This window comes from Sinohyriopsis cumingii, unplaced genomic scaffold, assembly GCF_028554795.1.
Source record: "Sinohyriopsis cumingii isolate HCF-2022 unplaced genomic scaffold, ASM2855479v2 utg001527l, whole genome shotgun sequence".
NCBI lineage: Eukaryota > Metazoa > Mollusca > Bivalvia > Unionida > Unionidae > Sinohyriopsis > Sinohyriopsis cumingii.
Window position 1 is genome coordinate 3,122,991 of NW_028316012.1, and position 72,089 is coordinate 3,195,079.

Consider the following 72,089-nt stretch of genomic DNA (forward strand, 5'->3'; position numbering starts at 1 on the left):
GTCAACATTTCATATTCTTCTAAGCAATCAGTGATTCCTACAAACGGTTTATTTGTATATCAGTGACGGGTAGTAGGAAACAAACCCATGGCTTCTGAGTTGTATTTCAATCTTTTTTGGAAATCATTAATCAGGGTGGTAGTTGATTTTAGGGAGTAATCAATTTTGATTCATGATCACATAAGTGTGACGTTTGTGTCACTAAATGATGAGTGATCCTTTGAAAGCGGGAATAATGTAATAAATTTGGAGTATGAGCATTTATTCGTCTTCGTTTTAAGAATTTCTTAGAATTGTGTCATTAGATGTTTGATTGTGGGAAGTAGGTCATGGGGTAATAGGCATCGGACTGACAAAAATAGCTAGTTACTAAGGGCTAACTCAACTGAGCAAAGTGTAAGTGCGTCTCATAAACCCATGGTTTCCATTTTGGTGAATTCAGGTTAGAGCAGCATGAGCAATCATGTCAGTTAATATTTCCTATTAAAATCTAGTTGTGTGAATTGATTGTGTGACTCCAGGTTCAGTATTTATGATTAGAGACTGGTAAAAAATAATTATAAAATTAAAAAACCGAGAAGGGACTGTTTCATCGTCTGCAGGCGCCATTTATTGTTCCTACGGTGGTAAACATTGTGCAGAGATAAATTAGGCTTCAAATCATGATTCTAATGTCTAAGGTGACGTAAAAGAACTTCCCTGTATTATGTGGTTGAGTTGTATGGTCTCACGGTGTAAAATGCTGGCGTAGCGTTACGGAAAGTTAATGAAGAGAATCAATAACTAATGCGTTTGACAGACAGTTTGGAAGTTGTGAGATTTGTAGTCCTCTAACAATTATACCTAAATTGTTTATATATTGGACATGTTGAACTTAACATTGTACAACAGTAGTTGTATATAATTATTTGGAATCGAGGGGAAACGTATGATTCCTAGCGGGATTCGCACGAGGGTTTGAAATCACTAGATCAATAAATCCCTTTGGTTGTTACAATATATATATATATATATATATATATATATATATATATATATATATATATATATATATATATATATATATATATATATATGTGTGTGTGTGTGTGTGTGTGTGTGTGTGTACATATATTATCATCAACTTCCTCTAATGAACTGAATTTACTCAGCATTTTGTCAAAGAGAAAATGTAACCCATCACAACATTATTGCATTTGGATTACATCCCATGAAAATGCTGAATTTTATCAAAGATACTTCATTGGGTGTTTGAACAGTGAACTTTATTTAATTAAACTTAGCTGTAAAATGGCAAGATGCTATATAATCAAGAAGAGAATTTGGAGTCCACATCATTTCGGTTTTTGGTTTTCTTTAAATTACCAATTATGAAAAATATCTGATTTAGAATCTGTTTTAATCTGACAAATGTTGGTGCTGTAAACATAATAGGTCATGGTTCCGGTATTAGAAATGATTCTATATGAGAAACAATTTGAGCAATTTATGATTACTCTGAATATCGACTTTGATCTGTGTCTGTGTGTGCTAAATTCCAGTAGGATGTTATCATTGCGGTGGATATTGAAAGCTCTCTGTGTCTGTGTTTATGAGTGAGTGTGCGTGTGACTAATGCCGTAGCATTATATAGATACTGTATTGGAACCCTTGTATGCGTGTGACATATTCATATAGAATTATATGATTTCTGTGGATAGTGTTTCCAACTATGTGTGGGTATGACAAATTCCAGCATCATGTTTTGATTACTGTCGATAATGTGTTGGCAACTTATCTGTCTCTGACAAATTCAGAAGGTTTTTTCTCTAGCACGATCACACCTACTATAAGGGCATCCTTGAATTTCTTTGGTAGGTTAATACACAAATTATGTTTTACAAATTAATTACGATAAAACTTGTTCAATGCAAGTGCATTTATATGTTATGACATCTCAGTTAATACATGGTATCTGACCATTATATAAATGTGATACTATAACACAAAATCAGAAAAAAATATATTACCCATATTTTCTTACACACATACCGAATATGTTGATTAGGCGTTTTGATACAGATGTTAAATCGGTATTGAAGTATGGCACAGCCATATTCTAAATACTTCTAAATATTTTAGACGCATTGAATCGAATGTTTTTTAATCCATATAATATATATATATATATATATATATATATATATATATATATATATATATATATATATATATATATATATATATATATACCGTTTGCATTAAATATAACATGGCATTTAAGGTGTCGGTATAAAGCAATACTATTGCTATATCAAACTATGATCAACCCATGGCTTATAATATTCATATATACACATTCTGCGTTAAGTCGTTTCTAGATCAATGATGAATTTATACTCACTAATCATGTATGACGTATGAAAAAAAAATGCTAAGTGTATTAGTAATCCCCGTCTTCTAAATGAATTTAACATGGTAGACAATTTCATCGCAATCCTTTCTATGTTTCGTCCCCACTCCTATCATGCATAAGGGACAACATATGCATAAATCTGGCGTGAGAGAGAAGAAGAATTTGAGATGGGTGAAAGTCTTGAAACTGAACTTACACCAAGTAACCTACAAGAATATGGTTTTGTCGTAACAGTATGTGCACACTTTCCTGTGTTTTAGAAACTAACGATGTGTTTGCTGTTCTCTACTTTCTACATTAAAACCATCATTAATGTTTAAGTCGTAAGTCTGTCTTATAGTGATTTAATCAATGTGAATAATAATAAAAACTCACAAACGATATTCCGTAATGTATTTACTGCTTTATTCTTGCTGATGTATTTGTTTCTTAAGCCTATTATATGTTCCAAAATTAGGTTATTAGTAACTAAATTTGAAAATATCAAAAGTCAACCTCTCTCTCTCTCTCTCTCTCTTAGGACCACGAAAGCAAATCCATACAGCTTTTAACACCGTTTTAGTTTAATCGGCAGAAATCAATAGCTATATCAAAGTTGTTTTAGAACTATGTACTGCAGTCAAATTAAACTCTGTCTTGCATTTATAGGAATCGCATACGTGTTAGGGTGTAGTTATATTTATGTATTACTAGTTTGAGGGGACTGTGGTGTGTCTGGAGTCAACTTCCATGCTGATTGTAATTTCTTTCGCATACCACATGTAATATCTGAGGTTCTGTATGTATCGGTATAAGAACATGTGTGCGTGTTTCTGATTTCGTGGCTATAGTTATTGAACATCGTTCCAGCGTTGGCTCGTTTATGATGCACAAAGGACGGCTTCAGTTTCAAGGACATTTCTCTCGTTCAGCATCAGATTAATAGTGGCAATAAATTCCTCGTCAGGAATTTTTATCCGATAACGCTACTGTAAGTTTGTATCCGCTTCGTGTCGACTATAAATTTCTTTATAAAGCCAATTGCATTCACTTTGAATCGCCTCCTGATGTATCTCCATTTTTGGGGTCACCATCTGACACTGCCTCCGTGCCGTTTCTAGATATTCTATTCGTTCTAGTATTGCTTTTTCACGTTGTCTGCCTTTAGGTGCGAGTCTTTTCATGTATTTTATCTTTGTTTCCATTGCATCTATCCTCTTTATTAAGATTGCAATGTCATCGCTTTGAAGATATTTGCTTGGTTCTGTTGCATTTGGGCTGATAAAATAGCAATAAATAACAAAACAATGTATTAGCGTAATTTCCGACATATCCATGAAAGTCCTTGAATACACTGTGACAGAATTTGCGATTGTTGTTATAAAAGGAGGTACACAAAGCTACCGGGTCTTCTCATGATATGATTTTTATCTTCATCAAACATAACGTGTGAGGCCACACCATATCCACCTCAAATAATGCCAGGTGGAAATCTTATGACACTAACATTTCGATAGTCTTGAAGAAAAAATTTGTCGAACATAGTTCTTGCAAAATGAAATAATAATAATAATAATAATAATAATAATGAGAACTTTGTATAGAGCCTAATCTTTAGAAGCCCTAAGCGCTTTAAAACATTAGACAACACCTATAAGATCAAAAACAAACATATAATAATATTATTACAATAACATTCACCATGAAATTAGACAAACATTAAAAAGTTTATTTAAAAAAAATGTGCTAAGAATTTTTCAGGTAGGAAACATTATTAGGTCTTTAAGTTTATTCTTGCAGTCGAAATAAGTGAGGCTTGAGAGCCCTCTTGAAAAAGATCACTGTGTCTTTGTGTCATAGTTCAGTAGGCAATTCATTCCACGTTGATGGGCTCTGGTATGCAAAAGTACTCTGTCCATATGACTTTGTTTTCATAGTGGGAATAATGAGTATACGATTGTCAGAAGATGAGCGTAAGTATCTTGCTGGTGTGTACACATGGGTTAGATCGGATAGGGAGATTGGACCTGAGTCCGACAGTGAGACGTAGCACAGAGAACACATTCTGTGTTTGATTCTGGATCGAATAGATAGCCAGTGTATGGTGCAAAGCAGCGGGGAGGTGTGCTCTGATAGTGGTACTCTAAGTATGACCCAAGCAGCTGTGTTTGAACTTTATGAAGTTTTTGGTGTAGATATTGAGATGAATCCTACAGAATTGAGTTACAATAGTCCAGTCTTGAAAATACAAATGAATACACAAATGTTTTAGTGGCATCATCTGAACGATATTTGCCAATTGATCTGATGCGTCTCAGCTCAAGATATGCAGCCTTGCATATGTTTATGACATGTTGGTGCAATGTGAGAGTACTGTCCAGAGTAACACCTAGATATCGTACTGACTGTGTGAATTTAATGTTTGCATTGTTGATACTTATTGTATGAGGTAAAGGATGTGAATGAGAAAATATTTGTGTTGTGATCAGAATGGCCTCAGTTTTATCATCATTCATCTGCAGCTTGTTACATGTCATCCATGATTTCACATCAGATATGGGCCTCTCTTCACCTTGGATGGTAGCATCAACTTCAGTTGGGCAGCTAGATTTTGTATATTTGGGTGTCATAAGCGTACAATTGGTGAGACACTGGATGATGATCTATGCCACTTTAGAGCGACTGAGTGTACAGAATGAAGAGAACAGGTCCAAAAACAGACACCTGTCTAACACCACAACATATATCAAGTGGGCTGGAGTGTATTCCATTTGCAGATACAATTCGTGTCCTGTTGACCAAGTAGGACTTGAACCACAGTAAGGCTGTATCATGAATGCCAAATACATACTGGAGACGGTGAAGTAATATATCAAAATATATTATAAAAAATGCTGCAGACAAATCAAGAAGGATGCGAACTGTAATCTTTCCGCTGTCCAACACAGAGAGAATGTCCTTAACTATTTTTAGCAGAGTAGTTTCAGTACTGTGGCAAGGAGGATATGCAGATTGTACATTGATAAAAAGACTGTTTGAATTTAGATGAGATACAAGCTGGGATAGAACAACTTTTTCTAAGATATTTTATATGAATTGGAGATTAGAATCTGGGCGGTAGTTCTTTAAATTGTTATGGTCTAGTGTTGGTTATTTCAGCAGAGGCTTTACAATGGCAGTTGTGAAAAATGATGGGAATTCCCCGGATGAGATAGAGGTATTAATAGCATCATTTAGTGAAAGCAATACTGGATCTAAGCCCTCAAGCAGCAGTGATGTTGGAATTGGATCAGGTTCACATGACTTTAATGCACTCTTCATCAGGATTGTACGTTCGAAATACATACAGACAGGTTCAAATTTTGCTAATGCTTGCCGCTCAAATTCTGTATCCCAACTGTATGGTGACGAGGAGTCAATTGAAATTGTTGGTGTCAAGCTTATCTCTAATGGTTTGTACTTTGTCACGGAAGAAATTTGCAAACATGTCAGGAAGGTCGACAGGAGAGAAGGTAGTAGGAAGTGGTGTAGATTTGTTCCTTGAAATTAGCTTGTTAGTAATCTTCAAGAGCTCTTTACAGCTGGAACATTCTATGATCTTAGTAGTATTGTGGGCTGATTTCGATATATATATAGATATACAATGTTATCATTGTTTCCGTGAACAAGGCATGTACTGGCTCGACAATGAAAATGCAGAACACGATGGGTTTTGCACAAGTTATTAGACTCTAATGTATAAGGTGTATTTTAGTGTGCTGTTATTTTCTTCATCGGAAAATGATAGATCTAATGGGCGAAAGTTTTGACCGGGACACACTGCAGCGTTACAATTGGACTACTCATGCACAAAGCTAAGATATTTGTTATGCTCAGACACAACTCAAAATTTGTATTTACCCGTTGAAGAGGAAAATATGTTATACAATGTTTAATTAAAGATAAACGTGTTTGAAAACATTACGAACCTAATAAACAGTTACTCCTGGCCACATGTTTGGATAGGTATCTTTAAACTAAAACAGTTACCATTAGAATTTCTACCGAAAAAAGGTATGTGAAGGTTAATGTGTTTGTGTGTGTGCTTCTGAAATAGAACTGATATTACGAATGACACTGAAAGAGATAGAAAGAGCAAGAAAGAATATTTTGTTCCTATTTTTAAAAATGTCACGACACTTACGTTCCTTTGTTTATGCTCCATAACAAGTTTCATAAATACGTATATCCCACTTAGAGAATTAAACCAGTATGAAAATACACATTGTTTTTGATAACTAGGTAAAATAACACAAGCGTGAACTGACGACATGCCGAATAAGAGTTCTCACAAACTATTGCATCCCAACATTAGGTGAAGTTATTCTGCAGTAAGACTACATAACTTCCATCAGTCACAATTTGTACCATTGTTCGTTTATTAGTTTTATTTCTTGCAAAGAGTATATTAATTGTTACTCTACTGAGGAACTGGATAAAGGAATGCACTCTAGTCTGGAGATGAATGTTTTGAGAGACAGAAAGAGATAAAATGTTGAAGAACAGAAAAGCAGTGTACCATTTATTGGTTCTCTTAGTTTTTGCGATCCTATAAGAATATGAGAACGTTGGCATGAGTTTACCTGGATTTTATGAATTCAACAAAACATTATATGTAGAAATAGAAATGTTCACGGGCAATTGTTTTCATTCGTCAATTTCAGGAAAAACAATAGTGTTATAGTTTTTATCGTTTGACTCCAGTAGCATATACTTTATTCATACTTCCTATTTTAAGATATGGCATGTTTTTGAAGCACACTCCTTCAGTAAAATGGGTCTTTTTCTATCGGCATTCTAAACTAGACCATCCAATGATACAGCTTTTTTGAACGCACGTTTTGCCATTAGAACGAGTGTGTAGCATGGAACTCGTCGTGCAGTGCAGAATAAGAGATTGTATAGCCATTTGAATAAGGTGCATGCATGTTTGTTTATGTCTTACATTTCGGAAAACCGTAGATCTAATGTTAGAACATGTTCGATGCATATTGCAGTGACAACATAGGACAAAGCATGTACTAGATCTACAATGAGAGGATGGAAAAAACAAATAAACAAACAATACTTATATATGCGAATTGAAGAAAAACTTGTTATATAGTTGTTGAGGTTGGTAACGTTTTTTATTCAAGTTAGAAGTGTTTGACAAAAAACAACATAGATACAGTTCCTTTGACTAAAGACCGCGTTTTTGGAGGAGTGTTATATAAAAATGGAAACAGATACCATTAGGATTTCAAAGAAAAAATTTCATAAGAAACTGTGTCGGGGGTGTTAAACAGAAAACTAACATCACAACGGAGAGAGAGAAAGAAAAAGTGCATATGCCTAATTTTTCTTACATATTACGACATTTAAGTGTTTTATGCATATTTTCCGTACAAAATGTCAATAACACACACCTCGAACAAAGACAATCACATTAATAAGAAACATGCACTTGATTTCGCTAAAATAATACAAGACGAATTAGAATACATAGTTTGCTACAATCCTTCTATCAAGAACGTAGATGTGAAGTTTTCACAAATATTGCATCCGAACATTTCGTGATCTATTCTGCAATAAGACTGACACTTTCCATTGGTCACTTGTTCGATTATTCGTCTGTTAATCTACGTTTCGTAAAGCTTCCAGTGGATAGGCGCACACAAAATTATCTCTCTCTTTCTCTCTCCCAATCAATCTGTAAATTATGAATTATTCGTTGTATTTAGAAAAAGTGGAGCATAGTTCATAATTACAATGGACTTCCAGACTTACCGGATGCCATTCAGCGGATGTTTCCTATGGCGAGAGCGTGATTTAAATGTTGACCAGCATAAATAAAAATATAAAAATAAAACATAGCAGCTTTCTTAAGTTTCTGCAGTGCACGTTTACACAGGTGCACTCGTAATATCAAATCTCCATTTCGCACAAACACACAGTCAGTTTCTTATATAATGATTTCGATGGAAATCCAAATAGTACATGTTCCCGTTTAAAGATACATCTCCAAAAATATGGTCAGAAATGGCACGTTTGTTTTTTGTTATTTCTTTCAAACACTTGCATGGCTCTCTCTCTCTCCCTCTCTCTCTCTCTCTCTCTCTCTCTCTCTCTCTCTCTCTCTATATATATATATATATATATATATATATATATATATATACATATATACATATGGTAAATATTCAATAATACAAACATTTGCACATCATGCTCTTCAGCTTATTATCGGACATAAATGTCTGCATAAATCGCAGCTTTAAATTCGATACTCTTTAATGTACAAAGATTGGGTCGTCCATTTATTTAAAAGACACTCACAAGTCTGAAGGTTTAAGTCAGGCACTTGTGGTATGAGATTCTCAGCATGTGCCAGTTATAATGCGTGCTTACATCTCATCTATCACCTGATTAAATAATTTAATTCAGGGTAACCCAAAACAAATGCTACGATCAAGCGTATTGAAAACCACCTCGTAAAAGATCTGAACAAAACCTTAATAAGTGTTATGAATCAATGTGTTATTTACTTAGTTATAATGGTCATGCTAACAAGAGATGTATATACATAAAATAAAGAAGATGCCAATTAATTAAGAAGTCGTCTGCCTTAACAATTTAATTGTAAACAGTGTCAATGTACGATGATCACTAAGTTTCCTATCGTTGTAAATGTCTAGATCTGTCAGTGGCATCACGTCATGTTTGATAAAACTGACCATCCTATCACAAGAAGTACCAGACGATGAAATTATTGATTATATTTGGCAACGTCATCACATCCGTTATAAATCATATTGTTGTAAATTTCTAGGGGCGTCAGTGGTTTCACGTCATGTTTGATAAAACTGACCATCCTATTACGAAAAGTACCAGACGATGGAATTATAGACTACATATGGCAATGTCATCAGATCCACTGTAAGTCTGTTTTGACACGACCATCAATGTGTCGACACTTGTGCTAATTTATTGTTTCCTCATTTCTTGTTATGTAATCAGTCTGAATGCTGCGGTTCTCAGCAAAGACTTACAAAGGGATGAAATTACCACTTTAATGAAGAGGATAGATGCTATGGAAACAAAAATAAAAGATATGGAAAGACTCGCAACTGAAGCCGGGCGACGTGAGTGTCAGTGTGAAATGCTAACCAATAAAATAATGACACGTCAAGAGGCGATGCAAAGTGAAATTAATCGGCTACATCAAGAAATACAACATCACCAAGAAGAGACTAGAAAGTTTGTGGTAGCGTTATCGCAAGCATCCAGGGATAACAATAATGACATAGTTGGTCCTCACCTAGAAAATGATGTCACTACTAAAATGACGCTGAACGGGATACGTGTCCGTGACATAAAAAGGAAATATCAACAGTCATCTGTGCGTCATAGACGAGCCAACGGTGGTAAGAATACCCATAGATATAGCTATGGAAACACAGAAAGTCTCACATGTACATAGACACACATGTACAGACAGACAAACATGTATATAAAGACAAATATGTACATATAAACACACATATACATACCTTTGGGCAATTCATGTAACATCGTTATAAAAGTTTTTTCACTGAATTGCTATTATAACGTATGCGAGCTAACGCCGTCTACGTATTTCTTTATTCAATGTTTAATAACTAAATCTTAATAACAATAGGTATTGATTCGCATAGCTATGTGATAAGGCGAGTTCTTCGATTACGCATTATTTCCCTTAAATGTGCTTATTCAGGTTATATAAGAAATATGCAATAATTAAGTACTAATATAGTGGTTCATATGCTTAGATGGGACGATTGAGAACCCCAGATAAGACTTTTTCTATCAAATATTAGATACATAAGTGCAATTTAAGCTTTCTCACCTTCCTGACTACATACATGGCGTATGAGCAAACAAGTCGCAAGTCGTAAGCAGAGATAAAGCATAAAATGGACACAGCATACAAATGGTATAAAAAGAAGAGACACCTTATAATATTTGGTTTACAGCGAGCTTGTAAATGTGGCTACAACGCAGATAGACAACAGTTGAGGATAAATATAACTACGGAACATGAAGTACTATAATATCAGACAAAATGTCGCTGCTCTAAAATATCAAATATAATTTTATACCTATAGGAATGTGAAATACATTTATTCTTCATTCTTCCTAACTTAACGATAATAACTGTTATTTCATGTTTGTTTGTGGTTTTATGTACGTTTTACGAGGTGTCCTCAATATAGTCCTTTGTGGACGTAATCTTTACCAGTTTTTAGAATAACCTGAAAAAAAAGATTCCTTGAATATCAACTTATGCACAATATTCTTATAGTTCTATGGAAAATGAATTTAGAGCAAAGGTTAAAACAAATATTATAAGCTTTTTCAGTCAGTTTTATCATAAGTTGTCTATTCAAGAAACCAATCAACTAACAAACTTACCTTCCAGGTAATAATCGGATCAGTAAAGAAAAGGCACTTACAAAGGTTTTTTCATAGTACCCCTTTCATATCTTCAGAATGTCAAAATTATCATCCGTTAAATGATTAGCTGAAATTTGTTATGTATATATATATATATATATATATATATATATATATATATATATATAGATAGATAGATAGATAGATAGATAGATAGATAGATAGATAGATACATAGATAGATGGATAGATAGATAGATATAGATAGATATAGATAGGTAGATAGATAGATATGGTTCCTTATAGAATCATACAATTGTCTGTATCGCAATGGAAAATAACAAATTATTCAAAACTGCAGTATAAAGTAGTGAAATGACAAAATAACTCATTCCGACACCTCGAGTAGTGCGGGTTTGCTTTACATAACGACCAAAAGCAAAAGTGTATTAATATCCCCATTCATATATATATATATATATATATATATATATATATATATATATATATATGGCATCAGTTCTCGCAAAACGCCAACCAAATCATTTTCCAGAAATGAAATTGTAATTTTTTTCATTGAAGGCCAAAGAGATCTTTGAAATGTTGAACGTGCATTTTATTCGCTTCCTATAGAAATAAAACCTTGGGTCTCAACGAAAGCACTTTAAAGTATGGCTCCAAATATTTTTTTTCTTTTTGCAAGAATAAGTATTAGTTGCTGACCTTGACCTATTACGAATATTTAATTATCTTTGTAGGTAATATAAATCATTAGAAAATGACGATATGTAGGTTCAGTATTTCCCTACAAAATGGCATCAAACCAACAGTTGTACCAATGTTGATATATTGCATTGGCCAAACATAGCTCCTGTGGTACGTGTCATTAAATGATGAATATTATGAACTTACAACGTTTGTTGTTTGTTTGCCTGTTGTTTTGTTGTTTTGTTTGTTTTTTTTTTCGTTTTCTTCCGTCACTCATCTGTAACTCTCGATTTTTATGATATATATATTGTGTTATCTATACAAGACATAACGAACATATTTTTGGATTTTATTGTTTGTTTGTTTTTTTTTTTCAAAAATGGAATATATATCTTTATCCCTTAATAGTTTTTTTCTGCTGTGTCCTTTCTGATATTTCTTACCAATACATATTTTCCTTTCAGTGCAAGTCGCATTTTCTGTGTATCTTACTCATCGAGAGTACAATCTTGGAATCAATCAGGTGATAAAATATGATTCAGTATTGATCAACGAAGGGGATTTTTACAATCCACACACCGGTATATTCACATGTCCCGAAGATGGTCTGTATCTATTTTCCTTCTTTACTGCTGCAGTCGATAACCATAAGAACTGGGTAAGACTGGTGGTAGATGATGTCAACCTCAGCGGCGCAGCATGTGAAGGCATTCGAGCTGGCCACGATGACCAAGGCGGTAACCTTGCGATTTTACGTTTGAGAACTGGACAGTCTGTGTGGACGTCTGTAGTACATGCTGGTGACGCTGAGCTGGACTCCGATTCTAATCATCATCATGTTACTTTCTCTGGTGTCCGATTAGGTGATTAGTGACATATGTCGAAGCTGCTTATTTCGAAGAATTCAAATACAGAGCTCTCTTTGGAATAATGAGTACCAATTTTGATCAGTCTTTTCCAAAAGAAGTAATTTTTTCATAACATTGTAAGATACATTATTTATATCATGTCATGTATATGCTTATTTATTGTACCGTCTTAAGCAAGGATTATTACACAGATTTTGCAAGGCGGCATCGGAGACAAGTTAACTTCAAGATTACTCTGGAGGGTGAAGTTGTATCTAGCTAAGAGCTAGTGCCTTCAGAAATAAATCTTATTCAATCTCATTAAATGTCTGGTAGATTCAATACCTCCTGCTCTGATGTCTTCGTAAAACGCTGAATGTGTAAATAATTGTATTGAACTGTAAAGCGAGCACTAGTTGGGATCTACATACAGATTAAGCATGTGTTTCATCAGATAACGTATAGTTTTGTGTGCATTAATGATCACCTTTCCTCTTAACTTAATCAGTACACATGGATGTGCTGGCAGGATATATTTGTAGAGATCTTGGAAAAGAAAACAAAATGTCCAAGGACGTAAATGGATCTCTAACATACATTTATTTATTTATGTTTCTTTGTTCTTGTTTTTATTTTCGGTGTAGTTGTTTTTATCTGGAGGTAGGGTTGGGAGTTGTTCTGTTTTGTTTTGTTTTAAACTTATAGCACATTGTGGCAAATACGTCTTGATTTGATAGGCAAAACTATTAGTCACAAAATAGTATGAAAGTTCATTCATGCAGAGAAAACTAATTTAATATTCCTGTCATAAAATCCGAATAAGCTTCATTAGAGAAAATACATCTTCGATCAAATTGGAAATAAAAAGTAAACACAATATTCTTTAATTCAGATTAATTACCTTTGCGGTCACCTAGGGTAGCCAATGACTTCTGATCATCTTGACGGCAATGTGAAACATGCTATTTCGCAGATAATACTCGCACGTGCATTAGCATGGCCATGCCCCTCTTATCTTCAGACGTGACATAAAAAGATTGCATTTGTTGGCGCTGGAGTTTTGATCCTAGGGGATCTCTTCCCAAAGTAGCATGCTTTTGTACAGTTACCACTTGTTCATTTTGTTAGTCCCAGCGACGGACCTTACATCTCTTTAATTTGTCGTACCATTTTAGCAGAAAAAAATGAACTTATAATACTGAACTTTCTTAACATGATCAAAGATAGCGAAGCATGTACAAACAAGTGCAATCATTGTCACTGTATCCATTAATGACGAGATTTAGATAATCCCATGGAAGATCATGGGCTATGTAATTTGTTCATCTGATAAACAAAGAGGAGAGACTCATTTATAGCCTGCTTCTATTATTCTTCCTTAGATTTCATATGATAATGTTTTCTTAACAACTGACGCAGAATCAAAAGTATTAGCTTTTACTTTTGGGGGATATATTTATTAAAGTTATTATTCAGTTGAATTGAAACAGCTCAATAATATTATCGGATTAAAACATATATAAGCAACAGAGATTAAGAGAGGAAAACAAGGAATATGAATTAATTACATTCGCCTGAAACGATTGTATTTTATTACCACATTTACTCTCACTTACAGGTCTTGTTAACAATTTATATGATATAAATGAAATGAGCCCATTTCCCTAATTTTATCGAACAAACATAATATCAGATATCGTTTTCATATGCATTTGTTCTTCTGTACATTGTGTATATTCCATCTGCCGCCATGCAAATGAATGCCTGCCATGACTGATTAACCATAGAATCAAAGATGTTCACTATCGTGCCCAAAAGGATAGGTATCTTCTTAAACATAACACTTTGAGCAGAATATACAACTTTGAGTTACAAGTCAATATATGTGTTAAGTAATCATTAACATTAAGATAATATTCCTTATGGTGCAATTTTGAGACTCACATCACAACCAAATATCCCAATATATATACTCGAAAGGAATCGATATATCATTGTCACTTCCGTTGGTAGACTGTTTATATCACGTGAACAAAATGTTAAAGTTAAGTGCTAAATGGGCTTAGTACGAGGTCCTTTTTACGTATACTGCGTATGTCTTTCGATTGACAATTTGGTAAAGAGATCACACATGTTGTTATTATGACGTCTGTGAAAATGTACACTCTTTCACTTTATGTCACGCTGAAGAACTCTAGTTATCTTCGCTTATCTTTGTTTTGCTGACCTCCCTACCAAGAAGGACTGTCAAAACATTGAACTGAACAAAAGAGGAATCTCCGACTACTCATAAAGTGATACATGTTTACTTTTAGACTTATTTATCCTTATTTGTTTGGGTTTAAAGGCAAACTCCAGCCCTATTGTAACTTTTAATAAAGTCATTTTTGCCTTAAGTATTGTAGAAATTAAATACATCGTAAATGTACATTCCTTTGTAAGGCGTACTAAAATCTAACACTGACTATTCATAAGAACTCATCAATGCATTTTTCACATGTAATTAAAAGCAATCAGTAAGGAGATATTTCTCTTTTATTGAGTACCAACCTTCACACGCTACCACCTAAACTAGTTGTTCCATTTACACATTGCTTATTAACGTATCGTGTTCAATAAAATTTGAATACGTCTGTAAAAATAATGAAATAATGTCAGTTAGAAAGGTACCGTTGTACACATATGTCAAAACGTACTTGAAAGAGCTTTAACTTTCGACGTTTATAATACAGGTGAGTAGTAAAATGTCATAAAGCCTTCTTAAAGTATCACTAATGACGTTACATAGAAAACAAATAAATATAAATAGCATATGAAATAAAACGAAAGTACAAACATATTAGTTGATATGCTTGTAAGTTTCTGGCCATTCTGAAACCCGTATATTTCATGGAAAAGCTTTGATGTAAGTGTGAAGCTTAATATCATACCTACTATGTAAAGATACACTAAAGCATCACTTAAGAGATTCAAAACTGGACCATTTATGACGTTAACGACCATATATCCCATTAGCAAATAAGTATTCTTTGTGATTGAAAGTAAGATAATTATATATATATATATATATATATATATATATATATATATATATATATATATATATATCTTTTGATGTGTTTAGAAAAAAATATTTTCCATCTTTACGACAAAAACGTTATACGGTTGATATTTTTGACTAATTCAGAAATGTCTGAATTCCAAAAACTGTACTAACATTACCATGCACAAGTGTGAACTATATCCAGATCATTATGCTCATGACAGTTCATTAAAGTTATCTTGACTATAATTAGATTTATTAAATGACTGAACAAATATAAGAGGATAAATTAGCATGATACTGAAAATAAATTATAAATATAATCTAGGGTATTATATCAGTGGAGTAAATTTTTAAAATTGCAAAGTATTACATGAAATAAATATATTCACAAACATACTGAAAATGTAGTATTAAGAATATAAATATTGAATTTCTTTTTCTGTATTCGACCACAAGAAAATGGCAATGAAGACATGTGTCAACAAGCTTAGATATGTTCCAATTCCATTAACACGTTTCCAATTTTATATTCCTTGTATGGTATTTTATATACAGTTATGACCTTTCAAATGTAACTTAGGAGTCGACTACACGTCATAGTCATGAAGGTTTCAGTTCCTAATATGCTTCCATGCCATGGTTAAAGGTAGTGATATTATGTACTTTAACACTAATAAAATTGGTATGTATACCCATATGTCCGATGTATGCCCCTCATACCCCTATGAGATGGCAAACACTCAACATATCAAAGGATCAAAAACTTGTTAACAAAATGGGACGATGATCATATAGCATGTGGTATTTCAGAATAAGATGTATAAATGCTAACATATCCACACGAATATTTTACTGATTATCCACTCATACTGGCAAATACGAATGAACTAAACCCACAGATCGGAAATCAATCAGATACAAATATGCATCCCCCGGCCAGAACGAAACCCCCCGAGCCCCTAAAACGTTACGAAAACCGTGATGTTTCTTTAATCAAGTCAAACCCTGTTCTGATTCTTTTAAAATAAATGTAACCGGATAATGTCTGGCTGCATGAGTAATCTTCCCAAACGTTTACCTAAAACTAATGGGAATGAATTACTTTATATGAAACACTTCAGTCATTGGAAGTTCATCGTCTAAATAGTGTGTGTAATCTTGACGTACTTTCAACTCCTCTCGTGCAATGCACATAATTTCAAACTGTGCAAAATTAGCATAAACCTTATGTTTAAAATCTAAGTAAAATAGATATACGCAATACATGTTATAGTGGAGTAACGTTTATTAGTGATTTATTCGAAATGTACGAGATGTTCGTTTTCGTTTTCTATTTTTTTTTATTATTTTTTTTTTGTCATTGATAAATGCCTCGTCAAAGATCTCAAAATATTTGGTCAAATTTCATCTTTGTCTTGCATGAAATCTAGCGCAATTTTTCGGTGACGTTTGCGTACCAGAAGAAGGGGATATAGAAAATGTAAATCGAATATAAATATACCAACAGTTACATACACATATACAAGCACAAATACACACACACACACACACACACACACATATATATATATATATATATATATATATATATATATATATATATATATATATATGCTCATTCTGTTCTCCGTTACCAGGGCATAACGCCTGGTGAAGCAGTAGAGCTGGTAGCCCTCGTTCAAATGGACTGGACCGTGGCGCATTGTTAAGAAAGTAACAGATATTACACACCTGATCACAAGGACAAATCATAAGGCAACTCACATTGTTTACATCAATTAACTAAAACTACGTTTAGTGCGACCTGAGAGTTAAGATGAACACACCGGTAGTCAGGAAGAGTCATAGGATGGCAGCGATGAAACCGAGAAGGAAGAAGAAATGGCGCAATATCCTATTACAGCTCAAATGACCAAGTGCACTAAGGTCTTGTGTTATCCCGGTGGAAACAAAATATTCAAACCTCAAGTCCGTCGAGTAAACAGGAATGGTCCTGTGCTACATTTGTTTGTCTTGTTAGAGACCAATATTTTTAGAAGTCTTTCTTGCAGCGTATTCCGAAGGTTTTTGTGAGAGTGTTTGGCCCTGGATAGCCGGTCGTAACAGTTTCATGTTGGATTCAGCTTAGATAATTTTTCTTCATTGTCGACATTTCACGTACTTCTAAGCAATCAGTGATTCCTAGAAAAGCTATATTTGTATGTCAGTGACGGGTAGTAGGAAACAAACCCATTGATTCTGAGTTCTATCTCGATCGTGTTTGGAAATCCTTAATTGGGGTGGTAGTTGATTTTAGGGGAGCAATCAATTTTGATTCATGACCACATAAGTGTGACGTTTGGGTCAATTGAGGATAAGTGATCCTTTGACAGCAGGAATAATGTAATAAATTTGGAGTATGCGCATTTGTTCGTCTTCGTTTTAAGAATTTCTTAGAATTTTGTCATTAGTTGTTTGATTATGGGAAGTCGGTCATGGGGAAATAGTCCTCAGACTGGAATAATTAGCCAATTACTAGGGGTAAACGTACCTGAGCAAAGTGTAAGTGCGTTTCCATGATCCTATGGTTTCCTTTTTGGTGAATTCAGGTTAGAGCAGCATGAGTAATCCTGTCACTCAGTAGTTCCCATTAAAATCTAGTTGTGTGAATTGATCGTGTGACTCCAGGTTCAGTATTTATGATTGGAGACTGGTAAATAAATTATAAAATTGAATAACCGAGAAGGGACTGTTTCATCGTCCGCATTAGCCGTTTATTGTTCCTTCGGTAAAAGAATTTCCCTGTATTATGTGGTTGAGTTGTATGGTCTCACCGCGTAAAATGCTGGCGTAACGTTACGGAAAGTTAATGAAGAGAAACCATGAACTAATGCGGTTGTCATACAGTTTGGAAGTTGTGAGATTTGTGGTCTTGTATTAATTACAGCAACATTGTTTATATATTGGACACGTTGAACTTAACATTGTACAACAGTAGTTGTATATAAGTCTGTGGAATCGACGTGAAACGTATGACTTCTAGCGGGATTCGCGCCAGGGTTTGAAATCACTAGACAAGAAACTCCTTTGTTTGTTACAGTATGTGTATATATATATATATATATATATATATATATATATATATATATATATATATATATATATATATATATATATATATATATTAGCATCAACGTTCTCTATGAAATGATTTTACTCATCATGTTGTCAAAGAAAAAATGCAACCCATCACAACATTATTGCATTTGGATTCCACCCCATGAATATGCTGAATTTTATCAAAGATTCTTTATTAGCTGTTTGAGCAGCGAACATTATTTAATCAAACTTAGCTGTAAAATGGCAAGATGATCTAAAATCAAGAAGATAATATGGAGTCCACATCATTTCGGTTTTTGGGTTTCTTTAAATTACCAAATATGAAAAACAAAATGCTATATCTGATTTAGAATCTGTTTTGATCTGACAACTGTTGGTGCTGTAAACAGAAAAGGTTATGGTTCCGGTATTGGAAATGTATCTGTGTGACAAATTCTTTGAGCAATTTATGATTACTCTGAATATTGACTTCGAGCTATGTCACTATGTGTGTGTGTCAAATTCCAGTAGGTTGTTATCATTGCTTTATATATCGTATTGAAATCTCTCTGTGTCTGTGTTTCTGTGTGTGTGCGTGTGATAAAGTCCGTAGCATGTTATATATACTGTATTGGAACCAGAGTCTGCATGGGACATATTCCTACATAATGATATGATTACTCTGGATATTGTTTCCAACTATGTCTGGGTGTGACAAATTCCAGCATCATGTTGTGATTACTGTCGATAATGTGCTGGCAACTTATCTGTCTCTGACAAATTCAAAAGGCTTTTTCTCCAGCATGGTTACACCTACTATAGGGGCATCTTTGTTTTCGTTGGTAAGTTAATATACAAATTTTGTTTTACAAATTAATTACATTAAAATCCGTTCACTGCAAGTGTATTTATATCTTATGTCATATGCGTTGATATACTGTATCTGACCATTATATGAACATGCTATTATAACACAAAATCAAACACTGTATATTATGCCTATTGTATTACACACACCGACTATTATATGTTGATTGGGCGTTTGATACAGATGTTAAATCGGTATTGCCGTATGGCACAGCCAGATTCGAAATACTTCTATGTCACCCTTGACGTCCGAACTTAAATATTTGTAGACACAGTGAATCGAATGTTTATTAATCCATAAAATACATATACCATATCCATTAAATATGACATGACATTTAAGGTGTCGATATAAAGCAATACTATTGGTATATCAAACTGTGATCAACCCATGGTTTATAATATTCATATATACACGTTCTGCGTTCTGTCGTATCTAGGCTTATAGATCAATAATGAATTTCCACTCATTAACCATGTGTGACGTATGAAAATAATGCTAAATGTATTAATAATCCCCGTCTTTTACACGAATTTAACATGGTACACAATTTCATCGCAATCCTTGCTGTGTTTCGTCCTCTCCCCTCTCATGCATAAGGGACAAAATACGAAGAAATCTGAAGTGAGAGAGAAAAAGAATTTGGGATGGGTGAAAACCTTGAAACTAAACTTACACCAAGTAACCTACACTAATATGGTTCGTTGTAACGATATCTGCACACTTTCCCTGGGATTTATCTATAGTGTTTATATAATCAATAACCTGTGAATACTATACAGTAAATTTGATTGTTACGCGGAACACATACTTTAATGTATTTTATGCTTTGTTGTTGTTGCTGCTTCTTAAACCTATAATAATGTTTATTATTAATTGAATACGAAAATGCCCAAAGGCCGCATCCAATCTCTCTCTCTCTCTCTCTCTCTCTCTCTCTCTCTCTCTCTCTGGACCATAGTAGCAAGATACGGGCGACAATCCATGAAAAGACGAGGGTATAGTATTTTCGATTGTGCCATATGACGATATCTCTGATCTCTGGACTTAAGAATAATGGAAGCAGTTAAGTCAAACCGACCCTAGGCAAAAGGAGAGAGAGCGAGAGAGAGAGAGAGAGAATAATATGATACATGGTAACGCAACGCAGATTAATGACTTAGATCAACTGTATAAACATAAAATTATTTTAATTATCTCTTCTTGGTTCTTCACTTCGCTAAGTTTCTATTCCACACTAATCTCCATGCGCCGGTACCACAATGGCTGAGCCTTCACTGTGTTTAAGAAACTAACGATGTGTTTGTTGTTCTCTATTTTCTTCATTAAAACCATCATTAATGTTTAAATTGTAAGTGTGTCTTATAGTGATTTAATCAATGTGAATAATAATAGAAACAGAAAAAGACATACCGTAATATTCTTGCTGCTGTTGTATTTGTTTCTTAAGCCTATTAAATGTTCTAAAAATAGGTTATTAGTAACTAAATTTGAAAATGTCAAAAGTCCTCTCTCTCTCTCTCTCTCTCTCTCTCTTAAGACCACCAAAGCATGATACGGGCGAACATCCATGACAATATGAGCGTAGCTGGTTTTCGCTTAGATTTTTGCTAGTATCCGACGACTATGTCTCTAGACCTATGAATGATGCTAAAAGTTAAGTCAAAGCGTCTAAAGGGAAAGAGAGAGAGAGATAATTTTATGGTCGGTAGTAACGTTTAATAAAGCAGAATAAGAATGGCTTAGATTATATGTACATATATTAAACATACCTTTTGTTGGTTCGTCATTTTGCTTAGTTTCTACGCCGCACTTATTTCGTGGTATATCATTGATACAGCGCACATAAAATACATATTACATATATATATATATATATATATATATATATATATATATATATATATATATATATATACTGTTATGTACATTTAATTGGCGTTGTTTGTTAGTTACTTTTTAAGTTATTTTTCATTGTATGCTATTGATACTGTAATATTGTATGTTGGACGTGATCAAAAAACAAAAGCATCTTTCACCTGACCTGAATTATTGATTTAGGTTTTGTAATATAAATGTTAATCTCAATCTGAGTCATTGGAAATTCACATGAATTGCACAGTCAAATTGGTGTTTACTACACATTTTATATTTATAATTATAACTAATATTTTAGTTGGTAACAATTATAAATCTTCCAGAAGATTGTTGTATTCTTTTTAAAGAAAATGCTAATTGTGACCTGTGGTCATGTTGATGACTATTTACGTTTGATACTGGAACTATTATTTATTCATGATTTAAGTTCTTAGATGTATCGCGTGTGTTATAGTTGTATCCAGAAATTCATTTTGGCTGCAATTTAGCAAATTAAATTATTGTATTCAAGTGTTTTTTTTTTCCTGTGGCAATACATATTGATTATAAATAACACGTTCTTGGAAATAAAGACTTAAAGTTATTGTGAAATATCAAATAATGACTTAATCCTTGGATTGTATTATTTTAATCCAACAAAAGGCTGTTGGCACGCCAGTATTATGCGGGCCACTACAGGCACATCAACACCTTCAGCGTTGGATTTAATTTGGATTTCTACCAACGTTTCAGAACTTCAATTAATAAGACTTGTGTCTATAATGCTAATAGTATTTGATTCACAATACTGCAAGTTCCTTTTGAACATTTGCAAAAATAAATTATTTGTTGAATTTTAAAAGCGTGTTGCTTCTTGCCCTTGTCTCTCACTTATTTTAAGGCCATATAGTGGGTTTACAGAGATAGATTACGGAGTAAGAGTTTTATAGATAAATGGAGAGAGAGAGAGAGAGAGAGAGAGAGAGCAGTTAGTGCTTAGGTGTAAGAATGTTAGGTCCAAGCAAATAATGCAATGTTTTCTTAGCATTCGAAACGTTTACAATACTAATTGGGGTCGTTGTATGTCACACATTCCCTAAATAAGTTGCAATTTATACCCTGATGCTCTGCTTGGCTTCTACATGGTTTGGATCTGCATGAAGATAAATACAATACGCAATATATAAGGATTTTTATTTCACTGAACTTGAAAGACTATCATCTCAATAATTGTATTTATTTATTTATTCTTCTGTACGCGTATGATATGATCAGACTTTATTTTGTAATGTTGCTATCCGCTGAGGCGTACGCCGGAGAAAGTAACATGGCGAAATGTAGACAAGCTATCAAGTTCAGCATCAGCCCTATTATGTATTGCTGTCCAAACATGCTGACCAGCTTTTAAGCGATAAATGGCAACATTTCCCCCTTGATCGTCGATTTCATAATGGGCTCCTTCGCTAACTGCATTACTAATAACTTGATTATCGACCACTAGTTTAACCCACGTCTTGTGGTTGTTGACAGTTCCAGTGAAAAAGGCAAGTAAGTAGAGACCATCCTGTGGACAAACAAATATACCATTTGATGGGTTATAGGCGTTCCCTTCATTGGTCAGCACACCGTCATATACTATAATCTGGTTGATTCCAAGATGAGTTTCGTAATGGGAGAGGTAGGCGGAGAAAGCAACTGGCTCTGCAATGCAATTAAGTGAACTCTGATGAAATAAACAATATTACAATGACATCATGCTATTTTATCTTCATTTTCCCCTAATAGCTTTCCAATCTATCCACCAAACTTCTCTTTTTATATGTCTTTAAATATTGGGATGCTTGCCCTGTTGACGTACAAGCTAGTATCAAATATTTCGTGTATTTAAATCTTCACGTATTGTTCCGAAACCACTTTTATGATCCATCGTTTTACATTTGAATCATTGTTGTAATTAAATCAATCACTTCTTTCACCTATGCATTTACCCGTTACGATTTTGCTTTGCTAATACTCAACGTCTGAAGTTAAGCTGTGCATGTGAGTATATATTATTGCATGCGCGTATGTATGCATTTATGGAAGTAGGCAATAATATATACGTACGTACATATTATTCCATGAAAGAGGGCAATGCTCCCGCTTTGTTACGGAAGTCACTGGTACAATGTCAAGGCTCAGCTTGAAACACTTTCTATAGAAACACTGACAACACTAAATAGAATCCAAATAATTCTTTTGTGGAAATTTCATTCCAAAAGAAGCAAACATGTTAAAACACATGTTGTAATTTTAGCATTGGTACAAAGTGTTAAAAATATTACAATGAAAAAACAATTACAAAGAGAAGGTTATTTGATCTAGTACATTTCCTGTAAGAGGGTTTTTGCCCAAATTAGAAGCTGTCTTATGGGTTATTTTTCTCCATAAATACCCTTGTTAGATCTTCAATACATCAAGGTAAGGTAATTTAATGTATGCCTTGCTTTGCACTCATAACACCTCTCTTTTAACAATAATCTTCATGCAATCGAAGGAAACACATGCCTTTAAAAATCCATATTTCAGAATGGACTGCCATATCACACATTAGGAAGTCTTGGGCTAATATGTCAAAACTGAAGCAGACATACGCATTAATGAGTGGTAGTCATGCAGATGAAAATAAAGCTTTTAATTTTCGCACGTCCAAACAGCTTTTAACACCTTTTTAGTTTAATCGGCAGAAATTAATAGCTATATATAAGTTGTTTTAGAACTATGTACTGTAGTCCAATTAAACTCTGCCTTGCAGATATAGGAATCGCTTGCTTATTTAATGTAACTGGAGTGTAGTTATATATATATATATATATATATATATATATATATATATATATATATATATATATATATATATATATATATATATATATATTACATGGATTAATAGTTTGAGAGGACTCTGGTGTGGCTGGAATCAACTTACCACCGTCGGCTCGTTTATGATGCACAAAGGAAGGCTTCATTTTCCCACTAATGTCAAGGACATTTGTCTCGTTCAGCATGAGATTAGTAGTGGCAGTTATTTCCTCCTCCGGACCCTCACTATCTTTATGTTCATCCCTGGATGCGTCCGATATTGCTACTTGAAGTTTTCTATCCGCTTCTTTTGACCTATGAATTTCTTTATATAGCCGATAGATTTCACCTTGCATCGCCTCCTGATGTATCTCCATTTTTTTGGTTACCATCTCACACTGCCTCCCTGACTTTTCTAGATGTTCTATTCGTTCTAGCATCGCTTTCTCACGTTGTATGCCTTCAGTTGCGAGTCGTTCCATATATGTTATCTTTGTTTCCATCACATATATCCTCTTTATTAAGATCGAAATTTCGTCGCGTTCAAGATCTGTGGTTGCTTCTGCTGCATTTGGGCTGGTAAAATAGCAATATATGACGAAACAATAAATTAGCGTAATTTCCGACATATCCATGAAAGTGCCTGAAAAGACTGTGACAGAATGTGCGATTGTTGTTATATAATGAGGTATACAAAGCTACCGTGTCACGCATCTGGCACTTCTCATGATAGATGATAGGATTGTCATCTTTATCAAACATAACGTGAGATGCCACACCACATCCACCTCAAATTATGCCAGGTGGAAAATAAATTCTCTTATGACACTAACATTTCGACAGTCTTGAACGGTTTTATTTTTTGTTTTTGTTTTTTTTTTTTGTAGAACACGTTCTTGCAAAATGTAATCCGTTTTGAAATTAGATGTAAAAGCATCGTATTATGAAGGACATATGTTGACGGCCTTATGCCACCACTTTTTGAACGTAGATGTACATGTTCTGACTCAAAAGTAATACCCAATCTATTTACATGAAACATCAAAATGAATTTAACTCTGCAATTAATATAGTATAGGTCACACTGTTAGATATATATGATATCAGGAACGCGCTTTTATGTGTAAGATAAGGCTTTATTAAATATTATGACATTTATGCAACGTATTATGAAGTCGGTAGAATATTATAGGATATTATTTATATCATTTAAGGTAATTTCTGATGTGCAATATATATATATATATATATATATATATATATATATATATATATATATATATATATATATATATATATATATATATATATAAAGAGAGAGATCGAGATCAGGGGATCTTAGACCTATCGACGACACGTGGAGCGACAGAACATTCAAGGTTATGGAGACTTCCATCACTATGCAAAGCTGACAGCTCACAATTTCTTGTACTATAATGGACAATTTCTTCTGAAATTCTGTTCAGATCGAGACACCGAAAATCCCTTCATCACCATGAACAGACGGAAACTCATCTACGTGAAAGTGGGCCAAGTACAGTCTTTTGATTACATGAGTTATTTAGCCATGTATTCGAGTCGAATGCCTAAACATTTGATATGATATAAATGACCAAAGGGTTCCAAACGTTGCCAATACCAACACCAATCAATACGCTGTTCTTCCGCATTTACCTGACCCTTTCAATGACGACCTTGACAATATGCAAAGTCTCATATGCATGGTACTGCTCTTATGCTTCAAACCTGTTGACTTTCAGAAAGAAATGTTAAATTAGTGCCGATCCCCCACGGGCCTTTAACGTCATTCGTGTGGACAATTTCGGAAATTATTTTTGTAGCACAGAGGTATCTATCAAGAGAAGTATACAAAGCGAAACACCCTTGTGACATGTGATGTGCGCTGAAATAGAGGCTGAACTAAATTTCCTTTGCTACCGGACTCCGTTTGGTACTTGTGCCAATATTTCATCAAAATGAAAATGCCAATGACTAGTTTAGAACACCACATTCAGAATTAGCCTTGGAACTGCAGCAGCAGATTTACATAGAGTTTGTCAAAATTCAAGTGACACACAAACGCATATTCATTTCTCCATTTTGAAGCTATGCGTTTTCCAGGTTTAAAGAAGAATGATTCTAAGGGGACACTATTTATGACACAGAAGGAAACGTGGATATAAAGACTTGCCTAATTTCATGACCTTTATCAGTAGTGTTGAAACAGATTACGTAGAAGGAAGTCATTGATAGTATTCAAACCTCGGACGATTACCAAAATCTTTTATAACATGTGTTTCTATTGCATTTGAGACGCCATGTTGTTTGTGTGTAAATTTACCAGAGATTCAACTCTATCTACGTCGACTTTTAATGTGTATAAAACACCCATTCTGTTGAATGTATTGCGATTTCCGATCGGTACTTCTCTAACTCTGTGTGCAGACAAGATTCGCGGTGTTTTATCGACTGTTCAGGTTATCCAAGACGTGTAAAGCGTGTGATGTATGCGTGCGTTAAATAGATGTACCAGCCTGAATTCAGGAAGAAACGTTAACTTAGAACCCGAAGTGAACGTGAACTTCCAAACTCATGCAAGAAACAGTGGCAGAAGACCAGAATACAGTGGAAAACAATTTTAGGACAGTATCGTCGTCTACATCGAAACAAATGAAAGGCCATTCCTGGAGACAAACATAGATACTGTAAATGCTGCGGAAACTAAGAAAACATTAGAGCGTGTCCCTAGAAATCCTACGACAAACCTTCATGGAAAATGTTATATAATGACTTGTTTATCTGCAGCTTTGTCTTATTGTTGAACTTATTCATTTGGCTCTTACGTGTTTTTGTAACTTTACTTGCTAAAAACATTAAAAGTGAAGAAAAGTATAAAATATCTTCTTCTGTTTATGTTCTTCGTAGGATTTGTAAATTCTTAACACATCAGCTATTTCTGCATCTTCTTGTTTCTCATCTTTGCCTATCCTTAAGGTCAAAGCTGAACAGTTAGATTGTCAAACCTTTGATGTGCTGTATCCTTGCCGTTTCTTTAACATGTTGATTGCTGGACTGAGTGGTTTATGAAAAACAGAATTTGCCAAACCTGTGATGGAGTACAAAGTCCATTTGATTGATCGACCAACCAAATGCATCGTGTGGTGTTACAAAGAGTGGGAATCAGCTTATACGGTTATTAATCAACGTCAGTGCATTACTCGCGAGGACGACGGGATCGTGTCTGATTCGAGTGTCAACCACCTTTGGGTATCTTCGATGGCTTGTTAGGAGAGGACGAAGAAGAAATTAAACTTGGGTTTACTCTAGAAGGGCATCGTCGTAATGCCCGTATCATTTAAACTGCACAAAAATTGTTTCAACATGGTAAAGAACATTGTACCATCAGTATCAATGCCCACTACGTGGTTTTGATTAAAAGTACATGAGATAAATTTCAAGTACAAGTGTTAGCCAAACGTTTACGAATTCCTTGACAGAATGATGCATACGACGTTGCCACTCAAACACTTCATGCCTATTACTCGTTTATTTAGAACCCACCTCTCCTGATTATTGGAGATTATATAACCATGTTTCGTCACTAGAGCCGATAAGAAGGGCCCGTCATTTTGACATCAAAGTCGGCAAAAGAAAGCTATAAAAAATATCGTACACATCTTTTCTGTCCAACAGTTGTCTACATAACTTCCTTTCAGTACATCTTCCAGCCAAATTGATTTGTGCGCAGAAGCCAGTCTCAAAGAAGTCTTTCATGTCTTCACCACAGACGACATGCGGCGACCAGGAACCAATAGGTTCGCCGTCTACTTTCCCAAAGATGGCAGTGTGGACAATATTGATTCTTATGGATCACCGTCTTTGGAAAATGACATCGTTGACTTTATGATGCGTATCGACTCATTTCAATAATGTGAGACTAAAAGGAATATCGTCATCAACGTATTCTTGTATATCCCTTTGAACATTCAATGACTTGGCTTGATCGTGAGTACGCTAAAAACGATGATAACGTAGAAAGATGTTTTTGTGAACATTACCGGAATATGTTTGTCTTTATCTAGGAAAAGTAGTGTGCATCGATAGAAAACACATAGATCATTGAAGTCGAGTCTGATTCCACAGCGTGGTGAATCTTATAAATATAGTCCTGTTTTAATTGGAGGAGTGGCTAATTTGTATTTTTTGCTTGAGAAGACTCTTCTTATCTTTGAAAGATGTTGATGTTTGAGACAATAAATGATGAATGTTGTATTTTATTGAACTGTGCTAATATGATATTTCACCTTTCACTCTATCACTCTATCACTCAATGTCATTCTTTCATTCACGTTCAAATCGAATAGATATTTTCCATCGCGTCGGTTATTTAGGCATATAATGCGGTGTGTTCGGCAGTCCGGCCAAAATAAAGGCATTATAAGCGCAGTTATCATTTGTGACTCTTTCAGCCATTGCGATCCCTAGAAACAGGATGCACCTCTAGGAGGGAGAATCTCTTGAAAGAAGTCAAGCTTTCCATCAAGCACTTATGATCCAACAATTGTAATGCGGAATTCATGTGGGACCCTTCCCACACTGACAGTCCCGAATATTAAAGGGCCTACAAAGAAGCTAAATCAAACTTTAAATAGCACAATATCATTTAATGTGATCGCAGCATGCAAGAAATACTAGAGTACAATAAGGAAAATAATTTCCGTATCCCAGAAATACTGACTTAGACAAAACACCTATGGCAGTATTGAGATAGTATATCTCTTTTCTAGAATCTGAATGGCCCTGAAAAAGGCGCTTGGGTTTATTCTACTTCTTTTATGATAACCATTTCGTCATCAATGTATTCCATGAAAGCTTGTCATAAATGAATGTTCTATCACACATATCTATAAAGACCTCCTGCCTTTTTGTATGATAATGTGTGTTTAGTAGGTTTCGTGTATGTATGTCGTTGGTTTTGTCGTTTTGAAAAATTAAGACCTTGCTTTTTAAATTGTGTTTGTATGTATTTGTGTGTGTATGTCATTAGCTAAAGAAACCGTTCCTTGGTCAAATTGTATGTAAAAAGTAGTTTCTTTTCCATCCTTTGGTCTTGCATGTTATATGTGTTATGTGTGAGAGATGTTTTCGGTTGTTCACCCTAAGCTGTGCTCGCCGAGAAGTGACTGTACTTTAAAGATCCAGGCACCTTGTAAAAAGAGTGATATCTGTGAAAGCTAAGTAGGTAACGGCTACCTGGAAGTAGGACAAAGGTCATAATAAAGAAAAGGAATTTCAGTGCTTGAATGAGAACTAGATAAATGTCCAGGAGATGTTTAGCATTGGGGTCATCAAGATTTGGTCCTCAATGAGGAAAAAGAAATCTTCATGGAAGACATGGATGAATAAATGGCGATCATTGAAGAAGTACAATAAACCCATCCGCCCTTTCTAGGGCCATTCAGATTCTAGAAAACATATATACTATTCCAATAACCCAATTGTGTTTTGTCTAAGGGTGTATATATGTACTTTTGTCTGTCCTATTCACATTACCCTTCTTGTTTGACCCCATAAACACGTTTGACCCAATAAACTTTTTTGACCCCCATGGGTCTCCCGCATGTACAACCAATGGGCAAAATTTACAAAAGATAACCGTACGACCCCAAAACGGAACTTTTTTACCACCAAGTGTCCGCCGGCATGTTACTTTTGTGGGCTCATTTGACAAACGATTCCCAGTACGACACTCAAGTGGCATTTTTGACTTCCTCATACCTACTTCTGTCGAAACATAGCAAGAAAGTTTACTCTGTTTCCATAAGATCGTAAACATAGAGGAGGATGTGGACCATCATCTGCCAGCACATTCCCATACCGCAAACCTGGTACAATGTTACCATTTGCGCATTTTTAGTATATATTGTGTCCGCCTTAGGCTGCATTCGTTATCATATTTAGGCTACTGTTATGACTCAATGGTCTCGAACTAAGTAACAGAAAAGAATGAAAGCCAACAGGTTTTTCAAATTCAATAAATAACGTATTTCCTTAGATTACACAAGTAAAAATTTAAAAAGAACTTACAGCATTTTGAATTCAATCCCAAATAGTCCTACGCGTTCTACCACAACTCCAAATGTATAAAGTTCCAATTGAATTCCAGTAGTATTCCAAACAAATTCCTATATTGAATTTTTTGATGTTCTTGTGGTCTCGCACGTGATAATGTGTCAATGGCCGGGAGTGTCATGACGTGCTTTTTAAGTATCAAACTAATATAAGCAAAAATGTCCTTTTCTAAATTCACTGTAATTTTAAATGAATGTTCCGGTTGCTTAAAGTATCGCATGCAACTGTGCATACATACATACATGCATACATACATACGATAGTCCTTGCAAATTCGATCAAACCTTTTAAAATCATTGAGATTATCATATTTTCATAAACAAGTATGAACACACATAGAAGTCAAAAGAATTTGATTAATCATATGGATATCTGTGACGAATATGTATGTTCTAAACGTTACGGTCAACATTTGGGAGTGCATACTTAAAGCGAAAGTACATTATTCAAACCTATGCGTTTGCTTATGATACTTTATTTTCCTTACAACATTAGATTAAATGTAAAGTAGTCGCTTAAAAACATGCGACGATGAACAATTGGAAAACAAAGTTAACTACTATATCAATCGGGGAAAAACTATTGGAAATTAATTAACTTCATATATTGAAATATTACTCTATTTCTTCACTTATTTAATATTTTGAACCCAATTCACCTTTTCATAAAGAAAGACTCTTGGGTATCGGTTATATGGCAATTAAGTTTGGCTTTAATATTTATCATCATTTTATTTTTACATTTGTCTGTAACTTTGCCACTCACGCCGCGGATATCTGTTGTCAACATTGGTAAAATCTTAGTATTAACAGATACTTTAATGCTTTATGTTGCAGTTGGTGAACACATTGCACAGAACATATTGATAAAATTCACATACAGCACATAATACATAAAAGAAGTATTGATTATTTTGTGCTAAAGTTCCCCAAATTGCTGTGTAATAACTAGAGACTATCAGCTCACATATAAAGTTATAAAAAAGCATGTGAAGGTAATGTATATTAGTACCAGAAATTAGTTATCTGCAGATAATGAAATGTATCCATTTCATGCATTTATTTATTTTGTTAAGAAAATTGTTTCAAAATGCTTAAACCTCTTTATATATAAGTTAAACGACGAATGACATGACAATATATATTCCTGATTGTATCAATGGAAAGGTAACTTTGAAGAACTGAATGGCCTGTACGCCGTAATTATACCTAATTGGCCATTCTTGTAAACAGAGAGAAAGCTCAGATGTGTTACGTCTACATCATGACTTAGCTGTCATGTTAATTTGAAGAAACGGAAGCATTTCAAATTTGAAGATATAGTTCAGAATGGTTGCCTTCATTGACTGACATCATTTTTACAAGCTAGTCAACAATTTCACAAGTTTCATATCTATCACTTGATAACGGAAATACCCGACCTAAATACATCTTTGCCTTTGTTATTCATACATTTGAAATACCGAGACTATCTGCCTAACACTTTGTCATCATTCTGTTGAATACTGTTTCGGAGATCCTGATTATGTCTTGACCAGTAGTCTTATGGATCGGATCCGACCATACCTACAGCCCATGAACAGGTTCCTGAAAAATACATGCTGTTGAAAGTTTAAAGTACCAAGCTTTTCGAGAAACGCATCGTCAAGTTAAAAGTAATGAATATATGACAGTTGTCGATATAATCTAGCAGCAGGGGAGGCGAACAAACCTTTTTTGTAGAAGCGTCCAAAATATGAAATAAACCTTCCTAAAAATATGATTAATCATCTTTAAAAATTAAAATAACTAAATACTCCGAGGATTCTCTAAGAAAGTTCCTTAAAAAAAAATTCACTCTTGGGGGTTAGTTTATGTTATTTCTCCAACTGTAAACTCGTCGATGGCGAGTATATTACAAAAACGAACCAACTTGAAGTCGTGTCTCCCCTGCTGCTGCAAATTTATCAAAAATTTTTATCAAGACCGATACGATATCTTGTTCTAGGATCATGTAAATTTATTGTTATAAATCCGTGTGGAGCATCTTGCGCTCGTGAAAAAAGGTTTCTAAATTTATTTATATCCATGTCACCACCACACCAAGTTTGATGAATATTTCGCAGCGTGTGAGTATCAACTCCATTAAACACAACTAAAATATTACAGTTGTCTCTGATAACCTTTGGTATTTCTACATATCGTTGAGTAACATAGATCACATCAGTGTTTTTATGTCTACCTCGAGAAAATATTCTAGCTGTATTTGATTGTTTGTCCAGCATCACATCATCATATACTACTAAATTATTAATAAATCCGTCTAAATCATCAACGGACGGTGCTTCATTAATATCGGTCATAAACTCGATAACATCGTTATCTTTATCCAGTAATCTTGCGTTTTCATTAAAATCTTTAAGTACATCATAACATCGTTGATCATCTACAGACGGGGCTACCAAATACAACTTATCCCATTTTAACCATCTCATTATAAGATTAAGCAACAACTGTGTCTTTCCGCTTCCAGATGGTCCTATTATTATCATTCTGATGGAATTCGGTAACGCGGGATGATGCTTGACAGGTTCTCGTTTTCGAGTCCCTGAGAAATCAATTATATCCATATTATATAAATACATGGGTTTATATTGTGTGAAATGCAGGACACGTACTCCAACAGGTGATCTATCAACGGTTACAACAAAAAATAACAGGTCAGCGGTTACGGGTAAGTGTGAACGATGCTGTACAAAAAAATTAAATTTATTCCCTAGCAGTCAAATAGTATTATAAAAAATAAACAATAAAAAAAACGAAGAGGCGATATTGCATCAAAATTAGGAAAATTACCAGGAACTCCATGGGCCAAGTATCCAGGAGAAAAACGTCTTCCAGGATATAATTATTGTGGCCCTGGAACCCGACTCGATATCAGACTTGATAATAAGGATCAACAAAAACCAGGTGAATATCCAGTAAACGCTATTGATAAAGCTTGCCACGTTCATGATGTAGCATATAAAAGTAACGATCTACATCATAGACATATTGCAGATATAAATTTTATTAATTCGCTAAATTCCATAAAAATAAATCGTTTAAGGAATCATTGACTAACTAGTTAATAAGATCCGCGATGAAAAGTAAATTAGCTCTAGGTGCTGGTAATTAATTATAATGGAATCGATTTATTATTCTCCAAGGGGATACTGGAGGGGTAAAGCAGCAATTAGTAAACTCGCTGATGCAGCATCAGTTACACGTTCTACTGCTAAAAAGTGGTTATCAAAGCAAGCGATATAGCAAATTTACCTACCACCACCGAAACGAATTCAGTACTCGTATTTCGATGTTAGTGTTCCTAATGAAGTTCATCAAGCTGATATTCTGTTTTTACCTCATGATACGATTAAAGCACGTAGACGTCAAATAACAAACAAATATGCACTAACCGTTGTTGATGTTGCAAGTAGATATATAGAAGCAGAACCATTATTAACAAAGACAGCAACTGAAGAAGCCGATGCGTTTGAACGAATTTATCAACGAAGTAGTCTGCGATGGCCACAACTATTACAGTTTGATCTTGGCAAAGAATTTTTTGGTCCAGTATCATCGTTGATGAAGCGACATAATGTTAAAATGCGACGTTAGGATACTGCAATTCATCGTGATCAGGAAATTGTTGAATGATTTAATCGAACACTCGCTGAGCGGTTATTTGGATATCAATACGCGACGAAATTTATTCAAGATACGAGATCGCGCGAATGGGTATCAAGATTACCAAGTGTGATATCCGGGTTAAATAATGAGATTACTCAAACAACCAACATGAAACCCATTGATGCAATTACTAGCGCGTATATACCAATACAACGAACGTGATTTTTCAGCGCAGCCATTATTAGGTAATACCAATGTTACTGTTAGATATTTATATGAACCCGGTGAACTTCGGGTAGACCAGCAATCTACAGACGAGATTCAACTGCCCTCAGCGCGGGTTTACACGTGAACAATTACAAGAGATTCTCGAGGATACCCAAATTACTTAACTAGTACTTCTACATCGATTACACTCAAGACAGGTCAACATCACATTTTCACGTGTATGACCGCGACGATCATCTTTCCTATCTACGGTAAATTGTCTTGGATTATTATTCGACTATCGCCATAATATTATACAATTACAACTTGCACAATGATTATTCTGCTGTTGTTTCAGCATATTAATAAATTCAACGTCAAGATCAAAATCTCGTTTTTTTTTGTCACTTTGTCTATAACCAACCAATTTTTTCTTATTATATCATTGTCAATATCATCACTGATCACTGACGAGTCCATGACGATTCTCCGCAGTTGACATATTTTTGTAAATCCAGATACTGTGAGATAAATTAAGTTTGACCACTAGATACGATCATCTATAATCCAAACTCGAGTATCAAAATAGTTAACCCCTGAGATGAGTGGATCGTCATCGGGTATACAAGCGTCCACGGGGATTTACCAGCAGGCAGAGCATCTTCAACAACACCAACATCAACTGCGACAATATCTTTCAACACAAGATTTTGTTTCTCGGTCTACCCTGGTATATCAACGTCAATATTCTGCCGCCGTGTATCTGCTGGTCAATAACATAACGGAACTAGTAACGTTGGAAACCTTTCTCGTCGAAACTGAAACAACCGCTGCTGAAGTGCATCACGAACTATCTTTCTACTTGCCACTATCAAATCGTTTGGTCTCTATGTTTGAAGAAAGTCATTCATTGAAGTTTCTGGAATCACTATGCGCATAATTTCACATTGAATTTTATTCGTTTGTAGTCTGATTAATTTTTTTGACAGTTTTAATTCTGTATCAAGTGCTCTATGATCATCATTTATTTCTTCATGGTAATCTACAATTTATTTTAGCCAATCATGTGGAGATGGTCCAACTACGGGTGGTGGTTGACCATGATCGCCGCACATTATCACAGTAGTATTTCTTGTTAATAACCAATCAAGAAATGTTTTTAATCTTTCCAATGACACTGTACATATTTCATCCCAGATTATAATCCTTGGAATATATTTTTCTCCCATCCTCGAAGAAGTCCATGCATCACCCTTCCATCCGTTGAAGCTGTAATAAGTACATGATTGTACTCCTCGTTATTTCATTTCTCGCTCGAGTCTGTGTGTGGGTATTAGCACGATCATATCTGAGTTCTGAAATAGTTTGATCGCTCGAGTGGTTTTACCAGAACCATCAACTCGTTTAGATAAACCGTTTTATTTCTGGTTATTGGATCGTACACCGATGGTGCTGACGATAGTTTTAACGATTGATATTTTTACAATAAATATCACTAGTTTTAACATCAGCGAATTCTGAATAATTAAGTATATTTTCTCGCTTTATTCTCCATGAACCCCATGGTGCACAAGTATCGATATTTAATTTTTCCAACAATCTTGAGTGTTTTTTACTGATATAAAACAAATCCGTAGCAACTCTGACAGCAAACTCAGAAACCTTATTCATCATCGATAATAGAATTATCGAAACGTACTCGATCATAGAAGATCTTAAATGAGCATATTGAGGTGACTCACCGTCCATGTAGCTCACAATTGTACCTAGTTTAGTTCCATTTGACAAGAAAGCTATTTCTCGATTTATAAACGTATTTCATTTCCTTGTATCAGCGATTATAAAATCTAACTTAGCATCGTCCATGATCAATCTTGTACAATGTCGTTTATGATCATATGATCCTCCTTGGGTGAACTTGACAATTTTTTTTCTACCAAGATCTTTTCTGATTTTATTCTCGCAATCGATTTTATCTGGATTTTCATCATCAGAATATTCTTTTTTGCTGTGGTAACCAAAATTCTTTCTGCGGATAATATGTTATAATTCCTTCACTTACAATCAGCGATATTAACATCGCACAAACGAGCATATATAGTAATAGTACTATTGGTGCCCACATATTTTCTGAAAAATGACTACCGAGCCAAACATAACAAATCGTATAGAGATCTAAAGCAAACTCGAATGACTCAATACAAGCAAATCCAGTCATGTCAAAATCCGGCAATGGTCCATTTATCGACATTATTGTCATTTCGTGTGTCGGATGACCGAATCTATTAAAGTATGCAGAACAATCTCCGTATGCGAGAAAACTTTCTGGATAGCATGCAACCATATCAACCGAAATAACATCTTTATGATCGTATTTAGTATTTCATAGTCCAGCGAGTCCGTATTCGACACAACTCGATATTATGTCATTGACAAAATCAAAGTTAGTTGGTGTCCACGAATTTTTCTTTCTAGCAAAATGAGCCGCAACTGACGAAACAGCAAAACAGTTGCTCAATATTTCGTCAGTATCATTAGTATATCGCAGCACAAGATTTTTCATTTTCTGATGGAGAAGATCTGTTCGATAAATAACTCCATTAGGTCGTACAAACTGATCAAATTTACTTTTTTCTTCCATAATACTTCCATCGTTGTCGTTAGAACTTTGAAATAACCATACTGATACAGGATCGTTCTCACTTATTTTGTTAATAAAATCAAACATACTTCCCCCATAAAATTTAACAGTTCGATTTCGTGGAAACACTTACTTTTTCCTTAGATTGTGATTTTATGGTCTTAATTAGTTAATTAACCAACTACGTCGTAACTAATATCAATAATGTGACATAATTGTACTTGTAGAAGGATATTTATGGCTTCTAACTTACAAAATAGAAAAATAAATGTGGTTACATTATACAATATAGCAAGTTAATTTTAGATCTGTTACGAGATCAAGACAGAACACGCTGTTTTAATGCAGTTTTTTACAATTTATTCAGAAACCGCTGTTTCAATGCCGAAATATATATAGCTTACAATCTATTCAGAAACCGTACCTATTGAAGGCTATAGGTAACTATATAATAATTTCTGAAACGTATACTTATCAGATGCTTCAGTAGCTCACTGCTAGAGCGATGAACTATGAAACTCGAAGACTGGCGATCGAATCCCATAACTGACAACCGTCAGTGGTTACGCTTATTTGCAATTTTTATAATTAATTGGGGGCTCCGCTAAAGTCTCGAAACTCAACAGAAAAAAAACACGATCTCACCATTTCACTACGTGGTGGATACAAGTTTTTGTATCACCCACGGGCTGATTATTGGAGGGTAGCAAAATCCGTTGAGTTTAGAGAAGGCCCACGTATATGTTGTATTGTCCTTAATGTCGTGCTGTTCTTAATTAAGATTTATATGTTTGTACTGTTCTTAGAAATAAGTTATACATTAATTAAGATTTATATGTTTGTACTGTCCTTTGAAATAATTTATACATTAATTAAGATTTATATGTTTGTGCTGTCCTTAGAAATAAGTTATACGTTAATTAAGATTTATATTTTGTGCTTTCCTTATGTGCATCCTCTAAACTTGCTAGAATGCGGTGGCAGGCTAGGAGTTTATATGAACATTATATGTTGTGTTGTATGTGTCGTCATTGACCAAACACACCCTCCTGAGCCTGCTAAACCGTTGTTTGACGGGTTAGGGGCTCTCATAGGGTGTTGTGTTTCGTGTATCCTCTAACCTTGCTAGAATGCGGTGGCAGGCTAGAAGTTTATATGGTGATTTTTTTTATTTTATTATTTGCTGAAGAAAACATATATCGAACACTTCGGATTGTCAAAAATTTATTTTAAAGATATATATATATATATATATATATATATATATATATATATATATATATATACATATATATATATATATATATATATATATATATATATATATATATAATGAACCATGAAAATATCAATGATGTTATTTCTACTATTAAAAAATTTGAAAAAGACAGTATAAATATATCTGATGAACTGAATCCTGAAAAAATTATTTCTGATTTTGAAATTTTAGAAGAACGTAAAAATGAGAACGGATACACACTACCGTCTGAGTACAAGTGCATAAAACGAATTTAGACGGCAATGTTTTAGTCACTAGCGGCAGTAAAAGATGATCAGGTCAAGGAATTCGTCCCTGTCTCTGCCGCAGTAGAAAAAATAGATTAGAGTTATCTCGTGAATACGAAGCAAAGAAAACAATTAATAATCGATAAGACGTTCCAAGATCTATTTGATAGCTGCCATCGATCACATCACAAACGAGATTTACCGCGATCGTTGAAGTTATATTGACGATTCCTGGTGATACATATCGTCCTTGCCCCATTGGATCATTTTTACACCGGAGAATATTTGCCGGTGGCAGTGTTTCTTTGTACCGTGCAAGTATATCAGGGAAGTTTTCGTCGATTACATCATTGATTGATTTTCTTAATTCGGGTGCGTTATACCTGGGAAATTTATAATTTGGCATCGTAGCTTCTGTTATTTTGTATTCAGTTAAAAATTGCTGCTTTCTATTATATCGTCTGACTTTTCAATAAGTATTGCCTGAATTAATCGCTGGTTAATATATTCATGTCGGATACGAGCTGATTTAATATTTCTACGTGTTTGATGATTCACTGCGTGAATTTGATATATCAAAAAGATGTTCTTGGAAACACTGCCTTAGTCGCTGTAGTTGTATTTTATGTTCTTGATTAATTTCTTTAAAATATTCAATAGTTTGTTCTAGGTGAATAACTGTACCTCTTTCACTAACTTCTCTTTCTCGGGGAATTATCTCATTAGTAAAAAACCACTGAATATTGTCCTTGCTGATAAAGAAAAATCTACTACCCAACTTTTCATTTTTTATGTCAAGTAGACGTTGTTTGTATGATGGATTAACATCATGATATGATTGTTTGTCTGTGGTGTAGTCGGACCTTTTTGGTTCTGGTAACAGTGGTGGTGTCGGTGGTTGAATTTCAGGCCATCCTAACACCGTTCTGATCGAACTCTGATAAATATCAACGACGTAATCAGGCGAGTGTATTTCAATCGTGGCAGATAAAGTCGGTTCATGAACGTTAATTGATATTTTTTACTCTCTTCTGGTTATTGATTTTATTCTACGCTGAAATTCTTCATTGATCTCTTCAATTTTTAACTACCAGTTGATATTCCAATAACCTGCCAATCGGGAGTTCATCGGGTTTATTCTTATTAGCAAATACAAGCGAATTATTTGCTGGTGTACCATTAAATGATTTCGATCTGATATTTTGCCAACTATGATATACCCGTAATTGTGCTAGTGCGATTTCCTTTACTGGAATTGCAGTTGGAAAATTGACGTTAAATTCAGGATTAGTCTAACTTACTGAGATCATCGTTGTTTTTGGTGGAGTTGTGCTTGTCACGATCTGTTGAAGTAGCTCTCCTGACGTTGTCGGTGATGTCATTATTAATACTAGTATCTTTAATACCAGCGTAATTTTATATTTTAATCATCTCTGAAAACTCAAAATCAGAAATTATTCCATCACTGAGGCTTGCTGATAACAACGAAGATAACTTCGAGTATGCTGTTGTCGCCGTATGTAATTTTAACATGTAATCGGATAATTTTTCATTCGTGCAAGTAATTTTTTTTTTTGCGATGATATTAAGAACACCTGCAATCGTTGTTGTAGCTGAAATACAGATTGTCACGGCTACTGGTGCCATCACTGTCATTGTTGATAATAACATGCCGGTTCCAGCAACAACAGCTGATACTGAATAAACAGTCACGTCGACGATAACTAGTCGTCGTCGATATTTATTTTTATCGTGTATTTCTCGATAATATCTTTCAACGCTGTTTGCCATTCACGTGCTTGATTATACCTATAATGTTGCGATGCATCGTCGATCGAGGCACTCATTATATTTTATGCAGTAAACAAATGAGGTGTTTCGGCTACAAATTCTAGACACCACCAGTAAGATGCCGCAGTTAATTGCTTATCATCTGCTTCCAGAATAAATTCTTCTTCGGTTACTTTATTTAATATGATAGTCACAACCCCGAAAACTTGTCCGTGGAATGTCGCCATGGATACTTTGTAAATATCTCAAATTTTGCAGCACTGAACACAGACAGCCTGTACAATCCAGTAACTGTTGCGGTATATTTGATAGTTTTATTTTTCTGTGACCATGTTGCAAATCCAGATGATACTGTGTATACGATGTTGGTAATATGCCCGCGAGTTACATCGCTGAAATTTTAATCAGATTAATTTTATTAACGATTTCAGGAATTACACCTACGACATTTTTGACTATTTCATTGATAGTGTCAAAGTAAGTTTTGATATCCTTTTTTGAGTTTTATTAATCGTGTCTATGTTAGTTTTGATATCAGAGAGTTTTGCGTCAACGGTCAACGGATTACCAAAAAATTCCTCTGCGGTTTCATTAAGTTTTTAAAGTTTCTGCGAAGATTTACAAATGCCTTTACGTGAACGTCATACTCGGCCCGCAACGTGGATAGTTTACCATCTACAGTGTTGTAGTTAACTTCAACGTATTTTTTCGTTGCAGCATCTTCGTCGGATGTTGGATCTCTCAAAACTACTATCTTATTCCCGTTTATGTTGAGTTCACCTGTCATTGTATCACCGGTATTTCTCAAACGATTAGAAACAGTTTTTGCAATTTCATCTCTGATAGTTGCAAACCACATACTTGAATCCCTGATTCTACCACTGTCAGTAAACATATTGATGTTATACGTGACCGCACCGAGTACTCGTCGAACTATATCACTCCACCTGATATTGCTAGTTTTTAGCTTACTATATCGATCCTGAAAAATAACAACCTCATCTGGGTCAACTCCAGCCAGGTTCATAATGTCAGCGAGTTCATCTTTAGTCGCGTACTTCGACAGATCAATGTCATCTTTTCTTCTTCCTTAAATATCAACCATTACATAAGATCTAAGATCTATTTAAAACGATTTGCGCTCAACGAAACGGTTACTTGTATAATCATGAACAAATTAATGTGGCGGTTTGGATGATTTTGATATAGCGTCAAGTATATTAATTACTTCACGGCCGCATATTGGCGGATCTGTCATTGTTTGTGTGGGAAGCGTTTAATACCAAGTTCGTGCGTGATAAACTCACGCGGTGGAGCTAACCCGTACGAATCGAAATAAACAATTCCTCGTGGATCAATTGCGTGTGATACCCAGTGAGTACTGAATTTCAGTAGAGATTAATAATATCTGTTTCAACGCTGTTTGGTCGTTGTGGTAATTGAACTCGCATAAAAACACCTCTGAAGTTTTTTATTTTTAGTTGTTTAGCAGCATCAAGTAAATCAAAATTTGATACTGGAGCGTCTAACAAAGTGATCCTGTAAGCCTCAGACCTCTTCCCCAACGAGATCCCGGTAATCTTAGAACCTTTCCCTTTTTTATATCCTTTTCCTGTTGCTTTCTTTAATGCCATTTCAGCAGTGGTTCCAACAGCACCTAACGCAGCTGCTTTTGCTACGGCTGGAGCGGCAGCAGCTATTAATGCTGGTATTGCTGCGAGAAGTGGAAATATACCACCTGTTTTAATCATGTCTTTGATAGCAATTGGAGTGAAATCAAGCTGAACTCCGGTTTTTTATTTTTGCGTTTTATTGAAATGTTTTAGCTGAGTTTTAGTTAACGATAACTTGTTTGGACCACCATTAGCAATTTGATCTTGCTTTAGTGTTATTTTTGTCCCACATGCGCTCGCGTTTTTCAATTGTAATTTTTTCACCTCACCATGAGTCAGATTGACATGAACGTGACTATATGATATTTTTTATAATAACGCGGTTGGTCTAATTATCTACATATTTTCCACTGGTGCATCAATGACTCTCATTCGTCCACCAGCACCTTCAAGTAGCATCGTTTTATCGCTGAGTATAACAGCAATTGCTCTGTAATTAACACCAGCACCTGGGGTATTTTAGCTCTGAAGTGTATATCCATGACAGATTACCTAACTAAATCAAGATGTTCCAGCGAAAAGTAATAAATTTATACAGTGTTATAAAATCTGTGATGTTTGAAAACCAGTATCAATATTTAGATCATATCCCATAAATGTCATCAAACGATGATATGTACGTGCTACACTATTTTCGTCAAAATTCAGTGATATTTCCTCGGATGGTTTTTGATATCCGTTTATTCTTAGAGATACTTCAGTAACACCAAGTTTGTCAAATACCATTGGATTTCTTTCTTGATTGTTTAATCGTGTAGTATTTTGAAGAGCAACGAAGATGTGTCTTGGTGCAGGAACACATTGCTGTGATGCTATATGCCAAGTAAATGAAGCTGGAACAGCACTTTGAATACTATCGGTAGTTGTTGTTAGCCATGATAATACCGATTTACCGCCTTGATCCATAAAAGAAAGTAAACGGTGTTCTTCAGCAATTGCCGGAGTCATTACCGGCATCCACAATGATAGTTTAGATAATACTACTTTACCAGCATCACCAGCAGGTCTCAGACTGCATCATTATCATCACCTTTTCTCACAAGTACAACTATGTGTTTAGCTCCAAAAATAACTTTTTTGATACTTCTGCAAAATCTAAAGATGTGAGACAGTGGGATTGCACATGAAAAGTTTCTACAATCAGGTGTCAGCATCAATTGACGTGTTCTAAATCCTAAGTTGTAATCTGGATTGTTATGAACCACCGGCTCCACATCTCCGTCATCAGCAGCGGCAGAGTGTTTTTTTTGGTCGTCTTACGATATTAGGTCTCCCATCAGGATGGTCAGAATTATCCTTAGCGAACATCATTGATGGACCAGCTGATCTTGTATAATCATTTGAATATCTTGCAAGACCTATAATCATTGTACCAACGTCAACATTATCATGGATTGTCTCAATTTCTTTTCCATTAATCATGTATATGGCACTTTTGAAACAGCCATGATACCATTATTAACAAATCCAACTCTGACATCACCTCCGTATGCTGTATTATCTGTGTTTTTAATTTCACATGTGACCTCAGTAAATGCTTCAGCAGGCAAGAAATACCTACTTGTATCTTGAACTCGTAATTCGATTCGTCCACGTTGATGTGGCGATATCGCATCATAAGAATAATACTGAAAATCACGCACAGACTCATCCTTTTATACTGGTGCGTCCATGTCAAAAGCTGCGTCAGATGTTCGTTTAAACATTTCTATTATAATGTGTTATCTTCTAAAACGAAGACCACTTCCTGATATCAGACTTGTATTTATTTGTTCATCTCCTTGATTCATCATCGCTGATAGTTTTTGATTTGCTGCTTGATTTATTACTTTACTAACATCCGCGGGCATCTCCTCAGTACTTGGTAATTTCACTGGTTGTGGTGGTCTACGTATTAATCGTGCTAGTCTGTCCTTGATTGCCAAGAAAACTTTACTGGCAACGTTACCAATAACAGCAGGAGTTTCATCACGAATAATATCCATTGCTTTCATCGATAATTGTTTTGCAATTGCTATTGCTTTAGGGGGTATTCTTGTAAATAACCCTTGAATAGTATTACCAAATCCATCTCTGTAAGTTGCTCTGTATACTGGTAATCGTGAGTTTATCACCCTTACCGGTACAGGTCTACAATAAGTACTGTGTACGATCATTTTTATTTAATTATTTATTTATCTAACAACTAATCACTGTAATCATCAACGAGTTCATCAATGAGCACACGATAAACATTAATGTCCATGATACCACCTTGAAATAATCGTCGACAGATATCAGCTGCTTCATTGGTTATTTCTGGTGAGTTATTTCCAGCTCGTTTTCCTCCTATGAGAACTTTTAACCGTGATACATCATTGAGAATATTATCAGGACATGGTGTTACTATTCCTGATCCGACTTTTGTGCTAGTCAGTTGTGTTGTTTTTAACGTTGATTTTAACGGTGTTGACAGATCTGCGGTTACAACAGGACTTGCAACGACCTTTGCTTTAACATCTTACTTAAATTGTGTAAATTCATCATCATACCTTGTCGTGACCCGCTGAATATTTGTATGTGTAGAAAACACCAACCGTTGCCACTGGTCATAATTCAACGATGGTGAACCCTGTTCCAGGTCACTGTCACGATTATCATATTCACCTACAAGATTAACCGCGTTATCGTAACTTTTCAACTTGATATATTTGCCATATCCTCACTGATTTTTGCTTTACCACGTTGGTATTCCGGCGAAGCTTCGGCTTCAGGTGGCGTTTCTGGTGCATCTACGAAAACTTCTCCGGGCGGTCTTGTTGTAACTTCTCTGATATCAGTGTCCGCCCTAGAGGCTGCTTCAGTGGATCTTTCAGCTGAGGCTGCTAACCGCCTTGCTGCAAAATTTTGTTGTTGAGCAGTACGCGCTAACTATGTAGTAACAGGTTTAAATAATAGTTCAGATGATTTTACGAAATCTTCTTGTGCTTTCTGCCGCGCTTGTAACTTTTGTCTGACACTATCTCGTACGGGAAGAAATTTCTTTATTTCCTCTAGTCGCTCTCGAGCTAATCTAGTAGTATATGCTTCTCCGATGTTTGCCATATATTTGATATAATGATGATTTAATTTACAGCAGCAGGGAGGCACGACTTCAAGTTCGTTCGTTTTTGTAATATACTCGCCATCGACGAGTTTACAGTTGGATAAATAACATAAACTAACCCCCAAGAGTGAATTTATTTTAAGGAACTTTCCTAGAGAATCCTCGGAGTATTTAGTTATTTTAATTTTTAAAGATGATTAATCATTTGTTAGGAAGGTTTATTTCGTATTTTGGACGCTTCTACAAAAAGGTCTGTTCGCCTCCCCTGCTGCTGCTCTCAATTCATGAAACTAACAATGTAGTCAATGAAATTGTAACGATGTAGTCAATGAAACTGTACCAATGTAGGCAATGAAACTGTAACAATATAGTCAATGAATCTGTAACAGTCTAGTCAATGAAACTCTAACAAATGTAGTCAGTCAATGAAACTGTAACAATGTAGTCAATGAAACTGTAACAATGTAATCAATGTAACTGTAACAATGTAGTCAATGAAACTGCATAAATGTAGTCAGTCAATGAAACTGTAATAATGTAGTCAATGAAACTGTAACAATGTTATCAAAGAAACTGTAACAATGTAGTCAATGAAACTGTAACAATGTAGTCAATGAAACTGTAACAATGTAGTCAATGAAACTGTAACAATGTTATCAAAGAAACTGTAACAATATAGTCAATGAAACTGTAACAATGTAGTCAATGAAACTGTAACAATGTTATCAATGAAACTGTAACAATGTTATCAATGAAACTGTAACAATGTAGTCAATGAAACTGTAACAATGTTATCAATGAAACTGTAACAATGTAGTCAATGAAACTGTAACAGTGTTATCAATGAAGCTGTAACAATGTAGTCAATGAAACTGTAACAGTGTTATCAATGAAACTGTAACAATGTAGTCAATGAAACTGTAACAGTGTTATCAATGAAACTGTAACAATGTAGTCAATGAAACTGTAACCGTGTTATCAATGAAACTGTAACAATGTAGTCAATGAAACTGTAACAATGTAGTCAATGAAACTGTAACAATGTAGTCAATGAAACTGTAACAGTGTTATCAATGAAACTGTAACAATGTAGTCAATGAAACTGTAACAGTGTTATCAATGAAACTGTAACTTTGTAGTCAATATAAATCCATGTATTATTGTTTTCTCGTTTGTTGAGATGCATTTAAATGCCATGTTGGTACAGAATACAGATTTAATGGACTTATATTTTAGAAAAGCTCTTCTTAACAGAGGAAAATTTAACAACTTTGAGTTAATAATGAGAAATGCTTCAAAATTACTTTTACTATACAGCCTTTCGTTTTACGTAAGAAAAGGAAACTTTCTGTATTGATATCCGTACACTAAATGTTCTATCTCCAAGAGGTAAAATTGAAAATGGTGATCTATGTAACAACTGAAATGTTCAACACATGACACGATCGGCATGCAGTTATTCAACAATAGCTCACTTTTATAAACAAATTCCAACTGTAACTGTACTGAAATTTTCATGATGCGTAAAATTGTAGATAAAAACATTGAAGGTATCGATGCGCTAGCGTAAAATGAACACACACTCACAATGTGTTCGTAATGTTCTGGGAGGTGTGTCCCATCAATGTCAATAACCTACTTTATTCGATTACTCCGGATTAGACGGTACCACAGGAAAATCCGTTCAATACCATTCTTGGATTACATCTAATTCCACCCTCTATAAGGGAAACGTGTTTGTGGTTATCGATATTTTAAATACACTTTATCACGTAGCTTGTACACTTTACATTCGTGCAGTTTAATATTTTTTATATAACCACATATTAACATATCTCTTTATTGATTCTGATTAGTCCAAATAAGAGAATCAATTTCTTGCGCAGTATTCTCTTTACTGATTGGCTGCGATCGTGGGAAAAATTTTTTTACCCCGCCTTAGGAACTTTTTCCTTTTACTAATACTATGAATATTATTACGTCCATTTTAGAAGAATGAAGATATAAACCAGTCTCTCAACCAACAGAACGTTAGGCCTATCAACCACATTATTTTTTACGCGGTAAAATAGCTCAATCGATCTAATGCTATGTACACGATACAATTCCCACTGTCTCCTAATCCAGATCAACTAATGCAAATATCCGGTCACAAATACATTAAAGTAATTGTTGAAGTTCTTCATACAGTTATAATCCATTCACACGAATATCTAATAACTTCCAGTACTGAATGCGACATTCCTTAGTAATGATTTAATATTACATATATGACTCTCGTTGCAAAATATCCAAGGCTCGCAAGAGCTGGACATTTTTCAAAGAGTTTCATAAACACAACATTAAATCATTACCCATTTGATATTATCTATTTATGTTTGGTATCATCAATGACGTTTGCTGAAGAAATTTAATCCCCTCTTTATTTACAAAAAAAACACGCAGCATTTGATATTTATACTATCGTATTTCCAAAGAATCCGATTATAATGAAGAAAGAAAAACGCATTTCAGAAAAGTCAGCATCATTACATCTTTCTCTCGTTTTTTCTTTACTGGCTATTTCTTTGACAAAACGTATTCTGCATAGGCCAGTTTAACTTGACACGCATAATTAGTAATATGAGGTCAGAATAGATACTACCGGAAAAGAGGGATTTAACATTGATCAAACAATCGGGCGACAACGCAACGGATAGGCATTAGCGGACTATGGGAATTTAACAAGGGATAGGCATCAGCGGGACAATGTGAATTCAACATGAGACAGGCAATCGGGCGACAACGCAAAGGATAGGCATTAGCGGGACAAGGGGAATTCAACATGGATTAGGCAATCGGGCGACAACGCAAAGATAGGCGTTAGCGGACTAGGGGAATTTCACAAGGGATTGGCATTAGCGGGACAAGGGGAATTCAACATGGGATAGGCAATCGAGGACAAGAGGAATTTAACACAGGAATTACACACTTGAAGGAAACAATGGTTCTAAGTGAGAAATGTTTAAGGGGACAAAAGGGCAAGGAAAAGGGTTTAGGACTGAATGGTCAGCCTAGACAAACACACACAGGTAATTGCTGTACTGAGCGACAGTAGAAGTTAGCACGAGTTTACTTTGAGGTTCTGAAGACAACAATACACTCTATGTGTTCTTGGGCAATTGTTTGCGTTCATCAGTTTCATAAAGGGTATCGTTTTATTTATTGCCGACTGACTGCAGTAAAAATGTCTTTATACCTACTCTCAGATTTAAGAGATGTCATGTTTTAGCAGCATACGCCTTGAAACTACAATGTTACAACATTTCGCTAATACCATAGCCTGGAACAAAGTAAAAGCGTGTCTTGTTCTATCGATAGTCTAAGCTAGACTAATTAAAAATAGATCATGAATTGTTACAGATTTTTATAAATGCATGTGCTGGCTTTAGAATTATAGTGTAGAATAGGATGTAATATTAAGTCCTGTATAAGATGTTTTCGAAGTAAAAAAGGCATTCTCGGGTCATTTTTAGAAAGCTATATGTTTGTTTGTTTATCTCCATGCAGAAAATTATATATATATATATATATATATATATATATATATATATATATATATATATATATATATATATAATGTTAAAAACATTTCAGTGACCCATTGTAGAATCAAAAGAGACCAAAGCATGTACTGGTTCTACAATGAGAATGCAGAATACGATGGGTTTTACTCTAGTTATTATTATACTCTAAAGCAGGAGGTGTGTTTTAGTGTGCTGTTATTTTCTTTTCTCATCGGAAAATGGTAGATCTAATGAGCGAAATTTTGAACCGTGACACACTGCAGTGTTACAATTGGACCACTCATGCACAAAGCTAAGGTATTTGTAATGCTCAGACACAACTCAAGATTTGTATTTAACCATTTTTGAAGAAAACATGTTCTACAATGTTTTCTTTAAGAAAAAAGTGTTTGAAAAAATTACAAAACAAATAAAATGTTATTGTGACTACTGGCCACATTTTTGGATAGGTATCTTAAAACGGGAACAGTTACCATTAGAATTTCTACCGAAAAAAAATTATGTGAATGTTAATGTGTTTCTGTTTGTGTGTTTCTGAAATAGAATTGATATTACGAATGACACTGATAGAGATAGAGAGAGCAAGAGAGAATATTTTGTTCCTATTTTTAAAAATGTCACGACACTTACGTTCCTTTGTATATGTTCCACAACAAGTTTCAGAAATGCATACATCCCACTTAGAGAATTAAACCAGTGTAAAAAATGCACATCTGTTCGGTAACTAGGTACAATATCACACGAGTGAACTGAGGACATACAGAATAAGATACTACCTTCGAAAATATCGGTGCAAAGTTCTCACAAAATAGTGTATCCAAAACATTAGGTGATTTTTTTCTGCAATAAGACTGACATAATTTCCATAAGTCACAAGTTGTACCATTGCTCGTGCATTAATTTTATTTCTTGCAAAACGTCTATTAATTGTTACTCTACTGAGGACCTGGAGAAGAGACGGCACTCTAGTCTGGAGACGAATGTTTTGAGAGACATAAAGGGATATAATGTTGAAGGACAGAAAAGCAGGGTACCATTTGTTGGTCTTCTTAGTTTTTGCGATCCTATAAGACAATGAGAAAATTGGCATCAGTTTATCTGGATTTTCATCAGCCTTCATCATATGTAGAAATAGAAATGCTCACGGGCAACTGTTTCCAGTCATCAATTTCAGAAAAATATTGTGTTATATTTATTGTCAATTGACTCCAGTAACATTTACCTTATACCTACTTCCAAATTTAAGAGATCACATGTTCTTGAAGCACGCTCCTTGAGACTTCTATATGAAATGTCCCTAAAACCAGGAGAATAGCACAATTACGTCATATTACATCGGCAGTCTAAACTATATCATCCATTGTTACAGATTTTCCGAACGCACGTTTTCCCATTAGAATGAGTGTGTAACATGGAACTCGTCGTGCAGTGCAGAATATAAGAGATTTTCTATTCATTTGAAATAAAGTGTATGCGTGTTTGTTTCTGTCTTACCTTTCGGAAAACCGTAGATCTATTTTTAGAATATTTTCGATACACATTGCAGTGCCAACATAGGACAAAGCATGTACAATATCTGCAGTGAGAGGATGGAAATGGGTCGATTATATTCAAGTTATTATCATACTGTAAATCCGACTATATTTAGCGTGCTATTATTTGTTTCCTTCGAAAAATAACAAATGCACAAAACAAGAATTATATATGCCCACTGAAGAAGAAACTTTTTATATAATTGTTGGGTTTTTATTGTTACAATCGCTTTTAGTTTCAAGTTAGAAGTGTAAAAAAAAAATGCAAAACTAAGTTAACAGTTTCTTTGACTAAGGACTACAATTTTGGATTGTTATATTAAAATGGGAACATATCCCATTAGGATTTCAAAAAAGATAATTTTATAAGAAACTATGTGTGCGTGTGTTTGTGTGTGTTTGTGTGTGTGTGTTGAACAGAAAACTAACATAACAACGGAGAGAGAGAAAGCAAAAGCGAATATTCCTAATTTTTTTTAAATATCACGACACTTCGGTGTTTCTTGCATGTTTTACGTAAAAGATTTCACAAACACATACATCGGACCTACACATTCACATTAATAGGAAACATACACTTGAGTTCGCAAAAATAATACAAGAGGAATTAAAAGACATAGTTTACTACAATCCTTGCATCAAGAACGTAGACGTGACGTTTGCACAAATATTGCATCCGAACATTTCGTGATGTATTCTGCAATAAAACTGGCATCTTCCATTGATGACAATTTGTTCAGTTGTTAGTTTATGTTTCGTAGTTTCCAGTGGATAGGCGTACACAAATTCTCTCTCTCTCTCTCCCTCTCTATCTCTCTCTCTCTCAATAGAACTGTTAATTATGAATTGTTCGGAGTATGTAGAAATTGTGGAGCATAAATCATAATTACAGTGTACTTCCAGACTTACCGTATGTCATTTATCGGATGCTTCTTGTGGCGAGGGAGTGATTTGAATGTTGACCAACTGCGTTCATTTATGTGTCAGATTACGATTTCCGGTAAAAACGCATATTTTTCAGCTAATGTTTCATTCAATACGCGTATTTAAAATTTTTTAAAAAAATGCAGCTTTCTTAAGTTTGTGCAGTGCACTTTTACACAGCTGCACGCGTAATGTCAATTCTCCATTTCGCACACACACACACACACAGTTACTTATGAAATGATTTCGATGGAAATCAAAATGGCATGTGTTCCCGTTTAAAGACACATCTCCAAAAATATGGCCCGTATTCACGAGAACTGGTACATTTATTTTGTTATTTTTTTCAAACACTTGCATCTCTCTCTCTCTCTCTCTCTCTCTCTCTCTCTCTCTCTGACTCTCTTCATGGAATAAAACCGTATGAAGCCCTTTACTACCAAAATTGTATAGTATAGCATCGACTCATCATTGCGTCTTTAATTTAGTTTTTTTAGTTTCATGTTGTTTCTCTGCCTGCCCAGCATACTTATTTCAGTTATATATGTTCTTTTGCAAATTGAAAGGTAGAAAACCAGTTTTACATTTTATTAAATCATTAATGCAATATTATAATCGTATAATCGTCCATCTGCCCGGTGTACTTTATTTCCCTCAAACATAGGAGCCAGCAGCATCTGGAGTGAATTATATATATATATATATATATATATATATATATATATATATATATATATATATATATATATATATATATATATATATGGTGAATATTAAATAATACAAACTTTTACACATCATCTTCATCCACTTATTAAATGACACATTTCTGAATAAATCGCAGCTTTAAATTCGATACTCTTTGATGTACAAAGATTGGGTCGTCCATTTATTTAAAAGACACTTACAAGTCTGACACTGGTGGTATGAGATTCTCAGTATGTGCCAGTTATAATGCCTGTTTACATCTAATCTAGAACCTAATTAAACCTAAAACAAAACCTACGTTCAAGCGTATTGAAAACCGCATCGTAAAAGATCTACACAAAACCTTAATAAGTGTTATGAATAAATTTGTTATTTACTTAGTTATAATGTTCATACTTACAAGGTATGTATACACATAAAATAATGAAGATGCCAATTAATTAGGAAGTCGTCTGCCTTATTAATTAAGTTGTAAACAGTGTTAATGTACGAAGAGCACTAGGTTTCCTATTGTTGTAAATTTCTAGAGCTGTCAGTGGCATCACGTCATGTTTGATAAAACTGACCATCCTATCACGAGAAGTACCAGACGATGGAATTATTGATTATATTTGGCAACGTCATCACATCCGCTATAAGTCTGTTTTGCCACGACCATCAATATGTCGACAATAATGCCATTATATTGTTTCCTCATTTCTTGTTATGCAATCAGTCTGAACGCTGCGGACCTCAACAAAGACATTGAAAGGGATGGAATTACCACTTTAATCAAGAGGATAGATGCTATGGAAACAAAAATAAAAGATATGGAAAGACTCGCAACTGAAGCAGGGCGACGTGAGAAGGCTATGCTTGGACGAATAGAACATTTAGAAACAACACGGAGTCAGTGTGAAATACTAATCAATGAAATGATGACACGTCAAGAGGTGATGCAAAGTGAAACAAATCGGCTACATCAAGAAATACAACATCACCAAGAAGAGACTAGAAAGTTTGTGGTAGCGTTATCGGAAGTATCCGGGGATACAAATAATGACAGTGTTGGTCCTCACCAAGAAAAGGATGTCACCACTAAAATGACGCAGAACAGGACAAGTGTCCGTGACATGAAGAGGAAAATTCAACTATCATCTGTGCATCATAGACGAGCCAACGGTGGTAAGAATACACATACCTATAGTCATGGAAACACAGAGTCGCACATGTATATACCGACACACATGTACATACAGACAAACATGTACATACCGATAAACATATACATACAAATACACATATACATACCTTTGGGCAATTCATGTAACATCGTTACAAAAGCTATTTCACTGTATTGCTATTATAACGTATGCGAGCTAGCACCGTCTACGTATCTCTTTATTCACTGTTTAATAAAAAAAATGTTAATAAAAATCGGTACTAATTCGCATAGCCATTTCATAAAGCGAGTTGTTCGATTACGCATTATTTTCCTTAAATGTGCTTATTCAGGTTAAATAAGAAATAGTTATAATTACGTACTAATATAATCGTTCATATTATTAGATGGGACGATTGAGAACCCCGGATAAGACTTCTGCTATCAAATATTAGATACATAAGAACAATTTAAGCTTTATCACCTTCCTGACTACATACATGGCGTATGAGCAAACTTGTCGCAAGTCGTAATTAGAGATAAAGCATAAAATGGACATCAGCATACATTACAAGTGGTACAATAACAAGAGACACCTTATAATATTCGGTTGACAGCGAGCTTGGAAATGTGGCAACAACGCAGATAGACAACAAATGAGGATAAATATAACTACGGAACATGAAATAATATAATATTAGACAACCACTCGCTGCTCTAAAATGTCAAGAACAATCTTATACATATAGGAATGTGGAATACAGTTATTCTTCATTCTTCGTAACTCAACGATAAATACTTTTATTTCATTTTTGTTTGTGGTTTTGTGTACGTTTAGCGAGGTGCCCTCCATATATTCCTTTTTGGACGTAATCTTTGCCAGTTTTTAGAATAACCTGAAAAGAAGATTCCTTGAATATTGACTTACGCACAATATTGTTATCTTCCTATGGAAAATGAATTAAGAGCAATGGTAAAAGAAATATTGTAAGCTTTTTAAGTGTTTTATCAGAAGCTGTCCATTCAAGAAGCCAATCAACTAACAAACTTACCTTCCAGGTAATAATCGGATTAGTAATGATAATGAAAAGGCACTTATAAAGTTTTTTTTTTATTTTATAGTACCACTTTCATATCTGATACGATAAGTGACAATATTTAGATTACTACACTGTTTTCATTTTACTGCAGTATGTCAAAATTATCATCGATTAAATGCTTGGTTGAAATTTTATATATATATATATAGAGAGAGAGAGACAGACAGACAGACAGACAGACAGACAGAGAGGGTTGCGAGACTTTGAAACAATTACAAAGCAAGCGTAACAGTTCTCGTGACTAGTGACACTATGTTTGGAGAGGTATCTTTAAATGGAGACAAATATCATTATGATTTCAATCGAATTCACTTTATTAAAATTTAGTGTGTGTGTATATGTGTCTGCAAGTTTGTGAATCAGAGAATTGACAATACGAGAGAGCGGGGGGGGGGAGAGAGAGAGAGAGCTGTGTAAAAGTGCACTGCACAAAATTAAGAAGGCTGCTCTTTTTTTAAGTACGCGTATTTAATGAAAGATTTGCTGAACAATAATCGTCTTTAATGGAAATCCTAATTGGTCACATGAATATCCCTTAATCATTATTTTTATGCTGTGTCCTTTGTGCTATTTCTTACCAATTCATATTTTCCTTTCAGTGCAAGTCGCATTTTCTGCGTATCTTACTCATCGAGAGTACCATCTTGGAATCAATCAGGTGATAAAATATGATTCAGTATTGATCAACGAAGGGGATTTTTATAATCCACACACCGGTATATTCACATGTCCCGAAGATGGTCTGTATCTATTTTCCTTCTTTACTGCTGCATTCGGTAACCATAAGAACTGGGTAAGACTGGTGGTAGATGATTTCAACCTCAGCGGCGCAGCAAGTGAAGGCACTCGAGATGGCCACGATGACCAAGGAGGTAACCTTGCGATTCTTCGATTGAGAGCCGGACAGTCGGTGTGGACGTCTGTAGTACATGCGGGTGAAGCTGAGCTGGACGCCGATTCTGATCATCATCATGTTACTTTCTCTGGTGTCCGATTAGGTGATTAGTGACATATGTCGAAGCTGCTTATTTCGAAAGAATTCAAATACAGAGCTTTCTGGAGAATAATGAATACCAATTTCGATTATTTTTTCCAAAAGAAGTAATTTTTTCAAAACATTGTAAGATACATTATGTATATCATGTCATGTGGGTGCTTATTTATTGTATTGTATTAAGCAAGGATTATTACACAGATTTTGCAAGGCGGCATCGGAGACAGGTTTACTTCAAGATTAATCCGGAAAGTGAATTTGTATCAAGTTAAGAGCTAGTACCTTCAGAAATAAATCTTGTTCAATCTCAGTAAATGTCTTGTATATTCAATACCTCCTGCTCTGATGTTTTCACAAAACGCTGAATGTGTGGCTTTTCTATATATTTTATGTGCATGTCATTATCTCTCGGAGACTCTATTCATTAATTTGTTTTTCCCAGTGCACAGTTGTTATATATTTCTATAGTGTGTGCTTAACTTTCGTCCATATTTGTAGGTTGTACCTTAAGAAAATGGTCATTTGTAAACTTATCCTTAACTTAACCAATATATATTCAAGATTGCAAGTTGTAAATATGGTGTTCGTATGGAATACGGGACATTTTAGGCCCAGGCTTCATGACAATCAGATTTGAATTTTGCCGTTGGAATGTGTCATATCTAGGTCCAGTGAAAATGTGCACACATTGGAATTTGAGAAACAACAAAAATCATTCTGAGTTTATATCATTTTCCGGAAATCCATCTGTGATCAAAATTAACCGCTGTTATTATTGAAAATATTCAATGGAATTACTAAAATAACCACTATCTCTTGGAATAACCCATTTCCTTGGGGATATCGGGACAACTTTCAAAATCATTTTGGTTTGCATTATTGTGTTAAATCTGGACATTCAATACTATGGAATTAATTCGGAATATGTTTTGCATTTGTTATTGTTGATATGCGTTCATGACTAATTTAATTCACGATCTTGTTTCCGCTGAATTTTCACTTCCAACTGTAGAGAAATAAATTTCTTGTAGATTTAACTTAAGTTGATTTCACTTATTTTTGTCACATATTTTCAATATAGATTCGCTACATTAGTTATATGATAAATCAGCTAGATTCGTTGTTAAACAGAGTATTATGTTTTGATGTATTTGATTAGAAAAAGAAATTAGGAAAATATGAGTGAAGTTGATATAAATACCGCTCAGATCCAAGACATAGATGAATGCTTGCCCAGCAATTTACATACATACCAGTATTATCAGCTAATCATCTAGATATGAATATATACTAGAAAACATAAATGATCCTTCTCACGTACCAGACAATATAAATGCATACAACTACCTATTTATAATGCGTACACATATACATGAATACATAAATACTTAAATACCCATTGATATGTCTTCCTCCCTCCCTCCCTCCTTCCCTCTACCTACCTACGTAGGTAGTATGGAAATTCAAGGACATGTTTCACTCTGTTTGAAATGACTTGTGAAATGGTATAAGTTATGTTCCGTTCCGAACAGTTTCAGGTAAGGATGTATTGCATCTTTCGGTGTTACCTTAATGACAAAGTTTAATAATTGACGCGTCATTTTAATTTTGCAATGTATGAATGCGACCAATTGCTATCTTGAATGTTGACTTAAATTTCCAAAGCTTAAAGCAATCATGGAAGGCAAAGTTTAATTAAGAGTCATTTTCGCTTGATGTTTCGCAACTACAGTTGCATGAACTAAGCCGAGACATGAAGATTATTGTATATTTACAGACGTGTGTACTACAGTTAGAAGTCAGAAAAAATCATATGATACGGTCACGGGCCAACTGCACTTTCAGACAATGAAATTAATAAGTAAAACAATCGCATTAAAGAGTAGGTTTAGATATGCGAAACGTTAGAAGTATTAAAATGAAAGCTAAAGTGGAAGAAAAATAAACATATCATGTAAACCTATTTGAATCTAATTGTGAGTTTTATATTGTTGTTTCCATTATCACCTATCCGACAGCCTAATATATCAAATTAAAGTAATTGCCAGCTGGATTATTTAAGGACTTACATTTTGTAATAATTACCTTGACTCTGGACATATGATGTCTATGCCAAATTGTTTCATAGTTTAAAATGCAGCCCTCCAATAAATTAAGACATGTATGTTATTTTCTTTACGATTGGAGCTTTAACTAATATTTGGGCATAATTTCACATCCTAGTGACTTTGCTCTACTGTTTTGATCACGACTACACATATATCTCGTGCTCTGTGAGATGTTGGGATAACACATCCATTAAGATGGCTTCCGATTATGTAGAATAAGGACCTCGAAGGCATACTCGTCGGCGAGTGATCCGATGAAAACGTAGATCGCTTATTCTAAATATTATATTCATATTTGTTAGATTCATATGTTTTCATGTGTTCATATTACCTAGTTGAATAGTGACTCGATTTTGTGCTAGAGGCAGTGAGTTACAAAGCCATCACATGGAATGATTTAGAGCTAAAACAACTGGTGTACGTTTGAATATGGCTATTATATTGTCAAAAACCTCCCAACATTTGTCTTACCAGTAAAGCTCGATTTCCTTGATCGCCAAATCAGAGATTCAGCAATAATTTAAACTCCCGTAACCTTTCGTTTTCACTTTCTTGTATATCTCTATCTTCCTTCTATGCTTCTCTCTCCTATTTTTAACCTGCCTTTTTACAGCTCCTCTCTCTCCAGACTTTTAATCTCATAATTTCTATCCTGCTTTCTTACCTGTATATTCTGTATTTCCCATTCTTTCCTTTCTTATCATCTTCTCTCTCGCTTCTCTGTCTAATTGCATTTGCTCCCTCTTAAACTTAATATTTTCTAACTTTACATCCTTTTATACCCTGAATGTCCTGTCCGTACTAGGCAGTCATATATTGAGTCATGTTTTCTCACGTTTATATGTAATCTGAGATGCAGCAGAATGTTTCATAGGAAAGAAATCGATATCATTCATTAAACAAGACTATGATTATAATGATATGTGCTGATGTGTTGATTTTTCAGATCACGCAGTGAAGGGTTCTGAAATGCGGAATGGGCAATTCAACCTCTCTCTCTCTCTATCAATCGATCGATCGAAACTGAGTCATGAATCATGAATTTAATGTGCGAAGATAATCTTCCAAGTTTTCATTACGAAAAAGTATATATATATATATATATATATATATATATATATATATATATATATATATATATATATATATATATATATATTCGATTAATTCGAGACCTTGTACAGAATGCAATGCAAAAAATAATTGTATTGAACTGTAAAGCGAGCACTAGTTTGGATCTGCATACAGATTAAGCATGTTTTTCATCAGATAACGAACAGTTTTGTCTGCATTAATGATCACGTTTCTTTCTTCTTACCTTAAGCAATACACATGGATGTGTTGGCAGGATATATTTGTAAAGATGTTCGAGAAGATAAAATAAATTTCCAAGGACGTTAATGGATCTCTAACATACAATTATTTATTTATGTTTCTTTGTTCTTGTTTTATTTTTTTCGTTGTAGTTGTTATTGGTTGTTTTTTTTTTTTTGGAGATGGTGTTGAGGATTGTTTTGTTTTGTTTTGTTTTGTTTCGTTTTAAAATTATAGCGCATTGTGGCAAATACGTTTTTGTTCGATAGTCAAAACTATTAGTCACAAAATATTATGAATGTTCATTCATACAGAGTAAACTAATTTATCATTCCTGTCCTAAAATCCGAATACACTTCATTAGAGAAAATACATATTCGATCAGATTGGAAATAAAAACAAAACGCAACATTCTTTAATTCAGATTAATTACCTTTGCAGTAACCTAGGCTATCCAATGACTTCTGATCATCTTGAGAGCAATGTGAAACATACCCTTTTGCAAATAATATTCGCACGTGCATTAACATGGCCATGCCTCTCTTATCTTCAGATGTTACATAAAAAGAGTGTATTTGTTGGCGCAGGAGTTTTAATCCTAGCATACCTTGCGAGAGGGGACCTCTTCCCAAAGCAGAATGATTTTTGTACAGTTACCACTTGTTTACTATGTTAGTCCCAGCAACGGAAGTTACATCTGTTTAATTTGGCGTACCATTTTAGCAGAAAGAATGAACCTATAATACCGAACGTTCCTAACATGACCAAAGGTAGCGAAGCATGCACAAATAAGTGCAATCGTTGTCTCTGTGTCCATTAATGATGAGATTTAGATACTCCGATGGCAGATCGTGGTCTATATAATTTGTGCATCTGATAAACAAAGAGGAGAGACTCGCTTACAGCCTGGTTCTATTACTGTTTCTTAGATCTCATATGATATTGTTTTCTTAACATATGAAGCAGAATCAAACGTATTATTGTGTTTCGCTTTTAATTTTGGAAGATATATTTATTAAAGTTATTATTCAGTTGAATTGAAACAGCTCAATAATATTATTGGATTTAAACATTAAATTCGAATTACAGTGAATTCAGACAAGGACATTTTGTATTATATTATTGTGATAAAACAATGACTGTAAACATATCGCTACATTTCAGGTCATTGAGACACAACAGACACATTAACACATTAAATATTGGAATTTATTTGAAACACCACTGGAATTCGACTAGATCTTTATACATTTTGACTCTTGTGAGACTGCTTAGTACTAGTTTGGGTTTAATTTACATTAATGTAAGTTGTTTCTAAAATTGTTACTCTCAATTTTAAATCAGTCGATAAAATAATAAAATTGTTTCGCGACGAGATTTTGGGGGTATCTCAATGTGATTTTGACTGAAACTTAAATTTTAACAACTCTCTCTCTCTCTCTCTCTCTCTCTCTCATAAAATAAGATAATTATAACGTGGCTTGCTTAGGCTCGAACAAAAAGTAACAAAAAAGAGTGAAAACAACAAGCTTTGAAACATTTAACAAATAATTTATTTCCCTGGGAAAAGTATGAAAAATAAGAACTTACGATTATAAGAATCAAATCCAAAAATCCAAGAATAAGCCACGAATCAAATTTTAAAAGTCCTAGTAATAAAATGTTCTAATGAATTCAATTTCTAGTCCCGACGAAATATCCAAAATGGAAGGCGATGACATATGATGTAGTTACTATAATGCTGATGTTTACAATCCTTTGTGAACCACATAAAAAACTATTCTGGTGTTTGAATTTCGAATAAAATGTAGAGAAATGTCCTTGTCCAAGAATTCTGCATGAGCACTCAAATGTTTGCAAGAAAAACAATTATCCTTTAGAATCCAAATAATCTGAATAAAAATTTAAATGTAATTCCAACAGACAACGAGACACGTTCCAGAGTAAAGAAATAGCCTCATCTGACCAAATATATATATAAACAAAGATTATACTGTAACTTGAAACGCAAAGCAGACTCCCGGACGAGGGTCAATTCTCCAAAATCTTCGAGAAGTATTTACGTCTAAAAGCGCACAGTCCCAGTATGACCTTGACAAAACCCAATCGTATTATTCTAAGGATAAGATAACAATAAAGCGTTGTTTACTTCTCTCAGTGATTTCTGAATTAAATGTCGGGAACTAGGTCAGCTTTAGGTGTTTACAAATGAAGAGTCAAGGTCAAAGTATTTCCTGAAATATATCGAGTTCCTAGTAAACAAGATTACATTATCTTGACATGAAATAAAAAAAAATTTAAAAAGAATTTAAACCTTACAAACATTTAAATTGAATTAAATATCAATCAAATCAAATATACGTAACATAATAAAAAGATGAACCCTCTGTATGTTTATTTAAGTGTGAACATACTTATCTCAAGTTCACCCACAGTACAAGTTTAATGTTAAATAGTACAACCCTCTTAATGACATGAAATTATACCAGGAAATCAAATTTACAGGTGCAAATATTTACAAAATGAAGTATGGCTCACTAGGCTAACATGGGAAAACGAAGACAAACCATAATAAGTTGCAGGTCAAGGTACATTCCCATACTTTTATCCTTGTTGTATTACCACTAGGAACTATCGAGTGAATTTTCAGAATAGGAAAGGAAGGACTCAGAGTTTTTCACCCAAAAACTAGAAACATTTCCAGCCACCAAAAGCTTGTAAATAGTGTGTCACTCTCATTTGTGGACATAAAGAAAAAAATTAATTATTTCATAACATAAAATGTTTTAAAAAAAAGGTTTTGTTTTATTTTTAAAGTTTACCTTAATTTGCTATAATTGTTTTTTGGGGGTATATTGTTTGTTTTGAATATTATAACTCTTTTCAACATGTAATCCTAAATATTTTGTGAAAGTTTGATAACACTAAATTAACTAGTTTTGGAGAAGGTGGGCCATTTATATTTCTCACTTGACTCTCACCCACATCAAGATACATACATCTTTTTATGATCATGAGAAAGTAAATATTTTGTCCACTATTTGTATTAAAATTTCCCTTATATATTTTGAGGAGGTATGACTAATATAGTTTCTACATTGTTACAATTTATGGATGTAGTTAAAGACGATTTTTTCTGGAACGTCTGACAAATATGGTTGTTATTTAGATATTAGAGTATATTTTTTTCACCAGGTCGTGAAAGAAACAGAAATTATTTCACTTAATAGTTCCATGCATGACAGAGTAAATTAACAATACATGACAATGTATGTGACATGTCTCCCTGTTTATATAGCTCGTAGCAGTCGAACTCATTATATTATTAGCCTAGTCCACAACAATGTAATAGAATAATTCCTTGGTTTCAACATTTGTATTATATTGAACCTTTAGAAAGTTATTTTTTTAAAACAATCTTCTGAAGAGCGGCATGTATGCATGCTATTTCATTGTACGTATTTTAACCGTATACAGCTCTAGTCAAGTTATGTCCATGGCATTCATAGTTATGATGTCTAATTGATTCAAGTTTCCGAAAATATGTTCAATATTTCAAAATATTACTCTCGAGGATATTTTCAAATCAGTGTAATTGTATTTTGCATTAGCTTTCTGAGAACAAATATATAATTCAACAGAAAACAAAATAAATACACAAAATTATCTATTTCTAGTAGCAATGTAGCTCAGTAATGTATAAAGTGGCTTGGCATTTAGCAAGACTAGAATGCAAATGTAAAACGTAAATATTCGAACACATACACACACTAACACACACACACACACACAAACACACACACACACACACACACACACACACACACATATATATATATATATATATATATATATATATATATATATATATATATATATATATATATATATATATATATAAAGAGCGAGAGAGAGAAAGAGGGAGAGAATTACAAATATACGCCAAACAGAACGGAAAGAGCTATCCTTGGATTCTACAGGAGACTAGCTGGTAATACTAGGCAGAATTAATATTTAATGAAAACAATAAAAGCATCAGGTTAGATAATTTTTATATCGTAAACTGTGGAGAAGCGAACCCAGGTCGGTTTGTAAATGGCATCCATCGCCTTTCCTGCACAAATCAGTCCATATTCCATATCGACAAATCACACGTCACTAAATGATGTTGTTAATGAGTAGGTGTTAAATGCACTCCTGTAGATAGATGAGAATTAATTACTTGGTCGCCAGGCGAGTGTGTCTGCTAGGCACGAGTGCGTATAACACCAATTCAGTCACATCATATTTTAGTGATGTGTGCTTAAAAATTTAGTAACCGGTATATATGGTAGTATTCTTTGTAATATATATATATATATAGAGAGAGAGAGAGAGAGAGAGAGACAGACAGACAGAGACAGAGAAGAACAAATCTTGAATACAAGGTTCTGATTCTGTTATGTTAAATGACTTCTTAAAAGCTTAATAACTAGTGTCGCCCACCAGCTTACTACATAGTATCCGCTCATTGCTTAACAGAGGCACGTCTCTCTGTTCCGAAAAACTTAAAGGTATATTTTATGAGTGCACTTGTATTGACCTGTAGGAGGGGACTCATCATAACTGTCCCATAGCCTGCAAACATGTATGCTTGTTTTCTCTTTGAGACTTATTTTCAAGGGTTATGTCAGTCTCAAGACGGAACTTACACGTGTTTCGTTGAGCGTTAATATATTGTTAAGCAGAATAAACATACAAAGTAAGCGCTCTCAACAAAGGGAGCAAATCATGGTCAGGCACATGCATAGTCTGTGTACATTTATCATGATGATTTTGACATGCATACAGTTCACGCTATTATATTACGTACAACATAATAAAGCTCTAAAAAAATTGTTATATATGCTCACATCATCTTCGTCCATTACACTTGCGATACGTTTTTTCAGTTACATACGTGATAGTCATTGTCTGTTAAATGTACGACATAATGATAGAATAGAAAGTGTTTTGTTCGAATATAGAAGATAGAACATGACCTTTAAGTATCGGAAAATCGAATTATTACCAGTACATTTCGATTTGTACTAGCACAGTGAACAAAAATCACCAGGTCTGCACAAACAAACATACTTTCTAAAAGACAGTATGTCTGTATACTCAGAGTTACTTCTTTCAAATTTGAGAGGATCTGCAGTAAAAAGATATATATATATATATATATATATATATATATATATATATATATATATAGTCTGAATTACCCACTCGTATGAATGCATATTTGCAAAAAAGTGCACACATACGTACACGCATAACTTAACTTCAAAAACGTTGTGAACTAGCAAAGCAAACGCTTACTTAATGACTGACTCGGTGACAGAAGTGATGGGTTCCATACGGCAGGAAAAATCTAAAAATCTTTCAACCAGAAATAACCCCGGGAAGATGAAAAATACATGTGATTTCAGCACTTTATGCAATCGTTTGAATAATAGAAATTTGTTATGGCTGCTTCAATATTAACTGGAAAAAGTAGTTTGACCTTATATATTTATTTATTTAGTAAGGACTGGACCTAATGATGTACAGCCTATGATATTTCTGCATAGATTTCTGGTGTACGCCTTATCTCCGACCAGTAAAACCAAACCTGAGGGTAGAACAATGACGTACAATATCAAGACTGATATGAAAAAATATATTTAATTTCAATGTTACTGTTTTTGTAATGGGATTAGACACGATAACAGTGGAAAGTCTTAATGGAATAATCATTTGCACTGAAATAAAACAATGGTAAGCACAACTAGTCGAATTGTATGGATACTTATCAAACAATGCCTGGAAATGGACTGTATCTAATAGTTCACTGATCTCTCATCACCAATAGGTACCTCGGGATGTCTCCATTTGCTCATAAGAATTCCACTTTTAATGAAATAACAGGTACTTAAGTGGCTTCAGTTCCAGTAATGTCCCTTTGAAACATACAGGAGGTCTCTGGATCTTTTTCCTGTTTGACGACAAGTGATAGTCGTTTGTCACCCTGATAAGAATAACGAGAATGAGTAGCTAAAAGAGGATCACTGATCAATTACCTTTTCATTGATCCAAACAACGAGTGAAAGTGACCTCATCAAAAGCCTGACCAATACATGTGTCAGCTATAGGAATACTTTCTCGATCAAGATCATTCTCAAGAGTTTTCTTTGCCATAGCTATAGTAACTGCACAAGATGGGTATAAATCAGGTAATTCTTTTTCAATATGATCGACTTTCTGAGCCAAACAAGGCTTGTCAGTTATAAATGGATTAACCACAACATTGTCTCCCGATAGGACGTTGCCTAGTACAAAATAATGCCTCAACGGGTAAAGTGAACACTGTTCCAACTGTCACGGGTCCTGAGACTCAGTATGATGACAAATTTACACAATGGACAGGAAAATTAACATAGCTGCACTCTACTCTCTAAAAAGACCAGTTTTATTTGGAGAAGGCTTCTCAGGGAAAGACAAAGTAACTGACAATAAAAGACACTAAGAAGATCCTGTGTCCCTTAACATTTTAATAGGGATGGGTTTGGCCAAATCACCCAAGAGTAATATAAAACCCTAGGATATGACTAGTTCATAATTCTCTATAATATAATCAGACTGGGGTTTATTAGACCCAACAAATGTATTGCTTTCAATACATGACCGTGACCTTAAACCCTTAGAAATAAGAGCATTTAAAATAGGTCTGTCTTGATTCTGATGATTTTGTTTCAATTTGTAGCAATCAGACATAACGTGTCCTTTCTTCTTGCAATATGTATACGTAGGAAGAGACAAGGATTTTTGATCCGGCTTATCAGAAGCGTTGTGCCAGTTTTAAATTTAGAAGGGCTTATATTATGCAGAAATACTTTTCTGCCAGTAGACTACTGAGTGGAAGACTTTTCTACAAAACGTGGCGTTTTCCAATGGTTTTGACCGTATGCTCATCAAGATAAGTCTTAATGTCACTATGGACACAGTTCTTGAACTCTTCAAGTAATACAATTTGTCTGAGACATTCATAATCGTGATTAACAATTTTGGATAAGCACTATCTATCAAACAACTGCTCTCTTATTCTCTTACAAATTCGACATGAGTTTGTCCAGCTTATAGTTTATAGTTTCTGAATTTTGTCCGATAAGTCCCAGGGACTAAAACATAACCCTTTAATATGGATTCCTTAAGCACATCATAGTCATCACTTTGCTGTAGTGACAGTGAGTGGTAAATATCACTAGCTTTACCAGTAAGTACACATTGCAATTATAGAGGCCAATGCTTCCTTGGCCATTTCAAAGTTTCCGCTATATTTTCAACACGAGGAAATTACTTGTGTGCTTCTTTTTCTCTAAAAAAGGGCACTAACCTAATATTCGTAATAACATCAAAAGTTGAATAAGTAGCCAAAATAGAAATGTGCTTTTCACTTGCCAGATCCGTTTCTTTTATTCTAAACTGATATTTTCCCTCTTCATTCTGTCTTTGCATCTGTCTATGTCTCTCCTCTTTCTCCTATTCTAACTGCATGTGTTTGTCTCTCCTGTAACTTGAGTTATTCGTTTAGTAACTGCATATGTCTTTCGCTCACTCTCTATTTTGTCCTTATCTGATTGCATTTGCTTCTCTCACCGCTTTAATAACATTTGTTCTTTATCTTTCTTCAACAACATTTGTTCTTTCTCTTTCTACAATTGTATCTATTCATTCTTTTCCTCCAATTGCAATTGCATCTGTTTTTCTGTATTTTTCTGAAGTTCCAACTTTCTTAACCCTAATTCGATCTTGTATTTTTATTTTAATTCCTTTACTGTTATGTCAAAGTATGATACAGACTTACTGATCGAAACCAAAGCAATTTTATCCAAAACACTCTTTTCTACCAAATACTGGACCAAAATATGTTTTATTTCTTTCTTTGTTAAGGAAGATTTTGCCTCGAAAAAATCGCATTTTCTGGCAAGTTGAATCAATTCATCTGTTTTCAAATGGTCTAATTGTTCATGGGTAGGATTTGAAAGAAAGATCTCCACTTTTGATGGCATTGTAAAAATGCTTGCTTATTTCAATAAATATTTCTAAAATGTAAACAAAAATACTTGGGATTAAAAAAGTTGCAAAACCATAGGAAATTCAAATTTACAAAAACAAAAACCACAAAGTTTTCTGCAATATTTTAGCCAAAATTCAAAAATGCCAGACGAGTCCCTTCTTCGTTACATGTTTAGGCTCTTTTAATCAATAACAAGAAAAAAGTGAGAGAAAAAAAAAGATTTGTACAATTTAACAAATAAATTATTTCCCTCGCAAAACAAGGTAAAATGAGAAAAGGAACTTAAGGTTTTGCGAATCAAATCCAAAAGTATTCAAGAATAATCAAATAATTAAAAAAATAGAAGTCCTAGTAATAAGTACTCCTAACGAATTTGAGATCGAATCCCGATGAAATCCAAAATGGAAGGTGATGATGTATGCTATGGTCAGAGTCGTAATGATGTGTCAACAGTTCTTTGTTAAACCACAGAAAATAATATTCCAGTATTTGAATTCTGTAAATTTCGATAACTGTCTTCGTCCAAGAATTAATTTAGAGCAGAAGTATTTCCAGGGAAAAATAATATATTAGAATCCAAATAATTTGAAGACAAATGAACAAGTTAAACTGGTCACAACAAAAACAACTGGACATTTCCAGTACTACGGGAAGAAAATTAAATATTTCTCAATACACCAATAATAAATCTAGCTACGGCACAACACAGATTCCCGGATGTGGGTCAGTCAACAAAGATCTAATTGATACATGTTTTTGTCACGTATTCCAAGCATGGTCTCGAATTCACTTATGAATCTCTACTCTGAGAAAGTAAAAAAAAAAAAAAAACAAATGAAAAGAAGTTGTATACTTCAAATCATACTGATTTTGAATCAAGGTCGGGAACTAGGTCAGCATTAGATACAAAATTTATAATGTCAGTGTTTACGAAAAACTGAACTATATTTCTGGAAAATGTCAAATCCAGTAAATAAAATTACATTACAATAGCATGTAATGGAATTTAAAAAAATAAAAGTAACAAAAAACAATTAAATTAAATCAAATATAAATCACAATATATATATATATATATATATATATATATATATATATATATATATATATATATATATATACTGCAATATTATACCTTCTTCATGATATATTGCATACATGGCACTGAATATCAACTAAAATCATAATTTGCACAAAATCGTATTCCGCATATCACGCATATCCAAAGGTGTGACCTATAATATACTAATTAATTGCGCTTTTCATTGTAAACAGATTGGGTGCACGTCATGTACAAATATGCCCCTGTTAGAAGTCTTAATACTGGTGATATGTGGCTATCAACATATACACAGCACATACTAATATTTTAATCGAATTTAGAAATTACATTTTGTAAGAATGTGTGATCGCAGCCAAATACCATTTCAAGACTATCGAGAGTACAATAAATAAAAGCCTCTTTTATTAACAAATGTGTTATTTAATTGATACAAATGCGCATCACAAAACAATGCATGTAAATATTCAAGTTGTAAACTGTTTGAGTATAAGAAAGGAGTTTACTATTATAGGAAACTTTTACAGCTCCAAGTGAATTCCTACGATATGTTTGATAAAGTTGACAATCCTGTCATGAGAAGTGCCAGACGCGTGACAGTTTCTCTGCGGACCTCCTTATACCCCAACAATCCTACATGTTTTCTCACTATGTGTTGCCACTTCCATGGATATGTCGACAATTGTGTTAGTTTATTGTTTCATCATTTCTTGCTATGTCATCAGCCCAAATGCTGCAGAGCACAACAATGATCTTGAAAACGACGCAATGTCTAAATTACTGGAGAGGATGGATGCGATGGAGAGACTCGTAACTGAAGCCAGCAAGCGTGAGAAGATGATGATAGGACGAATAAAATATCTAGAAAAGATGCGGAGTCGAAGTGAAATACTAACCAGTAAAATGTTGAAACGTCAAGAGGCGATGCAACGTGAAATTAGCGAACTGCGCAACGAAATACATAATCATAAAGAAAAGAATGAAACACTTGCAGTAGCTTTATCATATGGATACAGGGTTGAAAATAACAATCTCAGGGATCCTGACGAGGAAAATGTTGCCTCCATCAAACCCGTCGTGAAGGATACAAATATTGTTAATATTGATGTCAAACCAAAGCCGTTATTTGTGCAGCAGAAACGAGCCAATGGTGGTAAAAAGACACGTACCAACAGACACACACACACACACACATTAGCATCCAAATACACATGTAGTCTACAACACACAAAGATAGCAGATAATGTGTGTGTGTGTGTGTGTGTGTGTGTGTGTGTGTGTGTGATTTGGATTTTTAATGTAGCTTTAACACTTTTTCAGTCATACCTCTACGATGTCTGCAGCGTGGCAGTTTATAGTGATGCCTAGCATTGGGACATCATGCCTCGGACATTTATCATAATGTCCCACCCAGTCACATTATACTGACACCAGACCGACCAGTCCTAACACTAGCCTCTTAATGCCGAGCGCCAAGCGAAGCAGCTGTTAGTACCATTTTTATAAGTCTTTGGTGTGACCCTGCCGGGGATATATATCTATCTATGTATAATTATATATATATATATATATATATATATATATATATATATATATATATATATATAGTCTGAATTTCTCTATTTTATGAATGCAAACGTACTGTCATATATCTGCATATTTGGAAAAATGCTTATATACGTACACGCATAACGTAACTTCAAACGTTTAGTACTAGCAAAGCGAAGCTTATCTAATAATCAGTTGCATAAGATTCTAGATGATTGAAAACATATATAAAACTTTCATTAAAAACATCCACAGGAAGATGGGCAATATCGGCACGGTATTCATTCTATGGAATTAACGAAATATTTTATGGTTGCTTGTCAATATTCATTTGTAAATGTCTGTTGAAATAACTTGGTTCCTCAGTCAGTAAAGACTGGACCTAATATAAGACAAGCTATGACCTTTAGGCATAGATCATCTGGAATATGCTTTATCTCAGACCAGTAGAACCAAACCAGACCATAGAGCTATGACGTAAAATATCAAGGCTGATTTGAGGACAAAAATTTGATTTGACTCTTGTTGTTATCGTTGTTTTAGATTTATTACTCACCTGCACTCGGCGCAGCATTTGATAACATAGAAAAAAAATATAAAATGTGTAAAACCTTACGTGACTGATCCCCACATGAGATGTACACAAACGAAATCTTCACACATGCTTATCATTTGCGATCTTTGTCGATCAAAGGTTTGAAATGTGAATCACAAAGCATACATTTCTTTTGAAATGAAGCCAAATTTACTTTTTAATCATAATGACTGGATTCAGAAATAAAATGTAGTGTGCAAGTGAAATGAAACTATAATCTATTATGATTCCTCTAATATTCCGGTTTCTCTTTATATAACAACATAAAGTGTCTTAGCATCTACAACCATACACATATGTTAAACACATGCAAAGAAAACGGTCATATTATCCGAAGCAAGTTACGAAAAGCATAAGTTCTATCAAAACTCCAAATGTTCATAATTTTTTGGGGCGGGCAGGGGGAAATCACTATATTTTCATTGAAAACCAAGAAAACATATTAACATGTTAAATATAAATATATTTCAAAATATCATCTAGGAATAAACGCTATGCAATTTCCGGTGCATTTTGTTTTGGTACACCTTATCAGAATAAGCATTGTATTTTCTGTGCTATGTACATATATACATATACATATATATATATATATATATATGAATATGTGTGTGTGTGTGTGTGTGTGTGTGTGTGTGTGTGTGTTGGATAGAGCGAGAGAAACGATTTATTCCTAGTTTAGGTTTTCATTTTCATGTAGCTGAAAGCTGTAATGTCACTGGTGGGTCGTATGGTGGACAGGGCATGACCTACTGTCGGTCAGATCTGTTTTATGTAGTACCTTGATTTTATTCAGTCTATGTTTATATTGTATTAGTGTGCGGCAATCAAAAAATATGCCTTGTTTATAGACAACAGTGATCATTTATCTTAATTACTTTTCCTTTTTTCTCCGTTGAATACATTCGTATTATGCATAAAATGTAAACTTCGTCACATGGATTTTTTTTTTTTTTTTTTATCATGGTTCATTTATTTGTATTGCAGTGCCAGTGGCGTTCTCTGTGTACCTCTCTCACTACACGACCCATCTTGGAATCGACCAGGTTATAAAATATGATGGTGTGCTGTCTAATGAATGGAATGCCTATAACCCATTTACTGGTATATTCACATGTCCCCAGGACGGTCTCTACCTATTTGCCTTTTTCACTGCAACTTTAAATGAACACAAAACGTGGGTGAAACTCGTAGTAGATGGTAATACTGTAAGTAACGCAGTCAGCGAAGGAGTCAGAGGTGGACACGACGACCAAGGGGGAAACGTTGCCATTCTTCGCCTAACGGCTGGTCAATCTGTTTGGACAGCAACATTTTGGGGAACTGACGCTGAACTTGATAGCTTGACTGGTTTTCGTCATGTTACTTTCTCCGGCGTACGCCTCAGCGGTTAGATACATTACGAAGCAATGCCTTATGTTATTATATATGTAAAGAATAAGACATAAATAAATTAAATCATGGAGATGTTAATAATTAACATCTTATTGCATATTGCTTATATCATCATCTAGATGCAAACCATACAAATAAGCAAACTGAATCATGAAGTATGTTTAACTACGAAGAAAAACTCGCACGCTCTATCTGAACCGAAAATGATTAACCTTCCACCCCATTTCAAACTAATCTACTTTCTAAACCCATCTTTATCTCTGTCTCACCCTCTCTGTCTGTGTCTGTTCGACTGTCTGACTGCCTGTCTCACTCACTCTATCTTTCTCTCTCTCTCTCTCTCTCTCTCTCTATATATATATATATATATATATATATATATATATATATATAAACAGGTACATGGGGTTCATATAAGAAACAGCCACTCTAGGATCATACTAGAAATCCTATGTAAGTGGGGCCCATATGTTTAATATGCGAAGCGTCGTATGGGGTCAAACGTTTGTATGCGTCAAAAGTGTTTGTGGCGTCAAATTGTTGGGTCAAAAGTATTTTATCTTGTCAAATTTTGTTTATGAAGTCGAATGAGGAGTATGATAGGTCCGAGTTTTAATTTTTAATGAAAACATACACAAACACAAACAAAACACAAACAAAACAACTTTGGCAAGTACGAAATATTATCTTTTCTTAAGAGCTAATTGGCCCTGAAAAGGACCGTTAGCGTTTACTTTTAAATCTTATATCCTTCAAAACCAGGTATTCCACCATCTCTTTAAAGAGTATATGAACAACACCTTTTCACTTCCTCAAGGATCTAGTCGTTATTGCCCATCTTATTAAATTACTTCTGGACCTTAATCGAGTTCTTTTCCTTTTCCTTTCTCACTTTGACCAAGTTAGCCTTAATCTTCATTACTTCCTCCTTCCTGTTCTGTCAAGGGTTTCAGCTATGTTCAAGGAATATTATACCCTTATCATAATGCGGCTATCACCAGGCTTCTATCTGTTATCGAAAATACTTTACACTTGTCATCCAATCCACCGGTACCTTCAATGTACCCACACAACAGGGTTGAACTACGGAGAACGCCTTCATTTTCATATCTTCTTTTCCCATCAGGTCTTTGACAAGTCCCATGGCTAATTCAGGCTGTCACGTGCCTTGTCACAGTGTATAATAACTTGGTATATCCATTAAGTATATATCTTATCTAGGATCTTCACCTCCACCATCCCATTCCAAGTCAACAAGGGCAACCAAAC

General features: G+C 34.4%; 4 protein-coding genes across 4 annotated transcripts; 3 read left to right on the plus strand and 1 right to left on the minus strand.

The window, feature by feature from the left end:
- The first annotated feature begins 9,236 nt into the window (after positions 1-9,236).
- LOC149772036 (heavy metal-binding protein HIP-like) lies at positions 9,237-12,908 on the plus strand. Its single transcript, XM_089947973.1, has 2 exons — positions 9,237-9,816; positions 11,997-12,908. The coding sequence occupies exons 1-2, from the start codon at positions 9,465-9,467 to the stop codon at positions 12,401-12,403; spliced, it is 759 nt and encodes a 252-aa protein (XP_089804099.1). The 5' UTR covers positions 9,237-9,464; the 3' UTR covers positions 12,404-12,908.
- A 9,498-nt stretch (positions 12,909-22,406) lies between these two features.
- LOC149772037 (uncharacterized) lies at positions 22,407-24,747 on the minus strand. Its single transcript, XM_089947952.1, has 2 exons — positions 24,198-24,747; positions 22,407-22,930 (listed from the first exon to the last, which is right to left on the minus strand). Exons 1-2 carry the CDS (start codon positions 24,703-24,705, stop codon positions 22,524-22,526), a joined length of 915 nt encoding a protein of 304 aa, XP_089804078.1. The 5' UTR covers positions 24,706-24,747; the 3' UTR covers positions 22,407-22,523.
- A 27,358-nt stretch (positions 24,748-52,105) lies between these two features.
- On the plus strand, positions 52,106-54,978 carry LOC149772038 (uncharacterized). Its single transcript, XM_089947972.1, has 2 exons — positions 52,106-52,649; positions 54,326-54,978. The coding sequence occupies exons 1-2, from the start codon at positions 52,148-52,150 to the stop codon at positions 54,730-54,732; spliced, it is 909 nt and encodes a 302-aa protein (XP_089804098.1). The 5' UTR covers positions 52,106-52,147; the 3' UTR covers positions 54,733-54,978.
- A 12,967-nt stretch (positions 54,979-67,945) lies between these two features.
- On the plus strand, positions 67,946-70,826 carry LOC149772039 (uncharacterized). The gene is made up of 2 exons (XM_089947980.1): positions 67,946-68,435; positions 70,413-70,826. The coding sequence occupies exons 1-2, from the start codon at positions 67,949-67,951 to the stop codon at positions 70,817-70,819; spliced, it is 894 nt and encodes a 297-aa protein (XP_089804106.1). The 5' UTR covers positions 67,946-67,948; the 3' UTR covers positions 70,820-70,826.
- Positions 70,827-72,089: the final 1,263 nt, after the last annotated feature.

Coding starts and splice junctions, on each gene's coding strand:
- LOC149772036 (XM_089947973.1), top strand. CDS start 9,465: ATGAAGAGGATAGATGCTATGGAAACAAAAATAAAAGATATGGAAAGA. Junction 9,817..11,996: donor TCATAGACGAGCCAACGGTG/GTAAGAATACCC, acceptor TTTTCCTTTCAG/TGCAAGTCGCATTTTCTGTG.
- LOC149772037 (XM_089947952.1), bottom strand. CDS start 24,705: ATGGATATGTCGGAAATTACGCTAATTTATTGTTTCGTCATATATTGC. Junction 22,931..24,197: donor TCATAAACGAGCCGACGGTG/GTAAGTTGATTC, acceptor ATTGCATTGCAG/AGCCAGTTGCTTTCTCCGCC.
- LOC149772038 (XM_089947972.1), top strand. CDS start 52,148: ATGTCGACAATAATGCCATTATATTGTTTCCTCATTTCTTGTTATGCA. Junction 52,650..54,325: donor TCATAGACGAGCCAACGGTG/GTAAGAATACAC, acceptor TTTTCCTTTCAG/TGCAAGTCGCATTTTCTGCG.
- LOC149772039 (XM_089947980.1), top strand. CDS start 67,949: ATGGATATGTCGACAATTGTGTTAGTTTATTGTTTCATCATTTCTTGC. Junction 68,436..70,412: donor GCAGAAACGAGCCAATGGTG/GTAAAAAGACAC, acceptor TTTGTATTGCAG/TGCCAGTGGCGTTCTCTGTG.